Source organism: Ascaphus truei, chromosome 4 (genome assembly GCF_040206685.1).
Source record: "Ascaphus truei isolate aAscTru1 chromosome 4, aAscTru1.hap1, whole genome shotgun sequence".
NCBI lineage: Eukaryota > Metazoa > Chordata > Amphibia > Anura > Ascaphidae > Ascaphus > Ascaphus truei.
The window spans coordinates 370,449,632-370,521,720 of record NC_134486.1 but is presented as its reverse complement, the minus strand read 5'-3'; the positions used below and the strand labels follow the sequence as shown (position 1 = coordinate 370,521,720).

Genomic DNA, 72,089 nt, shown 5'->3' with positions numbered 1-72,089 from the left:
TATGCTACATTTAGACAACAGATACTTTATCCTATATTTATACTTACTTATTGATCCAGAGGAAGGCAAACAAAAAACCCCAGTGTCATATCATCCAGTGATATCTCATAAGGGGACAAATAAATTCCTTCCTGACTCCAAGAATTGGCAATCGGATTATTCCCTGGATCAACATTCTTCCCATGTTTACTTATTTGGTACATCCCTGTATAGCTTTCCTTTCTAAAAAGATGTCCAACCTTTTTTTGAACAAATATATTGTATCTGCCATCACAGTCTCCATGGATAATTAATTCCACATTTAACTGCCCTTACTGTAAAGAACCCTTTCCTTTGTTGCTGGTGAAATCTCCTTTCCTCCAACCTAAAGGGATGCCCCAGAGTCCTTTGTTCTGCCCTTGGGATGAATAGTTCTTGTGCTCATGGGTTTTTGTATAAAAACAGAGGCACTTGGAGTAGTCAAACAAGAACTTCAGTCAGTAAAACTAGTCTCTGGAAAATGAAACAGAATATCCTTTGCCATTACAACTAACAAGTGCAGAAATTGAGTCTTTTTGTCAGTAGTAATGAGTCATTAGCGCCATCATGAGGCCAAAAATGTGAATTAGAAAATGAGAGCATATCTACAGTATACAACATTACATCATGATTCTTATATATTTGTGAGGCACAGAGCTCAGTCGGGATTGGTCATTTATTGGAACCTGTTGACAATCCTTTAGGAAAAACAAAGCTATGTTACTATACAACTTCAGCTACACTCTGTTCAGAAACTAGGCCAAATATCTTGTTTACTAAAATATAACATCTTCCATTTAAGAGTGTACAAGCTAAAAACCGAGCCTCCTTCACTGTGCGTTATTGCTTAACCTATCTGGTAATAAATATATGTTGTTTAACCACAACATATGGTAATAAATGTATTTATTGAAACAACCATACTGACTTTACCTATTTATGAGGAGGCTCATTGGTTTTTAGATGAAAATTTCATTTTCTCCCAAGAAAATAATAATTTCTTCTTCACAATACAAGTCAATAGGCGTTTTACACATCCAGAGTTGCCGACAGAGGTCGAAAGCAGGGACAAGTGTCCCGGACCCGGTGTCTACGGGGTGCCCTGCCAGCCGGCTCTGGATGTTGGGCTCGACTTCTTGTCAGGCCCAACTTCTTTTCCCCTCTTCCATTCCTCCTGTTGCAGCCGGGCCTCAGGTCTCCCCAGCTGTAGGCCTCTCTCGCTGACACTGTCCCATGCCGAGCCTCTGACGATGGTGCACGCCGGAAGCAACCTAGGCCCAGCTTCCGGCACGCACTGGCATGAGAGAGAGGCTCAGCGTCTGAGGCTCGGTGTGGGACAGTGTCAATGAGGGAGTCCTGGCAAGAGGGAAAAAAAGGGAAGCCTGGGCGGCCAACAGCAGCTGGGGGAGAGCCAGGGCAGCACAGGCCTGAGACATCCCCTAGGTAAAGTCAGTATTTTGTATTTATTTGGGGTACGTTTTTTAAAGGTATTTGGGGGTGGGTTTTATGTGTAGCCACCCGACCCCTGGCTACTAAATTCCGTTGCCTAACATATAAGCCCTGGTACCAGCAGGCAGTGTTAGGCTTAATCCCTTGCCCATGCAGCAGTAAGTAACTACCTAGTAGTTACGGGGGGCTTGGCCCATGACCAAGGTACTGCCCACTTACCGGGGCTAAGACCTGGGACGTCCCCTGTTAATAAAAAGTGGCTGCAGCCTAAATGTAGTGTTCGTGCTCTTCCCTTAGGGGGAAGAGTTATGTTCTCTTGTTTTGAGCCAAGGATCTAGTTCATGTCCCCTCCCTTAGCGGAGTAGGAGTGATACCCCTTATTCCATCAGGGGATAAGGGCGCTGAGGAGAGACTCGGGGCTTCAAGCTCCTGAAATTGGCTCCAGGGACCAAGATTGACCATGCTGTGCTGTGAAGACAAATAAAGACCACCGTTGTTTTACTCCTGCCTGAGGATGCAGTTATTCAGGGGGAGGGAAGAGAGTGTTCCTGCAGGGGCTGCACCTATCTATGATAGGCCCTGGGGGATGGAGGCACTGCACCAAAGAGAAAGAAGATGATATCCAAAAGCCTGTCCTGTTTATCCCCAATACCATCAGCGGATGCTCAGAATCCTGAGAGCCTACAGGTGATCAGCACTACACACGGTAACAACAACCAAATCTACCGTAGGAGGGGGAAAAGGGGTTATATTTGGATGCGCTGCTGAGATGCGAGCAGACAGGCTTTTGCAGCAGAACTTATCTCCCTATGCCAAACTGATAGGTGCCTGAAAACCACCATATCAGGGCCAACTACTAAGGGATTATGTCTAGTGTACCTGGGGGCCCTCGGGATCCGAGGGACCAGAACCCGCTGAAGGGAACTGCAGCATGAGTACCCAATGCTCTTCCACTATGCCCGACTGAGAGGTGCTTGAAACCCACCATATCAGGGCGATAACTGAGGGATTATGTGTAGGGTACCTGAGCTCCCTCAGGGTCCGAGGTACCGGAACCCCCTGAAGGGGACTACAGCATCAATACCCAATAATTGTGCTCAAAAAGTAGGTGTGTGTGGCGTCCCAGAGGGCTCTCGGGATCCAAGGGACCAAATTCCCCACGAAGGGAGCTGCAGTGCGTACAATAGCGGTTCCCGCCAAAACGGGAGAACCGTGTGGTAAGCTGTGCAAGTTGCAAGCTTTTTCTTTGCAAAAATGTTCTTGGCACGAAAGATGAAGCCGCGCCCATCTTAGTGCCTGGACTCCTAGATCCATGAGGGGGAGCAGGCACTGATCTGAGCGACACCACTAGGGGTGTAGCTGGATGCTGCTACTGCACCCTGCAGATGCACGTGGTGACTGGAGATGTAAGATCTACACTAGGCTTGCTCCCTGTTCCAGTGACTACTATGGCTGAGAAAGCTGCAATCCTCTATGTGCTACTAGGAGGACTCCTGGCAGTGCAAATCAATGGGAAGGACTTCCTACAATGCGTTTGCTCGCAATGCAACTGCTCTGGTGGGGAATTAGAAGTCAAGTCCCGCTGCAAGAGGTGTGGAGTCCATACCTTCAACCAAAAATGCCGCCTCCACCTACGCCTAGTCTGAAAGACGTACAGGGCTTCTATGATTTATCTGTGGGCTGCAGAAGCTCATGGAGCATGCCTCTCCGAGTGAAGAGCAGGGCTGCCTGATGGCTCTTTATGGTATGTGCCAGGCGGACCGGCGTTACCTGAATCATGCCTATGGCTTGATGAGTTGGGAGCGGGCTCTCTGGAAGCTGAAGCCCAGAGACAACCGTGTGAGCCTGATTCAGACTTTCCCTTTGAATATGAATGCGAGTTACCTGCTGAGGTGCTCGGAGAAGATGGACCCTTTTCACCGCTGCTAGCGGTGCAAGAGCAGGCTTTGCTACTTATAGGCCGCGGCCGGCTTTATGGTGTCCCAGAGGTCCTCTTCATCAAATGTGCTGACTGAACCGTAATCATCCGAGTGTCCGGTGATGAGTGTGGCATCGTCAGAAGTTGATGACCCAAATATCTGACTGTGCTGGCTGAAATCAAGGCTGGAGACTCCATGGCGGTACTCCTGCTGGAGTGTCACCACGTCATCCCCAGAGTGGAGAGAACGGTTGTCCGGTGTGAGAGAAAGAGCTTCGCCAACCATCTGTGATGACATCTGAGGCGACCCCACCCAAGCAGAAAACATCTGCGTCTGCGGACAATCTTTGCGAGGTGTCGGAGGAGCCTGCTCCGGGTTAGGAGATCCACGAGACTGCATCAGCCCAGCAGAGTGGCGAGGATGTATCAGATCCACAGGTTCCAGCGGATACAGCAGCCCAGCTGAATCCCGCGGAGGCATCCATCTAGGAGGTATCGGTCGGTACTTCTTTTCCTTTAGGTATCACCACCCTTCTGGTGCAACCAGAAGTTGTCTTCTTGTCTCCGGTGAGTAAGGCCGAGGCCGACTGTTTCTTGCAGCAGTGCCGTGCCCGTGGCAAGGCCTGAGAGCATAAAGCTACCAAGGACCTAGATAGCCACAAGATACTTGCGGTAATGGGCCGAGGTAGGACGTTGCCCAGGACACTGACATTGTTTCAAAACCTACCCAGGATAATATAGTGTGGGAGGGGCTTGACGAGCCAAGTGGCAAGTGGTGGAATGTCGGATGATGCTATGTCTTCCAGGGGAGGGTCTTGTAAATCTGGCAGTTCCAGACCACCATCTACTGTGAGTTCTGTACATGATGAATGTGTTAATATGCCTGGTTCTAATGTGGGAAAGGTAGTACAATGGTAGGATTCAATGTTCCAAGGGTACGTGCCACACATGAATATGACTTGGTTTCTATTAATACAGGCCTGCACAACATGCGGCCAGACCTCCCCCTGAGCCTGCTCTCCCCATCCTCCTTCCCCCAAGCCCACTCTCCCACTCCTCCTCCCCCCGAGCCCGCTCTCACGAGTCTCAGAGGAGGATAGCAGTGTAGGTGTCTGCTGCTAGAGAGCACGCGCGCTTCTTCCCTCATGTGCAGTCTGCCTGCTCTGTTCAGCCTGCTGCCCGCCGCCTCAACCGCAACCGATATGATGTGAGATGCAGGGTGGGGTGGGTGATGTGAGATGCAGGGGGGGTGGGTGATGTGAGATGCAGGGGGGAGTGATGTGAGATGCAGGGGGGGAGAGTGATGTGAGATGCAGGGGGGGAGAGTGATGTGAGATGCAGGGGGGGGACAGTGATGTGAGATGCAGGGGGGGTGATGTGAGATGCAGGGGGGAGAAGATATGATGATGAGGGGAGCTGGGGGAGATATGAGGATGATGATGAGGGGTGCAGGGGAGATATATGAGGATGATGGTGAGGGGTGCTTGGGGAGATATATGATGATGATGATGGTGATGATGATGAGTGCTGGGGGAGATATATGAGGATGATGATTATGAGGGATGCTGGGGGAGATATGAGGATGATGATGATTTTACCCGTGCGGCCCGAATCTGTTTTCCTTGGAGCAGTTCAGCCCTTCTCACTTTACAAGTTGTGCAAGCCTGTATTAATACAAGGTAATACAGTAGATCACTAGTGGGAGGAAGGAGAGTTTACACCTGGTTAGGAATGATATCACCTTCAGGCCTGGAGGTGGTGAAGCAAGAGACCCTATCCAAAGAGCCACTATTTCAGGTACTGCCAGGGCAAGCCTGTGGGCAGAATCCAATTAAGAATAGTAGGGTGAATCGCGTAGTGGTGCAACGCTATAGAATATCTCATGGATATGATTATCCTTATGTCCCTGAACCCCTACCGAGAGAGGCGGAGGCTAATAGGGAGGAATGGGTCAGAGATGCCATATTAGACTACCTGGCTGCCCGCTGTAATGTCGCTTGCTACCACAATGAGGAGAAGGTATCCTACCTAATCAGAGTGTGGATGGTAGGCAGGAACATCTACATGGCAAGGCCTGAGAGCATAAGGCTACCAAGGACCTAGATAGCCACAAGATACTTGCGGTAATGGGCCGAGGTAGGCGCAAGGTTCTTGAGACATTGCGACATGGTTCTGAACTTAAGGCCTCATCGGACGTTGCCCAGGACACTGACATTGTTTCAAAACCTACCCAGGATAATATAGTGTGGGAGGTAGTGTGGGAGTAGTGTACTCTACTATATATAGTAGAGTATATTTCAGAGAAGGGCCAGAAGCGTTGCTATTCGGTAACAGTAGCGGATGGTGTAGACAGGATGGTACGCAAGCTTGATCCAGCCCATTACTACTGGAATACGAGTCTAGATTCTCCAGTGTAGGGAAGCTCCTGTTGTACTCATGTTGGTAACCAGTTTATGTGTTTTTCCTGTTCACCAATTTATGGAAGGTGTATAAATTCGGTGCTTCAGCGGGTGCGTGAGGATTCCATCAGGGGGAGCATATAGCCATCTGACCCCTGGCTATTAAATTCCTTTGCCTAACATATAAGACCTGGATTCTCTGGGATTTCAGTCTGATGTGCATACTGCTCTCAAGAAAACTACAATATATGGTGTTGAGGTAATTGCATGATGACCATGGACATTTGGGCGTGGACAAAATGTTCGGACAAATAAGAGACCGGATCGACTGGACGAAAATGAGAGTCTGTGGAGCAACATTGCCAAAGATGCTTGAGGTGCATTCAAAGAAAAACACTGCCTACACGAGCAGCCCAAATGGGCAATTTGAAAAGTTCTGTTCCAATGGACTTAATATGTATGGACTTTCTGTGTATAGAGCCAGATTCCAAAGGCATTGGGAAAGTGCTGGTGGTAACCGATCACTATACCCGATATGCGTAGGCTTTCACCACTAAAGATCAGAAGGCTATAACAGTGGCTAAAGTGTTGTGGGAAAGGTACTTAATTCACTACAGATTGCCTAACCAGATGCACTTGGACCAAGGCCACAACTTTGAGACCAGACTCATCAAGGAGCTATTGAAGTTACTACAGATAGCGAAATCTCGGACGACCCCTTACCACCCTGAAGGTGAGGCCTTGCCCGAATTGTTCAATCGAACTCTATTGGATATGCTGGGTACCTTACGACAGGGGTGAGCAAACTTTTTATGCCGAGCCCCCCTTTTCATCCATGAAATTTCTCGGGCTCCCCCCTGCCTGATGTAATCAATCACATGAAAAAAAAACCTTTATTAAACGGTATACAATGTAAATACAAATACAGCTCAGCCCCGTTATAGCGTGGTCCTCGGGGGCCACCCGATCCGACCGCGCTATAACCGGGGTCGCGCTCATTTTTTTTAAATGGCCGTCGCGCGCCTGATCGGGAGGGGGGGGAAGAGGTGGAGTGAGGCGCCGGCAGCCACCATACTTCCCCCAGGATTCCCCTTGCACTTCCCCCAGCAGTCTCACTTCTACTACAGCACCGATTTCCCCCCAATAATATCTGTGCTGACTGAGGTATACAATTCCATTTAATCTGCTGTGTTATAGAGTTACGAATGTTATGTATTATGTTGTTTTTCATTATATAAAGTTGTGGGCTATGGTATGTTATGTTATGCGGGGACGATGAGGTCTTTTGTTGGGGGGAGGATGTAGCAGTTTAGTCCTCCGCACCTCTAAGGGGAGCTGATGCAGCTCCTCGGACTCTTAGGCAGAGGTGCAGTGGCCATGCTGGAACTCCCACAGGACCAGAGGGGGAGGAGATACCTGGGGGAACAGGATATCCTCTGGACACTGGAAACCGCGTCAGATCTGGCGGGACCTTCGGAGACGGTTGTGTCCAGTAAGCCAGTAGGCGACCCAGGACTAGGCCAGTGACCCCTATAGGCCTGAGTAAGGTCCTAAGCCACCCTCGTTGAGTGCTATAGGGCCGGCCATACCTCAGAGACATTCCTGGTAGTTGAGTACCAGTGGAGCGACAGAGCAGATCGAGTATTACCAGAAGTAGCAGTGAGGGGCATATTGTTGCGAGGCCCGTTACCTGGGATCAGCAGAGGATACCCTGGCTACAGCGTTGTAGTCAGCAAGATACCAACGTGCACCGCCAAATACACCAGGGAGGGTAGCGCTGCCCTCATGTAGTGTGTTGGGGTGCCCAAGGGCAATATGGGTACACTGCAGGTTGTGTGCTATTGTTATGACTGTGAACTGTATTACTGTATATGCATCAAGAGGGACCTACCGGTTAACAGGATTGGTTATCACTGCTTTATGTTGTGGTTATTATTGTATATGTTCCCTTGAGGAGCCATCCCGTCAATGCTGGGATCCCCATGGGTGGAGGCTCTGCACCATGCACCCCAAGCCCCCAATCAGCGGAGGCCCAGGCCTTCGGTGAGCCTGCAGGTTAGCACCATAACGTACGTAGCATGCAAATCTCCCTTAGGGCGGGAGGAAAGGTGTTATATATACAGTTGTGTGAAAAATAAAGTACACCTTTGAATTCTGTGGTTTTACATATCAGGACATAATAACAATCTACTGTTCATTAACAGGTCTTAAAATTAGGTAAATACAACCTTAGATGAACAACAACACATGACATAATATGTAAAACCATAGAATTCAAAGAGGGTATACTTTCTTTATCACACAACTGTATATATTTCTGAAACTCCTGTTATTGCATGGCATTATGCATTTTACTATGAGTTGAAGTTGTGTTCTCATGCATGACACTTCCTTGATATGCCGCCCCCCCCTATGTCATGACCACCCCCACCCCCTCGCTCACGTTACAAAAACCTACAGTCCAAACATCACCGGAGAGGAAAGTTCACACGAGGCAACTAGCACTGTAGCGCTCTCGCTTTTACTATGGACAAAGACTAATTTACCAATGTCATGCTAATGTTCATCTAGAACATTTAGAAAATAAAAATGGGGTACAATAAAAAAAAAGCCATTAAATAAAGTGCATCAGACTGTTATACAGTTAAAGATATGCTATGCATTTACAGTCGTGTTTTCAGCATTATTGGGTTCGTGATCTTGAAACGTGTCCTGTCCTTAGAAAAAATATCGTTTTACAGAAACATCACAAATTTTCTTTGAGACCTAAGCAGAGTAAATCCTGGAAAACATTGTCTCATCTGTATATTACACACTGCCTTTTTTTCTGCAGGCTCTTAACTTTTCCATTTTAACTTAATACATTGTAGGCAAGAGTGAATGATTAAACGCCTTCACTTTTAATTTCTCTCCTGATGCAGATTCTGTGTGTATATTCGATTACCTAACAATAGCTCTTCCTTATTGATAATCAAAAGTGGCGAATGTGCCCTTGATACAAATATTAACGTCTTAGTAGGCAAAGTCCCCCAGGATACCAAGAATTCTTAGATGATTGCTGTGAGATCAATTTTCAAGGTCTTTCACTTTTGCAATCAACTCGGTTAGCTTTTTGCATTTGTAAGATTTGCAAGTTGGTCTTTCCACGTTGTCCTTTAAATCAGTGTGAGGTTGCTCAAGGTGAGCTATTTGTGTGTGTTGCTACGACGACATGCACTTAAACTCAAAAGCCTTTTTTAACAAGTGAAAAAAACATAGAATTTAGAATCTGAGACATGATGCTTGAACTGATTATAGCTATTTATTTCAGCAGGCACATTTAACGTTCATGCATTAGAGCCTGCAGGGAGTTGATTATAGATGCTTTATCTCTTTTCTGTCTTGTCTCTACATGGTTGTATTGTCGGCATACTGTGTGCGAGGTCAAAACAAATATCTTTCCATTAATGTGTATTTCTGCTTTAAAGATGTTTAAAAGACTGGGTGAGCTTTTCCCATACAGTATTTGGAGGGTTTTTTAGACGTCTTTTGGAACGTTATTTTTGCGTGTCTTCTACGCAGAACGCTATATCACGAATTCTGATGTCATTGATTTCCGAATACGACATGCTACAGCTCATCTGTTCTAATGGATGCACAATACTGTGGGCCACAAGCTTGAAAAATATGGTAAAACAGCATGTTTGGTTTCTGATTACACTTGCATTTTAATCAGGCTCTAGTCTTGCCCTTCGTGCCGACACTAAAGTGCATGAGGCTTGGTAGAATTTCATAATTCACAATTGAGCTCAAACTTATTTTTAGACATTACAATCAATAATATTTATTGTAGGGTAGATATGAGCTCAATTGTTGTTAACTGCCATTGATTTGAATGGATGTTAATGCCAATCGAGCATGTTAGAGTAGAAGTGTGAACTATCCGTGTTTTATCCAGCGCAGACCAAGTTAAGAAATATTTGTAGGATAAAATACCCTTAGATAGAAACCTGGGTTGGTTTTATAACCTTTTGTCAGGCAACGTGAAATTAATCCTGTTCAATCCTTAATCCTGCTCAAATTTGTATTTAGTGTCACATCATCCTGCACCCGGGTTTCCATGCCATGTGGACAATATATTACCTCTGCTCCACTTTCTCCCTGGTGCGGAGGGAGCAGGGGACACTACAGTATAGTTGCCGATTGTAGCTCAGGTCAGCTGCTTTCTGACAGTGCACCCATTACTACTGTCCTCCTCCTCTCATCTGCTGCAGAACTGCTCTGTAGCAAAGGAGTGGACAGTAATTGCCAGTGAGAATCTGCCATCCACAGCTGCAGTGTCTCCTGATTACTCCTCCCCAGTGAAGAGGAGAGGTGACATGTAATGACCTTCCTCCATACCTCGTCCACCACAGCATCCTTTATGACCACTCATATCCCATTCAGCCCCCTCCCATGTCCTCCACAGTCTCGTCATATTGTTTTGATCCTGACCTTAGTTTCTGCAGAAAAGGTTACATTTGGTATTGACTGTATTACGGGTACTATAACAGTAACAATTAAATGGTACCTCTGGCAGGGAAGTATGCTGGTAGCTGTCATTTCAACCGTGGGGTTTGAGATCTTAAGTAGACTTCCCAAAAAGTGACAGACCAAATCTAAAACTGATTAAGAAAGCAGAGTTCGGGGGCCAATAATAATAAAAATAAATAAACAGATTAGGTTGAATTAAAAGTCAACTGTCATTTATTGAATATAAACCAGTCTTTGCTGACACTATGCAAGCAGAGTATATGAGCTTTGATATGAATCAGTGTTTCAGAAGTGTTACTCTAAACAGCAAGTGTTGTGCAGAATATTTTATTGTTGTACATGAATAAACTAGATCCTTCTGCTTTAAAGCAGCAATCACCCCCTCCCCCCCCAAAAAAAACAAACAAAATTGAAGTCATAACAACTTGCTTGATCTTGTTGGACTGTTCTATTTGTAACTTTTTTTAAGTCTTTATTTTTTCCCCGAGTATTCAACGGTTTAAAATTGTACTGGCATCAGGCATCACCATGGCAACCTGCTGTCCTAATGGGTGTGAATAGCAGCAAACAATTTCATCAAAGTGCAGGCCTCCTCTAAGAAAGAGGTAAAAAGAGCTCTACCCACAACTTCCTAATGCAATTCTCCATTTGATGCGACAGCCAAGAACAGTGGAAAAACAAATGTTCCGGGTCCCATATGGACCTACCGTATCATCACCTGATGAAAGGTCCATATGGAACCTGTAATATTGTTTTTCCACGGTTCTTGGCTGTCATCAAATGGAGAAATAAATGACAAAGATTCCATGAGTTTAACAGATTTGTTTAAAAAAAAAAAAATAATAAAAAAAAAACTATGCTGACAGAGGATGAAACATTTAGACATCTTCCCCAAACCTCCCATTCCTATATTCCGGCATCCAATGTGAACATTTGTCTTTTTTGATGTTTGCAATACAGAGTTTTGTATGCTGGAGTGCTATATTTTGTTAATATATATTTACACGTGCACATATTTAAGCAGAACACATTTACTGTATTGGTTGGGGGCCCCCAGATTAATTCAGTCTCTTGTCTTTCCTTGTTCCCAGCTCTCTCCTGAACAGTATTATTCATCTTATGTCATTTTGTTTATACTGTATGGCCAACCATGTCGATGATTGATTGGACTCATGAGAACTCTGTTTTTTTGTAAACTGTAACATTATCATTGGTTAAGGGATCTGGGGACACCAAATTATTATTGACCACTGACGGCCTAGTGTGAACGAAACTACATTAGAATGGATTCCTCAGAACACCTTCATTTGGAAAGTATGATTCTATTGAGACTTCTATTGAGAAATAAGTCAGGTGTTTAAGTGTACTTCAACCCTTATATACATACAGTTAAATATTAATCAGAAGAATGACAGTACAGCTAAACCCCGTTATAACGCGCCTCGCTATACCGCGATTCGGTTATAACGCGGTTTTCCCATGGCTCCCGTTTAAAAAAAAAAAAAAATTTAAAATTTAAAATAAATTTTTTTTTATTTTTTTGCACACTGCACACACTGCACACACTGCACACACTGCACACACTCACTGCTCATTGCTCACACTGCACACACTGACACACTGCACACACACTGCACACACACTGCTCATTGCTCACACTGCACACACACTGCTCACACTGACACTGCACACTGCACACACACTGCTCATTGCTCACACTGCACACACCTCACACTGCTCACACTGCACACACACTGACACACTGCTCATTGCTCACACTGCACACACACTGCTCACACTGACACACACTGCTCATTGCTCACACTGCACACACACTGCTCACACACACTGCTCATTGCTCACACTGCACACACTGACACACTGCTCATTGCTCACACTGCACACACACTGCTCACACTGACACACACTGCTCATTGCTCACACTGCACACACTGACACACTGCTCACACTGCACACACACTGCACACACACTGCTCATTGCTCACACTGCACACACACTGCTCACACTGCTCATTGCTCACACTGCACACACTGCACACACACTGCTCATTGCTCACACTGCACACACACTGCTCACACTGACACACACTGCTCATTGCTCACACTGCACACACTGACACACTGCACACTGCACACACACTGCTCATTGCTCACACTGACACACTGCTCATTGCTCACACTGCACACACTGACACACTGCTCATTGCTCACACTGACACACACACACACACACACACACACACACACACACACACACACACTACACTTATACATAAATCAGCCTTACCTTACCTTGGGGATGATTTTTGAGGCATGTGGCTGCAGGGTGGGGGTGGTGCTGCGGTGGAGGGGGATGATGGCTGCTGCGGGGGCCCCCGATGCTGCGGGGGCTGGTGGGATGGCCCGGTGCAGCGCGGGGGGGCATGGGGGGGGGGCAGGACGACCCTGCGCTACGGCAGGGCCAGGGGGCCCTGTATTGCGGCGCGAGGGCCCTGTGCTGCGGCGGGGGGAGCCGGACCGGAGGGGAATCCCCCCTCCCATCTCCTGTCACGCGGTGGCAGGGGGAGCCGGAACCGGAGGGGAATCCCCCCTCCCATCTCCTGTCACGCGGTGGCAGGGGGAGCCGGGCCGGAGGGGAATCCCCCCTCCCCTCTCCTGTCACGCGGTGGCAGGGGGAGCCGGACCGGAGGGGAATCCCCCCTCCCATCTCCTGTCACGCGGTGGCAGGGGGAGCCGGACCGGAGGGGAATCCCCCCTCCCATCTCCTGCCACGCGGTGGCAGGGGGAAGCCGGGACCGCGGGTAAAAACACTGATGCGGCGGCCATTTTTTTTTTTTAAATTAGCGCGACCCCGTTAGTAACGCGGTGGTCTCGGGGTGGACCCCGAGGACCGCGTTATAACGGGGTTTAGCTGTATTGCACAAGCAATTATCCATCTGTTTACAGGATTGAAAATTAAGCCAAAAATGCTGGACACATCCCATGGGTTGCAACTACAGAAGTAGCCTCCCTAAAGGACAATATCACAGCGGTTTCTTACAGTATATAAACAGTGTATCTTAACTGGATGTCCCTCATACTGGGATGATGCCATACTGTATGTGCCTTTAATGTCACTCCCAACACTAAAATATTGATTGAAACCGTTACTTCGGTCAGTGACCAAATTCAATATCTGAATGACTGTACAAAGCTGCTCGTTTGCTTTTTCTTTGGGTTTGACTACTCCATGATATCATCCAGATATGGAATTAAAACTATATATTGCTGTCTGATGTAGGCAATAATCACCGCCAACATCTTTGTAAACACTTGAGGAGCCATTGAAAGAGCAAACGGAAGAGCGATCAACTGAAAATGCTGATTCACAATGCTTAATCTGAGGAATTTCTGATTTATGTAATGGAGGGGTATATGCATATTGGTCATGCCGTGAAGTGTCTGCAGGCTCATAACCTTTTGGCAGTAAGATCATTTTCAATTCACGCTCATGCTTCCTAAAATGATCTTGAGATAGATCTGCTCCCCCCTCTTGCAGCTCCTGTTGCATGGAGATAGTGTCCACCGCAGAGAAACTCTTTTTGGACAAAACGTTTAACTAAATGACCCTTACTCATGAGCAGATAAGCACTGAAGTATTATAATATATGTTGTGTCATTTTGTATGTTGCGCTGGCCTTTCTGTTTTTGTTGGTATATGTAGATACGAATGCTTAAGGTCTATGAATGCTATATAAAAAAAAAAAAAAACATGCCCGGATTTATAACGGATTCCATCTTGAAGTGTGTTTTCGTAATAAGTTTTTTTTTTTTGTCCTTGAGGTCCAACACGGGGCAAAATGAGCCCTCTCTTAGGTATCATTAAGAGGGTAGAATAGAAACCTTGAGCCTACAATTACTCACCGCTTCACTAGATCCTTTAAACATCAATTAAGGGCTTGTAATTTGAGGATCTTGGAACAGACTGAAGAAACCTTAAACACAGGGGTCGTTCTATTGAAAATTCTACTGCGTAACCACGTCTGATTAACTGAATATCGCAGCGATCGGTTGTGGATTGGATCTATACCTCCTTGAAACACTTAAATAAACCTCCTAGTGCCAGTGTTCAAGAAGGGGATCTGCCAAATCAGAACGGTGCAATTCTGGAGAAGGGTTGACCTGGTCCATATCTGGGTCTTCCTCTACTGGTATAACTTAATGAGCTAATTTTTTTTGATAGGTGGTCTCTGTCCCTTGAATGATCTGGACCCTCGACAGGACTGCCTCTAATTTCTAGATGTAATAAATCTGGGTCGTACGTTCCGAGGTAGGAAGTTCCCTTCCCGCCTGTGACTGGTGATTATGGTTTCCAACTCTGGTACCAAAAAGTTCTTTACCTAGATAAGGGACATAAGTCAACGTGTTCTGAGGATACATCCACACTTAAGGGTGATCCAGAGAGCTTGGTGCATGGCTGCAGACAATATTGTGAGTAATGTAGTGGTGTCAAATGAGGCATCGCAGAAGAAATCAGTGACTGACAGGATAGGGCAATCTTTAAGAATCTTCTGTCATGATGTTCCTATTTCTATTGCCTGCTCGATACTAGAGAATCAGATCTTCATGGTCATTACCAGGCATGCTTATGCGACCATTGGCTTGAAGGAAGCTCCTATTTTGTCACACAATCTTTAATAGACAGTATCCTCGTCCATAGGATATCTATAAAACGTTGCATCCTCTAGGGCAGGGGTGTGCAAAGTGGGGGGTGGGAGGGGCGCAAGATTTTTCAGGGGGGACGCAGCAGCTGCAGAGGCCCCGCAGCATTTAAATGAAATGCCGGGGATCACGTGAGGCCTCTACAATGTCTTCTACCTTGTCTTCTGCAGCGCGTCGCCATGGCAATGTGGCATCAAATGACGCCTAAGACAAGGAAGGAGGGGGGAGCAAGCCGGCGAGGAGGGCAGGCAGGGGTGCGTAGGGGGAAACGTTTCCGCACCCTTGCTCTAGGGGGATAGTGATCGTCCTCCTAAGTCTGGATACTGCAGCGTTTCCCCTGGGTGGGCCCATCTGTTAAGATTACAACTTCAATGCTTCTCTTCAGCGTCCTCTTCTGACCAAGTATACTTGCACTACCGAGTCTATGTCAGAGGCGCCTGATTGGAGTCTGCTTCATTCACCATCATATGCCTGGGATGCATGACTGAAGCCTGAATCGCTTCTTCTCTGGCTTCCTTGAAGGATTCTACCATGGAACCCCTAAACCAGTTATTAAAGATAGACATTTGAGTAGGCACTTTTTAGCAGTAGTCTTGATGCATGTCAGAGTTTGCCAGGGTGACCAACAGACAGCCTCTCACTACCGCACATGCAACTTAAGCAGAGGGGGGATTAGACAATGGGGGGGGGGGGGGGGGAGCGGAGTAGAGACCAACAATCAATTTCCCTCCCAGTATTTACAACAGTGCCTATCTGTAGCGCTTTCTATTTTAGTGGGCAGGAGTTTTCAGATTGACGTCATTGGTGCGTGCCAACACAGACAGAAGCGGTGTCAAGAGTAAAGGGAAAACATGTCCATGGGATGCATACATCAGCCACGCGGTCAGCGAACCAGGAGGTAACAGTAGTGTCTGGAAGAGGGACCCTAAAACATGGCAGAAACTGAAGAGTGGAGGGGTAAGGTCCACCCTTGGCCCCCAGCTGAACGTTGAATTTTACTTTGCCTTTTTGTAAGGGGGTTAGCCTTCATACAACTAAATGTAAAAATGATCTCACTATTGACTATGGCAAATAAGACATTCCCCAAGAAGAGGGGGGAAAAAGAAAGTGTTTAAAAACCCAACCGCTTTAATTGTGGTTAAATGCATTTATTTTCATATGCCTGCATGCAAAAAATGGTCAAATGTTAAAGAAAAACTAAATTACATTGAGGATTCATTTAATATTAACCATGTCTGCACAAACTAAAAATCAAATACAAACAGAGGAAAAGTCCCCAAATGAAACCCTACATTTGCAGTTCATTTCATGTCAGTGTTTAGAATATTATTGAGTTATTTGACAAGTGCTGCTCAACATTAAAAGCACCTGAATATTTATTTTCAATTTGTAATATGTCCCCTGGGCACACGCTAACTTTTCGCATTTCATCTAGTTATGCTATAAACACATACACATTGACTGTTCAAAGTACCTCCAGCAGTGAAGATATGACTATTACAATTCTACAATGTACATTTAGAAGCTTCTGAACTTGTTAGAAAGATATCCAAGATGCAAGAAAGATGTCTGAGCCTCTTTTTCCAACGAAGCCAACTCCTGTACGGTTGGTGCCAACATATCGACATGTCCTTTATACATCCCACCTAGCAAAAAGAAAAAAAATTAACTACTGAACAGTAACATTAAAAAGAATAATTAAAAATCACAGAAATTAAAAATGGTCTAGTGAGTCATCAACACAAAGGTGAACTGAAACAGCATTACAACTAAGCAAAAAAGTCAAGTGTTCATTTTGTCTTACCACCACCAGCTCTCCTTTTTCCATAGACCACCTTTCCATCAAATTCATCCAAGGGCACTTTGAGATCAGGTTCTACTTGGGATATAGTGCAGGTCAGGTGCTCTTCGATTTCAGACAACAACTAAATAACAAAAATAAATAAACATTCACAATATTTCCTTCAACAGAACTGCAGTGTTCAAAAGTGGCGACAAAAACATGGGTTTCCAACTACAGTACAGATTATATTTTATTCTATCCAAAATCATAAAAGAGGGTTTAATTCCCAATTAAGCAACCATTATAAGTAGTGAAATGTCTTTAGTAAATTCCAATCTGGTTTTCAAACTAATCACTCTACAGTAACGACCCTCTTAAAAATATGCGAGGAGATCCAGTGTGGTATGGAACATGGACAGTTGACTTTGGCAATATTCCTAGATCATGCAAAAGCTTTTGATAATGTTGACACATGCTATGATGATGAACAAGCTCCAATACTCTGGTACTGGACCACATGCTTTAAACAGGGCGTATCTCAATATGTAAATAACAAACAAACAAAGAAGCGCTCACAAACTAATGGTCTATCTAGAAATACTTATTGGTTGAATAATGCTGCATGAAAGAAGAACTGTTCCCAGTTCAAAAAGATAATAAAGTCCAAATCAATTAGTGCATCTAAAAAAATATTTGGTTATTTGGTTTGCATATTGACAAACGGACATACAAAAACTATTCCAAACTGGGTGTACTTTATAGAAATAAATCCTGTGTAAGGCCATTTGTCGGAAACTGCATTGCACAGATGTCAATCTCAATCATGGACTATGAGAATGTAGTGCAAGGTACAGCACCCGAAATTCCTTTCGGCAAACGTGACAATTTTTACTACACAATGTGGTGGTTTATCTTATTACAGAATTTCAACACCCACTATTGTGATAAGATAATTGGACTAGGTTGGCTATCCGTTGCATCATACAGCTTTTTCTCACCTTCAAATTTTTTCTGGACAAATTACCCAATTATCTGAACAGGCTTCACATCCCTACTTTACACAGAAACTCTCTTTAGAACAGCCTCCAGAGACCAGTTTATGGTTCCTAGGTTCAATAAAGAATCCGGTCACACTTCCTTCACTTACCGAACACCACACTTAAGAACAATTTACTGGGGGTCTCCCAAAACCGCATAATGTCCAAATTTTCAAAACTTCAGCTGTTTCCTGCTTTAAACATGTTTTTAAGTAACCTGTAATGTCAACTTATTATTTTGTACCAACTATATACCGTATTTGCCCAATTACAGGGTGACCCTAGAATATAAGGCGAGCCCCTAATTTCAGTAGTAGCTGGAAATACTTTTTTTCTTTTTTTTACAGAGACACACACACACACACACACACACACACACACACACACACACACACACACACACACACACACAGTCTCTCTGAGTTTTTATTTTTTTTTAATTCTGGGTCCATGCTCAAACCGCGTTATAAGCGGATCGCGCTATAACGGGGTTGAGCTGTGCTTACTTCCGAAGGGGGTGCCGGAATCTCCTGCAGTTTTCAGCATCCGTGTCACATGGGCCAATAGAAAGCTGCACACCCGGGTGACGTCACGGCTTCCTATTGGCCCGAAGGCCACAGTAGCTTTGAAAAGCAGACACACAGTGAACCCTGGAGTGGCAACCGGTACCCCCTACAGAGCTCAGTATCTCCGGAAGCAGGGGGTCCCCGGAAATTAAATTAATGGGGTTCTGCTATGGAGACCTCTGCGTCAATGCTGTATTAAAATTGGGGTGGGGTGGGGGGGGAGGAATGAACTGGCTTGGATTGCCTTAACAACGCAAATAGGCCCTAATAATATCTGTCTCCCCTTTGCATAGAAAAATAAAGCAAAATGATGGCTGCTTTACATTGATTAAATGCCTCAATGATCTGTAACTTTACAGAAGATGAGAAGTATCACTATAACCCTTTCTTTCCAATTACTGCATGCAGTGGACCTTGTTAATTCTTCAGATTAAACATCTATAACAATTGTTCTAAGGTAGTGTTCAAAGTGATGGCAATGCATGCAATATCATGCTTTTTAATATTTTTCTGCCCACTCTTGCATTCAAGACAGTTGTAGGTTTCTCCACAAAAAGACGTGCAAAAGAAAAATACCTGCATCTCATTGTACCAAATGGTACATCCACCATCTTCCTTCAGTCTGGTGTTATAGCAGCTTTTCCCACGGCTGCTGCACACGTGATACCAAACCTAAACAGAGATACTATTTTAAAATGCATCTGCCAATAGCTCCCTGTGGTTTACAATTCATCAGTAGTCACTGGCTTAGACTAACCCATTCTTCCTTAATATAATTTTAGTCTTTAGATTACTAAACAACCAGAATACCCCATTTTATATATATTTCCATATATAATGATTCTCTCCTTTTCACCATCAATTGGCCTTTGTCAACAAGACAGCAGAGTTATGATGACCAATACATGGTTACAAATACATAGATACATGAGTGAACAGGATATAGATACATATATATATATGTATATGTATATCTATATGTATATCATATGTATTTTATTTTTTTTATCAGCATTAGATATCTTTCATACATTCGTTTTATTTCTACCATGATATATTTCAATATTCATGGTATTAAAATACATTGATGAGCAAACGTCAGACAACATCACAAAAATAGGTTTAAATACAGGCACACCCCGCTTTAAGTACACTCACTTTAAGTACACTCGCGAGTAAGTACATATCGCCCAATAGGCAAACGGCAGCTCACGCATGCGCCTGTCAGCACGTCCTGAACAGCAATACCGGCTCCCTACCTGTACTGAAGCTGTGCGCAAGCGGGGAGACTATAGAGCCTGTTACAAATGCGTTATTTACATCAGTTATGCACATATATGATGATTGCTGTACAGTACATGCATCAATAAGTGGAAAAAAGTAGTGCTTCACTTTACGTACATTTTCGCTTTACATACATGCTCCGGTCCCATTGCGTACGTTAATGCGGGGTATGCCTGTAATACCACTGTGATGTTTACAAATTAACACTTTTCAAGACTAGAATAGTATTTTGGGCGTATCCAGACCCTCCTTTTAGGCGCTGAGATCCTTTCTAATTCTCCAATTAGCAAATGGGTATAATCACATTTCTGTGGCAGTCTGAAGTTCATGCTCTACTGAAGAGACAGTGCGTTTATGACAGACATAACATAAATGTGTATATATTATTACTTTGCACTAAGTAACTTGTGCACCCACAATCTTCTTTCAGAAAAGTAATGGAATTGTGTTTCTGGCTTTTGGCAATTTTTTATTGCACTGAACAGATAGCATTATGCTTAATTCATTTAACCCTTTAGGCATTTTCACGTATTTCCCCAAGTTTAGTCCATAAGACAATAAGAAATATTATATATTTAGTATAGGTATCTTCTAAAATGGCATTTACCTTGACAGGGTTAGCAGGCATGAATAATTTGTTGATCAAAAAGATGCAACCAAATGGCTGATTTGTTATAAGACTTGTGTATTTAAAAACAAAAAAACAAAAAAAAAAAACACAACAACTCTGATGTTTAGAAATTAACACTTTCAAGACTGATGATGTCCATTTCAATGCTTGTAAACATCACAGGACAATATAATCATTTCTACCATTTTAATGTAGTATTTTTGTGTTTTCTTGTATTGGTTGTGTGGATATGTCCAGGAGGGCTGACATCTTACACTGTACATGTTTCAGATTACATCTTACACTGTAATGTACTACAGTATATTATTTGAAGAGGTTTCATTAATGATCATTTTCCTACAAATGTATAGACTTGAGATATAGCCTGTCTTATGGTAAATACATTAAAGGGAATAAAGGGAATGTACCAGTTCTATTCTATAATAATGCAAATCGCAAATATCCCCAAACTAAAGTAATGACCTGTTGGAAAAATATGCATCTAAAATCACTGGAAACAATATGTAAGTGCCCTATAATACAAATCAGTTATTAACAATTAGTAACTTACTATATTTCAATAGATAACCAAAACACGTTTAAAAATAACTATTGTAGACAAACCAAATTCGATTTTTCTTCTTCCTCACAGCTTCACTTTTTTTTCTTTATGACAGTTGTAAATGATAAAACACCTAACGATCTAAAATTAAGGATTGAACATCCTGTATCTGAGGCCAGAATACTCAGATAAGTGTATGCAACATAATTCTACTGCCACCTCTGCCATCCATACTTATTAAATCAGCAGCTGAGGTATTGAAAGCATTACCTTCTCTTTTTCCACTGCCACCAGAGAAATGGCCAGACCCATCCTGAAAAGTTGAACCGTAGACATTTGATTAATGGGCTGATCTTCCAGTCGGGTTTAAAACAAGACAAGGACAAAAGGATATTAGTATTTGGGCTGTACCTTTCAGCTCTCCCCACTCTACCAATGCGATGGACGTAGTTCTGTTTCTCATCAGGAAGGGTAACATTAATAACTGCATGACAAACCAAAAATAGTTATACCAATCTGGAGCCGCACATACACCAAGTTTTCTGCTAGACCTGGCAAACAACTAATTAATTAACAGATCAATGAATAATGACATTACAGTTTAAAGCTCTCACCATATGGAACTCCACGGATATCTATGCCTCTGGCAGCCACATCTGTGCAAATCAGGAACCTCACTTCCACTTTCTTTCAAAACAAAACAAAAACGGTTTCTTCTCTGGCAATAATGCAATAATTATTCATTCAGATTATAGGCAAAGTAGTTTACCAAAAGAGATGCCATTAGATAATCTTATACTGAACCCGCTCATTCTTTCCCTGAACACACAAAACGTTGATTAGTACCTGGGCTAGCGCGTTGGGCAATATACGCATACAATAATACTGCAAAAGTGATATATTTTTTTGTTATTACTCCATCTACCTGGGCCTAAGGTAAGCAAGGTTAATGCAGTCAGCTGCTCCAAAGCCAGAGAGGACATCAGATACCCCATGGCAATTCCACTTCTTAGTAAACAGTATGGCAGTTTTAATGCCTTGATTGAGACATGTGTTTCACGGAAGGTAAGAGCTGATATTAACACTTCAGACAGCCATACGGGGGGGAAAGTATTCCGACCACTAATCTATAACCCCCCTTCTGAAATGATCAAGTGTACACCCTTATTTTTTATTTATTTTTTAATGACACAGTGATCCAAATCTTTCCTTGCAAAATCCATCTTCTGATACCGCTAGTTAATAGTATAGAACAGTGGTTTGCCAATCTCTCCTAGGGGACTGTAGGCATTATTCGGAAATACCCAATGCACTCGCATTAGGTGAACATGTGAATAACTTGCATATGAATAGAATGTTGGGAGGATGCCTTAAAAGCCCAGTCTGGCTCAGGGCCCTGAGGAGAGGTTAAAACAACTAGAGGAAAACTGCATACTTGTTGTATAGTCAAATTTTTCATAGTTCGACAAATTTTAAAATAGATATGCTCAACTGACCAGGATTTCAAGTTACAGAAAATATTGGTAAGCTTGTCTAAAGTTTCAGGAGGAAGATCGTTAATTACAATATACTAAAGCGAACTGAAGTCTCTGATCCCATACTACAAAGCTTGCAATAATAGTGGCAGAAAATAACAGATTAAAAAAAACAGTTAATTTATGTTATTTTGTACATGGATTTGAGAACACATTCTTTTCAGTAAATAGTGATTTGAACTCAGTATCTGCCATCCTGAAACACACTACACTATTTTACCTTAAATCTTTCCAAGTTCTGCTTCCTTTCATGAGGTTTTCTGTCACTATGGAGACATACACACGAAAGCTGATGTCCTTTCTTATCAGGTCCTAGAAATTAACCAAATGAAAACATTACAATGGTGATTAAAAAAAGGGAGCAAAATGCAAAGCTCTTCATCCATGTCCAAGACTATATTATTCTGAAATAATGTTTATACTACACATGATACAAAATAACAGCCATGTAAAATTTGGTGCAACCATAAAAAAAATTGAGAACTGCAAGTCCCACACACCACTAAATCCCTTAATTCCCCAAGAGGTACAGAGATTCACACAGGGGAAATCTCCACTTGTGACTGGATGCAGGATCAGTTCAAGGTTTTCAGCACTTCAACTAACCATTCAGCTCTTTAAAACGGTTTGGTATTTTGTTTATTTGCTATTCATTGCACGTTGCAATAACGTTTCAAAGACACACCCTTTCCTGTGTCACTCTACTGCTAAAACTAACGCAGGCCCTCTTCTCTCCCGCCTTGAAAATTGTAACCTTCTAGTGTCCGGCCTTCCTGCATCGCACATCTCCCCTGCAATCTATCCTAAACGCTGCTGCTAGAATCACTTTATTCTCCTAAATTCGAGTATCTCCTACTGGAATCCCTCTCCTGCCTTAGGGTTGGGCGATATCAAATTTCTCACCATGATAAAGACATTTTTAAAAAATGTGTCGCGATAATATATATCATGATAAATGTGTTTTAAGAAGTCTGAAAATGTTCTAGCAAAACGAAATAAAATGTGCTGTCAAAATAAAGATTTTTAGATTTACTAGAACAAAGAGACCTTCATTCCCAAACCCTATCCATGTCTGCACTTAACCTTTCCGCACCTACACTGGTCCAATCATCCAAGTATCCCCCTCATTCCGTCACTCTCACCCAAGATACTCCCTCCATTTAATAACACTTTCACTTCTAAAAATATCATCAAGAATTGTATAGTAAAAAAATAAAAAAATCTGTTGTATTACAGGTGCGCCGACGAGTATTCTTAAACTTGCCTTGGAAAATCTGGGGCTATCACCACCAAGAGCTGGGTACATGCTGCAACATTTCAGTGACATTTCTGCAGAGACTAATGGCCCATCGGATTAACACAGCAGGGGTCCCTGGCAGTCCCATTCAGTTTAAATGAGACTGCCAGGGACCCCTGCTGTTAATCCGATGGGCCATTAGTCTGTCTGCAGAAATGTCACTGAAATGTTGCAGCATGTACCCAGCAGTAACCTGGGTCTTGTTGGTGAATGCCCCAGATTTGTTTTAGAATACTCGTTGGCACTACAGTAAATGTTTAACACTTTCATAAAGGGTGAGTGAGTAAAGCAGTGCAGTGTATAGGAGAAAGGGTAAAGTGTTAACATGGTGGGGAGGAGAATTAGGGGTTCATGGGGGGGAGAAATACGTGGTCAGGTTCTCCCTGGGAGTTGAGAGGGGAGAGGGGAAGGGGTTGAGTGTTCCAAGGGGGTTAGAGGGTGGTGGGTGTTAAGTGTGGAGTATTTCAATATATCGGTATATTACTCAACCCTATCCTGGCTTCCTATTACATCCCGCATAAGTTACAAAACTCTACTCTCTTAAGGCTATACCCTGCCCACCTTACATCTCAGCCCTAATTTCTCGCTGTATACCTGCCCGACTCGTGTGTTTTGCTCAAGAAGGTCTTCTGTCTACCCCTTTTGTATTTAAAGCCCACTCCAGTTTAAGGCAGCGTCCAGAGTCAGCGCTTAGGCGCTGACCCGTGCTGATGCGCACTGACGCTTCTCAGTGAGCCCCTGCAGCCGCAATGAGAGCGGCTTTAGCAGGGGCTCGCGCACGCTTCCGCAAGCGTGCGGAAGCGTAGGTCTTTTTCAAAAGATAGATTTTCGCGCACACGGGAGTGCAGCGCCGGTCACGTGTGCGGTTCGCCCAATGAGGGCGAACCAGCTCCATGACGTCACAGCCCCCCCACCCCCCGACACGCCCGCGGACCAAGGCCAGGGAAAGCACCCGCTTTCCCTAAGCCTCCGCACGGCTGCAGTCCTATGGACGCAGCCTTAAGCTGCTCACTCCCGGATGCCCTTCCCCTCAATATACGACTAGCAACCTCACTGCACCTTTAAGGCACATCTAAAAAACACACCTCTTTAACAAAGCATATGGGTAGCTCCTTTTGCTGGTTCTATAGAACTCATGCATTGACCTTGACCACTTGCAGGCGCATTTACAATAGCACCCCCTTCTGTCTCTGTAAATTCGCTCAACTAATCGCTTGGATTGTAAGCTCTTCAGGGATGGTCGCATTTTTCTATTGTTACTTTTACGTCTGAAAATGATGTGTTACATTATTATGTCACGCGTATTACTGCTGTGAAGCACTATATACATGGATGGCGCTATATAAAAATCTACATATTCAAAACTAGGCATGAGATGCGTGTTTAAAATGGCAAATAGAGAATATACACCATCTTTTGCGCTCGTCAAAAGTAAGTGCATCTGATTAAGCAGGCAATGTGGAGTTAAACAGATACAATAACAATCTTAATTGCACTTTCGTGAATCTGAAAACAAATGGATTGCTTCATAATAAAGCATGAGATCTGGAAAGAGAAAATGTAGTTCAACATTGTACTAGATATATTGCGCCACAACATATAGATGAAAGAAAATGTGTATTTTGAAACCTCAGTTCTCTTACTCATGTATATCCATTAAGAAAAAAAATGGTTTTGAAATCTACACTTTGTAATGGATCACTGAGTACACTATAGTTTTACACAAAATAAACAAATACAAACCCAAAGTAAAATGAAATAGACATTTTGGACTAAGGAAGTGAAACGGGTCCCTTAACTATATGAAGTTTCAATGCTGAGGAAGAGGTCTTAAGAATAAAGCAATATGGCTTACTAAAAGCTTCACCCTTTCTTTTTTTTTAGGAAAACAGCTATTATTTACAACTCAGCCAACAGTAAGATTACCTCCTCCTTGTTGTATGAAGTACTGCTCCATGTTATCACAGTCTACTTTAGTCCTGCAGAATATAATGGCTTGATCCATCTTATGTTCCTTTATTGCACGGATTGTGTATTCTCCTTTCAACATTTTTATTGCTTCTGACCACATTTCTGAAAGTTGAAAAGGTACATCCATTAAACTGTAAAAAAAAGACATGCTAACAAGTACTGAAACAAACCTCCCAACTAACTTGAGATCTCAAATCTTTACTTTGTTGAAGTGCAAGCGCTTTGCCACTGCGTTTAATAATAATATAATTATAAACTAATTGAAGAATTACCTGCAGAATTTCCTCCAGGCCTAGTGTTATCTTTAGCATGAACTTCATCAGTCTAAAAAAAGAAACAAAGTGAGACAAAAGCAAGAAAACTAAAAATATATAGAATATAGAGTATGCATACTTCAAATTGTTCTCAGAAAAGAAGAACACTTTCTGCAATTTGTGAGTCTACACAATCGTAAAGGTATCTTTAGGATTCCTATGGTGACCTTGAACTGTTCTGAAAGGGTACCATTGGCGCCCTTGTGGCGATCATGGAGCGGCACAATTTTGTGCTATTTTTGCTGTTGATGATACACAGAACTCGAAAAAGACCACAGCCACTATCGGAATAAAAAAGTATTACTATTGCCGCTCAGAACAATAGGGGATGGATCCAGGGCCATGCGATTGCCAGAATGTCTTGCCATTAGAAAAAATTATTTGGATTAAGATTTCTCTGATTGTCTAAGTTGGTTTAAATACCTTTTCTTTTCTAGGACTGTAATTTGAGTACCAGGATCTCCATGGCCTCAAAGATTCATGCATAAATACTATGCACATTTTTTATTTTGATTCCATGAATGGTTAAAAAAACATACAAAAATAAATGGAAGTCTACCTTGAACAGTGAATTCGAATTCACAGAATTGTTGGCAAAATATGGCTTTTTTTTCCCATCAAAATAGTTTTATTGAATTTTCAATTGGGGGCGGGGGAAGGGTAGTACAGAAAGAACAAAAGGGAGAGGGGGGCGGACATAAAAGGAAACCATCATGACAATTACAATATGCGGTCTTATTTTTTAAGGCAAATAACAGCATAGTTGATATCTACGTCTACCAGTCAACACCGAGTAATCTCTACACATTTGCAGTAGAATAGGAAAGGATTTAGATGACCACTTTTTTACAACCTCTACTTGGCATCTTATAGTTGGATTTATTTAGGTTACTTATGCATAAAAAATGTGATGGTAGAAATGTACTTACCCGAATATGATTTTTGCCAAGTTGTTCCCACGACTTGTCTTTCTTAGGGTTGACACGGACAACAACATGGTGCACAGTTTCAGGGACAGAATCTTCTCCTTTAAGGTCTACCCAAGTGGGGAAATGCATGATTTTCTCAGACAGTTTCTTCACATCAAATGAATGTAGAGTTGCAGAACACACAATCACCTAACAGATGAAAAAGGTATATGCATTAAAATGTATCTGAACTAGTGTGACTACAGCACTTTACTTGAAGGCCATGCAATAAACGGCTAAATCCCTCAGAACAGAAGGGAACATTAACTGGGAGGCTTGTTCGGCTCTTAGCCAAGGGCCAGCATTTCCACACGAAAACTGAGCCCTTTATGGAGAATGTGCCCATTGGCTGTTGTATTGATGAATGGCTATTGGTCCTCGGGGGTTAATAAGCAGGGGAGAGGGGTTAGTCCGTTCAAAAGTCAGATCTCACGCTCCCGTCCCTTCATGTAATAATTGGCTTTGTTTTACAGGTTGTCATTTCTTATTATGTGTTCAGAAACGTCTACATTCGTCCTGCGCTGGACATTGTACTTCAAGGTTTCCGCTGATTTCTCCATTTTAATTCCTTACCTGCAGCCTCTTTCCATCCGATGTGATCTGAGGAATTTGACCGTGAATTCTGTTGATGAAATCGGAATAACCCTGAGAAAGCAGTCCGTCCTGTACACAAAACAGAATAAGAAAATGTGTGCGTCAGGAACTGTGGCAACTTTTGCACCACATTTTGTGACCACTTTTGCCTCTCCAAAGCAGAATGGATAAATTCCATTGTTACTTAAAAAGCATGTAAGACACTGCAGACAACAGTCACAGGTTTATTCAGCAGCAAAGCTTTTGAATAAGGAGTTCTTTCTATCCAACCAAAAAAAGAACCACATTTTCTTCATTTCTAAAAGCTTGTTTTTCCCCCCATTAAGTGGGTGTGTAAAATGTATACAGTTTTCACACAATTGAAACTTACGCATAGCTATGCAGAACGGTCAACAGTTTTTCTTGATCCCGTCCAACAATCACATTTAATTAAATATGACCTCTATTTAACATGTTTTCTAATACTGGACAAAACATGAATAAGAGCCTCAGGGGGGAGGACACGTGACTGCAAAATGTTGCATGAATGACAGCAAAACAAATACCTGAATAATGTTATTTGTAAAATTACATATTTGTTTGATTAAAACAAGGTAAATTCCAAACAAAATGTAAAAAAATATTCCTGTTTATACGGTGCTTCTGAGGGGAAACAGGCAACCAAAGCAGTGTCCCACTAGTGACTAAACCAGGGGTGGGACAATTACAGTCCTCATGGGCCACCAACCGGTCATGTTTTCTGGATATCATTGCTTCAGCACAGGTGGCTATATCAGTGGCCCAGTCTTCAACTGAGCCACCTGTGCGGACACAGGGATATACTTAAAACCTGATCTATTGATGGCTCGAGGACTTGAGTTGCCCCATCCCTGGACTAAAATGGACCTAATTTTTTCATCCATGTAATGGGTTTAAACTAAGTGACTAAAGACTCACATGAAACAAAAGAAAGTTCTGCCATCTTTCTATATTCCCACTGTAGTTAGCACTCAGGTTGTGTGAATAAGTGGACTGTTAATCTTACAAAGGTGGCCAAAAAACTGACAACCACCCTTTTTTCAATCTCAGTTGTATGCTGAAACAAGTGACCATTTTTAGACTTTAACCCAAAGAGACTTTTCCCCTTAAAATACTGGATAGGCATTTCTTAAAGTTATTTTCATTAGCTAGTGGAGAAGCAGTGACTCAGTGAGCAAAGACACTGACTCTGGTTCAAGTCCGCTCCTTGTGATCTTGGGCAAGTCACTATCTCCCTGCGCCTCAGACACCAAAAACAGATTGTAAACTCATCTGGGCAGGGACTGTCTCGCACGCTATACTGTAAAGCGCTTTCAGCACCATTGCAGAAAAAGTGCTATATGAAATAAAGTTATTACTATTAGTATTTACCTTTTAATTATTTGATTGTCATGGGTTCAATGTGGTCCAGTGGAACTGCACATTTAAATCTTATGAAAGGAGTCAATACACCCTTTGATATCGATTATAAGAAATCTATGTTCAACTATACAACAGGTCGTATTTTAGCTTGCAATTCTTTTTGTGAATATTGCAAATTCGTGAAAATTTGGGGGTTATTTTTTTTTTATAAATAATGTCATCCTTTAAGATTTTTTTTTATTTTTTTTTAATTTTGCACAATTTTTTTTTTCATATTTTCATTTATTTCATTTCTTTAAAAAAAATTCAAAAAATGTAAAAATCTAGGTCATACAGTAAGATCCTGAGCTGTTTTAATCTATTTTTATAATTATTTTTTTTTTTTTTTTTTAAGAACTTGGTCACTTTATTTCACAAAACTTTTTTTGCAGAAAGCCGCAATGTTTTGTTTATTTTTGCACATCTCTATCTGTAATGCCAAACATTAGTGACATACACTATCGAAAATACATTTTATATTAGGTAGGCATACTCCAGAAGCACAAATAATATGCAAGTGAACTGGTAAAATGTTGAGGGTACAAAGCATTCAAACTTACAGCTTCATCAAGTACCAGGAACCTAACTTGAGACAGGTTAAGCTTTCCTGTTGATATAAGGTCATCAACTCTGCCAGGAGTTCCCACCACTATGTCAACCTGTCAAAAAAGAAATATATATATTATTATTGAAGGACCAACTACCAAACAAGAGTATACAAGAGATCTCAGTACTCTTTACTATTACAAATATACAGATGTAGCAGCCATCAATGCACCATCTGGCACCACTTTGCAGTAGGACAATGCGCCAGAGGAAGTAGATGCCATTGTTTAGTCTTGCCAAAAAAGGGGACGAGGCCAATACACCAGCGGTGAAGTAACGCCCGCTACATATGTAGCTGGACATGTTCTAGCACAGAATTAAAGAAAAATTCTAGTAAGAGTCCACATAGCAACACAATTTGGTAACTACAGTAACATTAGACGTGTTTAATTATATTGAAATGTGTAATCCTACAATGCAAAAGTTACAAGAGCTTTCAAACTTACACCATGCTCGAGAACAGCCAACTGATCCTTTGCCGCAACACCACCAATTATCAAGAGTTCCCTAAAAACAAAATAAAAAGCAAGGGTAAATAAAATATATATTTTTTTTTTTAACTATGTTGTCCCTTATAGTTCTGCATTAGAAATAGCAAATGGTGCAAAACCCAGTGTGTACGCAGTACAATGTAATGAGTTACCTCAGTTTCGGATTGTCCACATATTTTTTAAATTTTGTCACCACGTTCAACGTCTGCTCAGCCAGCTCGCGTGAAGGCTCAATAATAAGCGCTTTTGGTGCATTAGGGAAATTCTTGGTTTGAGCCACCTCTGCGCTTCCTTACAAAAAAAATACAAACAATACAAAATTAACAGAATATAACGTTTTCTACGTAACCTTGGCCTACTGTATGACCACAACAAACTCACAACTGTTTCCACTAAAGGTTGAACCTTTAGTAGATAAGATACTTAACATTAATTACAAAGCTAAGTCAGGAAACTTCTATTATCAAAATCAACTACCATTTAAAGCAGCAGTCCAAGCTGCCGTTTCTCTCCCCCCCCCCCCTTAATATATGCAACAATACAATCTATACAATGATAATTAATTAGCCGAGTTGCCGATTGATCCTTTCTCCTGTGATCGATCGGCAAAGATTTGGCTCGGGGGTTCACTAAATGGCTGTCAGTGCAGCAGAAGAGGACCAAAGATGCAAAGTTCTGTGGGGAAAATCATGTAGCCAGGCAGGCACTAGATAGAATTGGTACACTGATAGAAAGAGGGTAGGGCTCAAAAAGAGGATTGTCAGAGCCTGTTTTAAAGGGGGAAGCGGATGTGACTTTGTAAATGGTTGCTATTGAAACAAAAATGTATGTTACATAGTTGATGAGGTTGAAACAAGACATGCTTCAATCAAATTCAACCTATGCTAAATTAGACAACAGATACTTTATCCTATATCTATACTTATTGATTCAGGGGAAGGCAAACAAAAAACCCCAGTGTTATATCATCCAATGATATCTCATAAGGGGAAAATAAATTCCTTCCTGACTCCAAGAATTGGCAATCGGATTAATCCCTGGATCAACATTCTTCCCATGTTTACTTATTTGGTACATCCCTGTATACCTTTCCTTTCTAAAAAGATGTCCAACCTTTTTTTGAACAAATCTATTGTATCTGCCATCACAGTCTCCGTGGGTAATGAATTCCACATTTTAACTGCCCTTACTGTAACAAACCCTTTCCTTTGTTGCTGGTGAAATCTCCTTTCATCCAACCTAAAATGGATGACCGAGTCCTTTGTACAGTCCTTGGGATAAAAAGTTATTTTGAAAGCTGCTTGTATTGTCCATTAATATATTTGTTTATAGTTATATCTCATCTTAGACGCCCCTCTTCTAATGTAAATACATCTAATTTAGCTAGCCTCTCCTCATAGATTACATTGTCCATCCCCTTTATTAATTTGGTGGCTTTTCTCTGTACTCTCTAGTTCCATAATGTATTTTTTAAGTAATGGTGCCTAAAATTGTACTCCATATTCAAGGTGTAGTCTTACTAATGCTTATTAAGGGGCATCATTTGTTTACTTCCCTTCCATCCATTGCCCGTTTAATGCAAAATAAGATCTTGTTTGCCTTTGCAGATACTGCATGATTTTGGGCACTATTGCCAAGCCTGCTGTCTACAAGCACTCCTAATCTCCAGATTACATTATAATACATTAAAAAGGTTATTCAGGTTGCTTTAAAAAAAAAAATGCTACAAGTATTTTTTCATAGTACAGAACTTATTAATTAAAAAAAACACACATGTAGAATATTGCTTGGTCTGCAGCTTTAAAGAGGGTTTGCTGTAAAGCAGGTGGTTTTTTTCTGGTGAAAAACGGAAAGAAACTGCATTCCGATGACACAAACATTGTTAGGCAAATATAACATTGTACAAGTGCATGTTAGGACATGGACAAGTCTCCATTGCACACACACGGTGGTTTGAAGTCTATCCTGAAAGCCAAGAACATAATCCTTCAATTACCGAGGGATAACAACCCCGTTACAATAAACAAATATTGCATGTACTAATTAAAGGGGGAAAAAATGGATTGATATTTTCGAAGACAATTCTAACCAAAATCTGCAATAAAACTTTGATCATGCAAAAAACCATGTAGGATGACTGAACACTACAAAGTATTGAAGCACAGATACAAATCAACAGGAAGAACGACAAATGCAGCATCTTAAAATCAAAGGGGAAAATGGAAAAAATAACATGAGAAACAGGTTGGAGGTCAAGAGAAAGCTGCATGACACATTTCACCGGATCACATTGCTCGCTGATCAATAGGACATTCATTTATGTTAAAAGACTAACAGTTAAGACTGGGGTGTAAATGAGTGGGGGAGAACGTGAAATAGTAGGGAGTAAATGAAGGAGGATACCTACAGAGTGGCGACAAAGCTTTTATTTCCCTACAACATTGGTTGATTATTTTAGATAAGCACAGAGTGGCACTATTTCCTCTTATACTTCTTTTGAAGGAGATGCCAGTTAAACTAAGGCCTTCGCTACTGGGATCTTTTCTGAAACACAATATTAAAGTAAAATTCAGCACACTCAGGTCTTCTGAAAAATGTAAGACATTTTATTCCACCCGGATCGTCATTTTGGTCCTCCACAGGTACCCTTCTCAAGATCAAAATATCGATCCGGTTTGAATAAAATATGTTAGCACTCTAGAGTTTTCTGCAGAGTTTGAGTGTTTCTTTATGAGTGCGTATGTGCATGTACCTGTATACACACACAGCCCTCGTCGATCCACTGTTGGATGAAGGGCTCCTCCAATAATGTGCCAGGTATTGCAATTGCAAACCTCTTCAAGTTGCTCCAACAAATTCTGATTTCCTCTTACTTTTGGTCTTCGTTGTGGTCTTTTACTCTCCCATGGAATCAAAGGCGAGTACCATCTTTGTCCAATGATGATGATTTCTTCTTGCGACACACGTCAAGCCCACTACCATTTTCATTTCTTCACCCCTGCCAGACTTGTTTGGTTTCAAATTCATTCATTCTTTTTCCAGAACCCAATTAAGGCACAGTGGAAGGTCCCTTAAAAGATTATCTTGTTTCTTCCAAATGCTCTCCATCCCATGATCATTCTCCTATTGATTTCATTCAAAAGGTTGGCAACCATTGTTACTTGCCGGTCAAGGTAGAAATAGCCAGACTTTCTCTAGATCTATTGCATTTATTTAGATCTTTGCAGAGTTGACACATTTGTTGATCACTTTGGTCTTATGGAGATTCATAGGGATAACCACATTCTTACTTGCTTCGGCGAGTTCTGATTTGTTGCTGGATTTCTTCCGGGCTTGTGGAAAAATAACGTCATCTCTAATCGTAGGCAAGTAGTATGCCCCATTGATTTTGATTCCCTTTTTTCTCCCAATTTGGTGGCCTGGTGTCTACCCGTCGCACTTCCTTGCTGATCCGCAACTTGCTTGTATCTTCATGTAATCTAATTGTTGATGTGGCACACTTGATAATGTTACTTATGTGAATGTAAGCTTCAACACTTTAATGCATTTAAAACTGCTGAGGTGTAAACTGAATCTAACCCTGTTTTGAAATCTAAGAATCCTAAATGGAGTGGTAGATGGTATTCATTACTTGGGGAAATCACTTCTTGTATGATTTGGATGTGGTCCATTTGTTATATCTGTGTTAGATCTACTGCGAAATCTCACTTGTTCTCTAGGCTGAGCAAAGTGTAGGGTCTGTTGAAACCAATTAGCGTGTATCTGCATAAAAATCTAGTAAGTGATTAAAAATAGACTGGTCTGTTGATCTTGAGGTCGTTGTCTCATTCTTGTGGGTGAGGATAATTATGTAATCTCTTCTGTTCAAACAGCATGCAAAAAGTTTTGCAAGGATTTTCTCTTCGTCCCCAGTTTCTTTCAAGATTTCAGTTGTAATTTCATCTTAACAAAGAGCCTTCTCATTCTTCATAGGTGGTATTCCCTTTGCCACTTCTTCTGGAAGATGCCCGATACATTCATGGTTGTTCCTTCTCGCTCCTCTGCTGGATGATGTGCCCCTACAATTTCATGCAGAAGTCGTTAAATTCTCTTTACAAGTCTTTTATTGCTGATCCATCGTCTTGAATGCAATGATTTGCTCCTTCCTAATAATAAATCGCTGCTTCATCTACTGCAAGTGCTCATTATTTTAGACACGTCTTCACTTACACGTTTACAGACCGTCTTGCACAGCTCTGCATATTCAATTATTGTTCATGCGTCTTGAGAATGTTTAATTTTTTTGTTGTCTCTTAAGTAACAGCTTTGTCTCATCTGAGATAGTCTTATTCTGTTTTTTTGTCAGCGATTCCTTGTTTTTTTGTGCTTTCAACTACAATCGTCACATTGGTTTGTTAAAGTATATGTATGTATACACACACACACACACACACACACACACACACAATGTATGTTAACCAAGATGAATGCAGAATGAGAGACAGCATAGTATGCATCTGGTCTATACAAAAGAATAACATGCTTAACATACCAGTGTGCTGAGATTTCACTGTATGACCCTCAGGAGCCTTGCACAGAGCGACAAACCCATCTTTTGGTGGGAACTTAAAGTCCTCATCTCCAAAGTTGAATTTAAGCTCTGCATTCTGAAAGATTTAAATTGGAAATTAAAAACCAGGTGTGTGAGAATTCACGGAACACACACAAATGAGCAGTAGAATACAAACATTCCTTAAGTATTTTCACACTGCTTAATCTATGAATGCATATGTTTGCATGCAAGATGGAAATAACCAGAATATGTTGCAAATGTGACTTAAGTTTAAAAATGCTAAGCAGAGAGAGAGGGAGAGGTGAAGCAGACAATGCTTTGGGAGACAATATTGTTCAAAAGTAACAGCGCTACAGAAGCAAATACCATAGTCTGCTATTAAACATTTTTGTGGCATGGTTTAATGCCCCTGTAAAGTCTTGGGCCGCGATTATAGTGGCGACGCACGTGCGATGCCGGAACAAACTAATGGAGACCAATAAAGGCACATTTAGTGCACGCGACCAAGTGCTACGGAGCGACAGATTACAGAGTGGACAACTGAAATTATTTTTGCAGTGCAACGGCCGCGTCATGTGAGCGGTTCAGCCACTGAGGGCGAACTGCTCACGTGACGTCACAGCCACGCCTCCTGGTCACCTCCAGCCTAGTTTATGTTTGGCTTGCGCGCGACGTCACGTGCTCGGTCACTATAATGGCGTCTTTACAATATGTATAGCGCTGCACAGGCAGAGTTCTAAATATCTATGTCTACAAATATCCACGTATCAGGTCGCACAAAACAATTAGATGACTAGACAACAAATTGAACATTGTTTATCTAGGGGAAAAAAAAATTACCCCATGTGCAACTTAGGTTTCTTTTTGTACAGCTGCACTTCACCATGGAAACAAAGATTTTAACAACTGACAGAGCTGACCATACCTTTAAAACACAGGATGCAAAAAATGACTGGTTCTTTAATTGTGAAGGCATCTCAAATGCAAGGCCAAGGTCTTTTCCTAAAACAGATTGGGAAAAGGACTGTTACAAATAAGAGATTTAATAAAAAAAAAAAAAAAATTTAAAAACTGTTAAATAAAACAGCATTAAAAGAAAGGGAACAAGTCTCCAACTTACCATTTTTGGAAAACTTAACGGTGCACTTATCCAAGTCCAGATAACAGCCGATAGTGTCATGCATTGTAAATTCCTGCACCAAAAGAAATATCAGTTACATAAAGATAAACAGTGACAGAAATAAGTCAATAGCCAATCAGTGTAATGAGTCCCAGCTCCTGTCCATAAGACAAAGGTAGTATACAGTAAACTTAGGCCTCGGCCAGGCTCCCTGCTTGCTCGCTGAGGCTCAGGGAAAGCGGGTGCTTTCCCTGGCCTTGAGGTTGCTTACCGCACGCGCTGTCAGGGGGCCGTCAGGGGGCGGGCCGGGGGCGGGCACGTCACTGGCTGGGGGCAGGCCAGTGACGTCACGGAGCTGGTTCGCCCTCATTGGGCGAACCGCACACGTGACCGGCCTGTCGCGCCGGCAAGCGGGGGAATTTTAAATTCCCCTAAGACCTACACTTCCGCGCGCTTGCGGAAGCATAGGTGAGCCCCTACTAAAGCCGCTCTAATTTCGGCTGTAGGGGCTCAGTGCTGAGCGGGAGCGCGCTTCCGCCAGCAAGCAGGGAACATGGCCGAGGCCTTACACAGCAACAATAGGAAGTATAGATATAGGATAAAGTATCTATTGTCTAAATTTAGCATAGGTTGAACTTGATGGACGTATGTCTTTTTTCAACCTCATCTACTATGTAACAATGAAAACTGTAGACTGCCATGTGAATCCCTTTCAGCACAGCTAAATAACACTACACTTGCAGTGGAAAAGCAATTATTAAACAGCATTGCTATTGTATACCATCAATGGTTAAACAAATTCATTACCCATGGAGACTGTGATGGCAGATACAATAGGTTTGTTCAAAAAAAGGTTGGACATCTTTTTAGAAAGGAAAGGTATAACGGGATATACCAAATAAGTAAACATGGGAAGGATGTTGATCCAGGGAGTAATCCGATTGCCAATTCTTGGAGTCAGGAAGGAATTTATTTTAACCCTTAGGAGTTATCATTGGATGATATGTCACTGGGTTTTTTTGTTTGCCTTCCTCTGGATCAATAAGTGTAGATCTAGGATAAAGTCTGTAACTGTATAGGATCTGTTGTCTAATTTAGCATAGGTTGAACTTGATGGACACATGTCTTTTTTCAACCTCATCTACTATGTAACTATGTAAGGCACAGAGTATTCTGTACGTTATTTACTCTCCAATAGGGAGCTGTAATAGCACAGAAATACGGAGAATCATTACATAATGCAACATGCTTATAGTAATTTGGAGAACAGAATATTCTCATTTTGCACTCAATGTGGCCATTCACATCTGGTAAACCAGTAACATGCTAACCAGGCACAATTAGTGGATCATCAAAAGTTAACTGTTCGGTAGTAATCAGAAACCCTTAGGTGCATTTGAATGGGCACAGGTGGATGATATGCATATGCATTTACAGTACGAAGTCTCACCTCTCCATAATTATCAAACTGCTTGTTATGAGACTTCTTTCCAGTTCCTCCAAAGCCAAAACCAAACTTGTCAGTTCCTAAATGTAATGATACCACAATTATTTCCATAAAAATGGGCAAACTTTCTATTTATACAATAAGATGTGCAAAGTTTTCCTAAGACTGGAGCAGTAACTGTGAGTAATGCATAAGAACAAAAAGCATACAGCAGGAATGGTCAACCAGTGGCCCGCGGGCCAGGCGCCCATCAGCCACCCCCCATCATTGCACCCCGCCAGTGGCAGAAGATGGCCCGCCTGAAAGTCAAGCTTAACTTGCACATCTGATAGCTGTACCCAACCCGCAAAGGTAAAATTCTGTGCGAGAGGGTGGGCGGGCAGGCAATGGAGCGATATGGAGGGGGGTGGTGGGCAGGCAATGGAGCGATATGGGGGGGCAGGCAATGGAGCGATATGGGGGGGCAGGCAATGGAGCGATATGGGTGGGCAGGCAATGGAGCGATATGGGTGGGCAGGCAATGGAGCGATATGGGTGGGCAGGCAATGGAGCGATATGGGTGGACAGGCAATGGAGCGATATGGGTGGGCAGGCAATGGAGCGATATGGGGGGGCAGGCAATGGAGCGATATGGGGGGGCAGGCAATGGAGCGATATGGGGGGGCAGGCAATGGAGCGATATGGGGGGGCAGGCAATGGAGCGATATGTGGGGGCAGGCAATAGAGAGATATGGGTGGGCAGGCAATAGAGAGATATGGGTGGGCAGGCAATAGAGAGATATGGGGGGGCAGGCAATGGAGCGATATGGGGGGCAGGCAATGGAGCAAAGAGAGGGGCTGAGCGAGAGGGGGGGCAATTGAGCGAGAGGGGGGGCAATTGAGCGAGAGGGGGGGCAATTGAGCGAGAGGGGGGGCAATTGAGCGAGAGGGGGGGCAATTGAGCGAGAGGGGGAGCAATTGAGCGAGAAGGGGAGCAATTGAGCGAGAGGGGGAGCAATTGAGCGAGAGGGGGAGCAATTGAGCGAGAGGGGGGGCAATTGAGCGAGAGGGGGGGGCAATTGAGCGAGAGAGGGGAGAGAGAAATTGAGCGAGAGTGTGGAGGAGCAGTTGGACAGTGGGCCGCTATCACTGAAGACCAGTACTTTTAACACTTTACCTTCCGGGATCAATTTCACTAGGCAGGACAAGGTAGTGGAATAAAATGGTTTATTCTGGTAAAACCAGCAGGCATACAATGGAACACAAAATACAGGGAAATACACACTTAACTAGGGGTCTGGGGGGAGACACTAGCCTCACTAGGTGCAGGGCGCCTGCTTCAGCAAGGCTTACCCTGTCCGCTACGGTACTATCTACGGGATACATAACTGGCTTACCCCGCTGGCTGGGTCCTCGTTCGATATTTTAACTTGGCCGCGTCTCTAGAACTTGTCCTAAGCATGGCCAGGCTTCTCCGGCATCTCAATGCCGAGTGCTTTGCTATTGCAAGCAAAGCCTGCCTCTGCTTCACCGGACCAAGCCTAGGAATAGTCTGGTACTCTGATCAAGCAGTCCCCTTACATAGACCTGGAGGTCTTTTGTTTAACATTGAACAGGGACTAGCAGCAAATCAGATTACGGATCGTAATGCAACAACCACTCACAAGCGGGAGGCTCGGCTTGTTGCACCCATCAGAGGAGGGGGAGTACCGATGGGCTCAGGTAGAAGGCGAGCGGGAAATTCGAACTGGCCAATGGGAACCGTGCCTAAAAGTAACGGCTCTCCCCTTGCCAGCCCCATACCTCATGCTGGGATTGCCCACAGTGTCTGAGAGAACAAAGTCTCCCCGCAGGGAGCCCTGTCTCTGGACCTGGTTCTCTGCCCTTTCCCGCTAAACCAAATGGCCCGACACCTCGCTACTCAAATCCTCCGCTTTGATCCCCCATCTCCATGCAGGCATCCCGGCTAATCGAAGTACCGGGACTGCCTCCATTGAGATGAATACACATTTTAAAACACATTTCTTTTCTACAACTTGGGTGGTAAAACTTGGCCTAGCAGTCCAAGTTTTAAAACCAAGTCCTGAGAACGTGCTGGCTGGGTAATACAATATTTAATATGGGAAACATAACGTTGTTCAAATGCATACGCGTACCCGCAAATCAGACGCGATTCACAGGTAAAATTATGGGACAACCGGTCCCTTTGTCCCAGGACATTTTATATACATTTCCACCAATTTTGTCCCCCTGTATGAGCTATTAAAGTCACGTTCCCAAGGTCCCAGTTTTGCAGGTAAAATACATGAGGGTAAAAACACATACATTGTACATGGTTTATAGGTGCTGATAAGCCGCCGGGGAACCACGGTTTTAGGGGTAGCTAGCTGGGCTTCACCTTTATTGTGAACGCCAGCTACCCACATCGTCACAGCCGCAAAATAATTTGTGCCAATCCATTGGCACGGCCGATTTAAAAAAAATCAGTATACAGCAGCATAGACAACAATACTGTTTTTTGGTACCCTCCAACACAAGAGAACAAGAATAAAGTATGAATAAGAAAAAGACCGTGTATAACGTTTGTCTCTAATAAGTGGTACTGTATTATTTTATTTGATATTCCTCAACAAGTGAAGGTAAATTATCGCCCTGTAGACAGCATCCAGAGTGGAAATGAACTTACCAAGATCCAATGAAGCTTGCAAAGTAGACCAGCCAATTCTACACAATCCCTGGTCATGACAGGCTACTTCATAATAGTATTTTCCTATAAAACACAGAGTAGATAACATTATGCAACAATTTACATTAAAAAAAACGCATCTGGATAACTATTCTTTGTGAGGTTTCTCCAAATGAGTTATTTTTAATCTATTATTATTTTCATTTAGACAATTTTGGGGTACAAAAAACGAGGGGTTGGGATGGGGGATAGAAGGGTACAGAAATAATAAAAAGGAAGGGTATGAGGGACATAGGAGGATGTATAAGTAGCTTTAATTTAAACACAAATGGTATAACAGTTAAACACGTTTTCTATTTCTAGCATATTCACTATATAGTACAGTCTATCTATCCCTGTTGCTTATTAAATAAAACCAAGGTTCCCAGTCTGCCATGTCTCTCTCTAAAGAGCCATTAAGGATCACTGTCATTTTTTCCATAGCATAAGGTCCGCCATATTCGGGCTATTACCACATGGAGGCCTGGGGCTGGTTTCTTCGATGCGGCGGTTATGCTGCATCTCGCAGCCGACCGGATATGGAGAGTTACTCTGTTAGGTATACCCTGAATTGGATTATTGGAACACAAGGATCCGGTTTTGCTAGTGTGTCCAGGACTTTAATAGTTGGAATATCTGCCTCCACAGCCTCTTTATCTGTGCACATGTCCACCGGGTATGTAAGAATGTACTTTCCTGATCACACACGCTAAACCATAGGGGTGACACTTGTCTGTGTATTTTATGGCCGGGGTCAAATAGCACTTATACAGTAGGTTGTAGCCATTATCCTTTATCACATTATTCGTGGAGATCGATGTGGTGGCTTCTCATATGTCCCCCTCCCCTAGGTCTGCCTCCCATTGTCGTTAACTGTATGTGATTCTTCCAACCCCTTTTCCTCTGGGATCAGCTCCAGATATATGCTGGCTATCAGACTTTTGGCATGTGGATCACTTCTAAATACCATTTCCATGTACAGTATGTGCTAGTGTCTGGTATACCCCTATGGAGTGTGCTTTGAGTGAAATGCCCAATTTGTATATAACAGAAAAGGTTCTCCATTCAGTATTTTTTGTAGCTCTTTTAGGTAATCAAATGTTTTAACCACTTTCCCCAATCATCTCTCTATTCCTGGTGATTCTATTGTCTGTCCACCATTTAAAGCTTTCCCTCCCAAAACCCGGGAGAAACATGGTATTATCAAACACAGTGATCATAGACTATACTAACCCTTTATTTACACCTGTGAACTCCCATATTCTGAGGGACATTGTCTAGTGGGAAACATCCTTCCTCCCTTAACTATGGTTCCTAGATATCCACATAATATCTCTTAGTGATGTTGGTGAGGTTTAGTGATTCCCAATGTCCACCCATAGAAGTGTATAGGCTAAGGTGTGCCAGAGAACCATGTGAGCAGTTTGTGCCGCATGAAAGTATTCCCAAATGCTGGACACTGCCAGCCCCCATCTGGCTTTAACCTTAAGGAGAACACCTCTCTTTGTCCTTGCGGTTCTCTATATCTTGAAATCTGACCTCAATTGGGAGTGCTCTAAAAGAGGTAGAAGACAAATGACTTTTTAATTTACGACCTTTGTCTTTTCATACGACTGATGTGTTGGAGGAAAGGTCTCCTGATTTGTACAGGTGTGTGCAGTGTGCGGGTGTGTTCTCACAGACATTGCTATGCTGCTATTCTGTCTAAACCTTCGAACTCACCAAGTAGAGGGACTAGAGATAGAAAATATAATACAGTTAATGCTGGTTAAAGAGCTGACACCAACTATTATTGTAAAAAAAATTGAGTAGAGGGACTGTCGCTTGTTCTGTATCAATATATTTCTGTAGGACACTAATGTGAAAACAGCAAAGAAAGGGATGTGTGCAGAGATGGGAGGCTAGTGACTCAGGGTCCCTGATAATGACCAATTATTTGGTAACAGGATAAATACAGTTTGACAGAATGTTTCAGGATTGAACTGTAATCGACCACTGAAGATATTGATTAGGGGGAGTGGCCTTTATGCATGACTAATAGGATGCCCGTTTCATAGTAATTAACAGTGTATACATTTGATTGCTTTCACACATTTCTTTACAACAGTCTTTTCATACTGCAGTTTACCTGTGCTTGTTAATAAAGTTAAAGAGAAAAAAAACGAATTTGATTGTTTCTCTTCAAGCTCTTAGTTACATTACAGTGGACTCAGTATACATTGTTTTACTCGTATTGGGACTGTTTTTGCTAAGCCCCTAGTGGACTGGGTGTGTCTATATCAATTTGGCAATTAATTATGGCTAATGGAGAAACATATATATCTGATAGTATGTACCTGGTAACTACAGACAAGGTTTAAAAAAAAAAAAAAAAACACATATGAAGGCTACACTATTGATATGTACACCTGTCGAGTGAAAAGCATATCAGGCTTTATTGACGTTAGAGTGACCTCACAGGCGTGACACGGGCTGAAACAGCATGAGGTTGCAGCTAATACAGCCTGACAAAAAGCAACAATATATTCAGCCATTATTGTTCAGCCAATATATTCAGCCAATATACCCATTATTGAGCCTTACAGGGCATGCTGCCAAGCCAATATAACGGTTACTTAGTCACAAGAGGCACGGTCTCCATACCATAAGATCTATCCCTCCCTCTCTATTTGCACATCAGGCCTCGATTATAGTTGCTCCGACTGTGCGCGTGCGACCTCGTGACGTCACTCGCAAGCGAAACCTGCACCGCCAGCTGGAGGCATCGGGAGGCGATAGGGAGGCATGGCCACGATGTCACATGAGCAGTTCGCCCTCATTGGCTGAACCACTCACGTGACGCGGCCGTCAAGATCAATTTCAGATGCCTGCTCAATATTCACGCGCTTGTACACCGCGATCGCACAATTGAAACCAATTTGTTTTGGTGGGGCGCAGCGTCACACACGCGCATGCTGCAATCATAAGCATGGCCTTACACGTCACTGAATGATTCACAGACCATTATTTTCCTCTCCACTTCACTCCTCACGGTAAGCACAAGGTATATATAGGTACTTCTACCTTAGATGTGTTTTTACTTGGTATATTAGATTAATCTATGTTTAATGTTGTTTTGCAACCACCAGGCTCAACTATTTGAGATACTAGACAGGAACTCCTCCTGCTTCTTCATTGTGACGGCTGTGCATCACTTCCTGCCTCCTGGGGGAGGAGTTCCTGTCTGTTCCTGCTTTGGTAGCACGCCGGGCTGCAGCAATAGCAGGGGTCATTCACGCTATCACCGCCGGTTATGTGACCGCCCCTCGCGACGTCGCGTTGCTGGAGGGGTTGGCGGTTTTTCGTTCAGCATTCTACATGGAGGACTTTCCCACACGGTGCAATATACTTCAAGATACGCGAGTCTCTTTATCTCAACCTTATCTAGTGCTCTTATGTGAGCCAGTTGCTGGGAGAGACTATCACACAGGTGTTTATTTGAAGTGACCGTGTTTTAATATCTGTTTGCAACTGCAGCTACCTTTTTCTTCTAGAGCCCTGCGTGGGTTAAACCTTTGTTTACCCGTTTGCATATTTGAGATACTAACTAGTACAGCTCAAAAACGTTAGAACACGGTGCTTAGGGTCCAAACAATCACATCGCAATGTAAGTGGATCTCGGTAGAAAATTCTAGCCATTAACATACATGCTATCAATTTCGTATGTCTCATTTTTGCGCGCGCGATAATTGCAATACTATAGAACAACAATATAGAAATAATTTACAATTGTATTGTTTCAATCTTTTATTGCTGCATTGTACAATAAATTATTTAAGACACCAATAATAGTGTTGCAAAGTATTCAATAAATACGAAAATTGGGAGCCACGCTTGCATCGTGTTATAAGCAGATTCGCGTTGTAACGGATAGCGTTATAACGTGGTTGAGCTGTATAACTGAACATATCTGCTGTTTCTAGCCCCACATATACAATAGAGGTTGCTGTCCTTAGAATTTATTTTAATTGTTTATTTTTAGGTACTCATCAGTTTTATTCATTATGCATTAAAAGTTCATTTTTAATTAGGAGGTTACCCTAAGAGTGCATCATTTGGGAATCTTTTTTTTTTTCTTCCTGTTTTGTTACACTATTGGTACTTTTAGTTTCTTAACAGTGCAATCCTTCATAGGACTTTGAACTCCCAGGAGAAAATTCATTTTAACGTGGGCAGCAACCTTGTTTTATGGTTTTGGACACCGTTTAAAAAAAAAAAAAAAAAAAGTCTTCAGCTGCAACAAAATAATTTGCTTGGAATACCTAATTTCCCTACAAAAATGACCATGCCATAATAACCAATAATACCGTATTGCTGCACACTTATAAAATATCTTATTTAGGACAAACACAGACTCCCACCCACTCAGTTTCTGACACCAATAATTTCTCTAAGGCATATATCACGAACCTTGAAGATCAAGTCACTTTCACTTCTATTAATGTAACCTGGCTGCAACGGACAGTAACATCTCTTCAGCGTGTCCCTCTGCCTGTGCTAATAAATCACAACCCCTCCCTCCCTTGTATTGTGCTATTGTTAGATTATGTAAATCAGTCTGTATTGGCTATGCCAATGTAAATGACTGGGCCGCCTAAGTGCCACATTTTAAGTGTCTGTGGAGTTGAACAGGAGGTGAACAAGAAAAGAAGTGGATTCAGCGCTTTAACAATCACTCTGCAACTTGGAGAACGTAACTTTTTAAGATAATCTGACATTTTATGCACAACTGAAAAACTATAACTTTGGAAGCCTCTGCCTTCCCTTCGGTGTTGCACCGCCCTCTAAAACCGCCTCAAATCATACTCATTATCTTGCAATATCTAATAACTATCACCCAATACCTTTGTCTCTCCCTATTGCTTTTTCTGTTTGCATTTGTCACTTTTGTAAACGTCTCTATTCTGCCCACCATACCCCCACTCTCCTATCAACACTTCCTCCCTCTCCGTTTACTTGTGTCCATACACTGCACCACTATTTACATACCTCTATCCTAGCTACTTCTGTACGCCAAGATACACAGGGGGCACGTCGCTTCACCACACAAACACACATAAAGTATAGAATTAAACTACCTGGTGCAAGGGAGAACGCAGAACAAAAACACACAAATAATCAGATGATTATATAAAGCCCCCTGTAATTGCACTCTAGGTAGGTGACATTAAATGGAAAATGTCATCTATTAGGAGGCCACTGAATAGCCTATTCCCTAAATAGGGTAAGCCGCAAAGGTCACACTCAAATAAAAATCTTTTAATCAATAATGTTAAAAACGACGAGACACCATAAAAATGCATACACAATGCATGATAAAATCCCCAAATGTGTATAGGCACGAAAACAGGCAGGGAACTATCAATGTCCAAAGCCACAGAGTGAGCTGACGCAACGCTGCGTGAATCCACACAGTATGTGTGTGGTTACGTTCCAAAATAATTAAATAATAAATGGTCCGCTGCAGTAGAGTAATGGAGTATAAAGAACCCTCCGTGAGGTGGTATACAACCTGATTTGACTCGCTAACGTGCCGACAGCTGAAGCTCCAGGAGGTGACCGGAGCTGATCGTGCCTACTCCCACAAGCCGCGTGGACGTCAGTGTGATGACGTCACGCGTACCCCGACGTACGTTTCGCGCGTCACAGCGCGCTTTCTCAAGGGGGAGGAGTAACAAACATAGTATGGTTAGACCTTATGTACACCTCCCTGGAGGGGAGGGGCGGACAACAGATGCAAGAAAGCCATGTACTCGCATCATAGGGAACACATAAGCCCTGACATGACAGTGAAGGAATCGATGGGAGGGAGGGGGGGGTGGGAGGGGGCAGGGAAAGGAAAGGGATGAGACAAAGACACACAAATAGTTACCATAATGGCTCTATGAGAAGCATACACACGTTGACAACTGACGTGTAGCAGTAGGTCAGTTTAGAAATACCAAAACAGGAGTTGGTGTAATCGTATAAACAAGTAATATACATCAGCTCAGGCACACATGAACAACCTGAGTATGGTAGACAAAAGGCAAAAAGGCACAAAAAGCAAGGATGCTCATCAGAGATATATATGTATAGTGTAGGATTGGGCTATTCTAGGCGAAGCCGCCTAAAAAGTCAAAACAGCTCCTACTAAACTGATGTTACTAAATCCTATATACCTGGATCCCTCTAACCCCAATTACAGAAAGGAGGAAAAAATAAAGCCTTCATTGAGGCCATATGGTGCCAGTGTCTTCAGCGCATATATCCATCGGCATTCGCATTGGCGTAGTTTCATGTCCCAGTTGCCCTTGCGTGGTCCCCAGGGTACATGAGCTATACCAATGAAACCAAGATTGGATGAATCCCCCTGATGTTCCTCATTTATGTGCCTAGCAACAGGCTTATTGAGTTTGTTACTGATAGAACCAAGGTGTTCTAAAATGCACACCTTAAATGCCCTATGAGTTTCACCAACGTATTGTTTACCAAAGGAGCATTGGATGAGATATACAACTCCTGTGGTAAGACAATTTATGAAATCTTTGATGGTATAGGTTTGATGTAGTGTTGAATCCGTGAACGTTTTGGTGACTCTGATAGATGGGCAGGCCTTGCAGTGTCCGCAAGTGTACGTCCCTTTGGGTAACAAAACGTTCACGGATTCAACACTACATCAAACTACACATTGTGTGTTTTTGTACTTCTGTACGCCACAAGATTTTTAGAGCCCCCACAAATCTTCACCGCGTCTCTCTACTCCTCGCTATTGAGGATATATCTTCTAATCCTGGTAATATACACACGTGCTCTCGTCCACAACTCCCAGCCAATGGTGTTAACCTATGCAACATAATATCCATTCCTTAGCTCTACCCATCTCCTGTGCCGTCTGGAATGTCCACTGACTAAAAGCTCTGGCTGTACAGGACCTCTTCTGCTCCAACAGAAACCTGGCTCACAACATAAATTGCTGTGGAGACCATCGTCTCCTATAGGGCGTTTCTCTTGCACACTCCATGCCCTAATGGCCGAAGTAGGCGTAGGTCTCCTGCTGTCGATATCCGCTCCGCCCTATACCTCAAACTGTTTCATTCTCTTCCTTCGAGGTTCATGCTGTCCATCATTTCTACCCTCCCTACCTTTTCATCCTCCACCTTCCTCAGACTTTGAAGCCTTATTTTTCTCCTCCGTCTCTCCCATTCTTTTAATTGGGGGACTTTAACTGTCTTATTCTTGATCCCTAAGCTCTTCCTGGGCATCTCACCTTCCCTCTCAAACCTCCAGCAATGGACCAATTCTAGTACCCACAAGGATAGTCACTATTTAGACCAGATCTTGACTAAAAAAAAGATCTCCCCCTCTCTGACCATCATCACTCATTCTTCCTCGCTCCATCAACCTCTCTGTTCTGGATTTTATCCTCAACACGAACCGCTCTTCCCTCTAAACTGGACAATTCTGTTCACTCTAACCTCTCCTCCTCCCTTGATCTATATGCACTGTCTTGGCTCCGGCACACCCCACCATCTAACCCACGGCCATGACTAAATTCTCCACTCTTCCTTCGCACTTGCACCTGTGAATGCCTCTCTCGCACTCCTGATTTTCTGCACTATACATTTCTCCTCCTGTTTTAACTCTGCACTCTCCATTGCCAAAAACATTACTTTTCCTCAATCAATCAAAACTCCCAAATCCCAGCTTTTCTCTGTATTTGATTCCCTCCTCTGACCTTCTCCCACATCCCTTCAAGCATTTGCCGACTACTTTAAAAGGCAAGGTGAATGCTACTCACGAGGATATGCCTCGTGTCCTTGTCCCTCTCCCGCCCACCCTCTCAGCTTCAACAATATACTTCATTCTTCCACTATGGACTCCTTTTCTCCAGTTAGAGTTGGAAGTTTCAAAGATAATTCTCTCCCTCTACCACATGCCCTCTCGATCCCATTCCCTTACAACTCCCTTATCATTACTTTTGTTCCTGTCTTAGTCCACCCTCCTGTTCAACTCCTCCATGTCCTCTTACTTTCCCTACATCCTTTAAAGCTGCAGTTCAAGAAATATCCTGCATGTGTGTGTTTTTTTTTTTTAATCAGTTCTGTATTGTGAGGAAATACTTGTCGCATTTTATTTCTTTAAAAACAATTTTTAAATAAATTGTTAATGAATTCTAATGCAGCAAGCATTTTTGTTTCTATAGAAACCATTTACGAAGTCACATCCTCTTCCCCTTCTGAGACAGGCTCTGGCTCTTGAGCCCTGCCCTCTCTCTAGCAGTGCGCCAATTTTATCTAGTAACTGCCTGGTCACAAGATCTCCTACACAGAACTTTGCATTGTGGGAACTGTTTTGCAGCAATAACTGAATTAAATAACCCAGAGCAAAGTGATCGATTACAGAACGAATCGATCTGCAATTTAGCTAATCACTTTTCAGTGTGCAAATTGTATTGATGCACATATTGAATGGGAAAAAAATAATTATTAAAACGGCAGCTTGAAATGAAGATGAAAAGTAAGCTAAAGCAATTTATTTAGAGGAAAGGAGAACCTTGAAAAATAAACTTTTTTTTTTTACTTTTGCACGGGTAGCTTTAAAAAAAAAATTAAAAAAATAAATAAACCTTCCGCCACTGAATTGGTTAAGCAACGTTACCTACCAGCTAATCCTGGTTAAAGCAGTCCACACAGAACTTTAGAAAATATTATTTAGTGGTTAAAATATACAGCCTTGGATTACCTGGTTTGAAATGTAACTACTGAGCTGCTGATTGATTAGTTCTCCTGTGATTGATCAGCAAAGATCCTGTTTCCCAGGGTTCACTGGGCTGCCTTTCAGTTTCAATCAATCCTTCAACTCAACAACTACAACGTATTCTTATATTACTAGGGTAACATTTTTCATTGTGACAGGTTGCAGCTCAAACGGTTGGGAATATCGTCAACAAATAATCACAAACAGTAAAGTGTTGCAAATATCTTGGACTGTTGGGGACATGCTAAAACCTGTCATTTGATGGAAGGGATTTCATTGCACTCATTATGGAAGATGCAGTCAAAACAACATTCGTTTTGACTGCATATTACATGATGAGTGCGTCTGAATCCCTTCCATCAATATGTCAGAACCTGTGAGTATTGGAATTGCCTCACATTGCTGAGCATTAACAGAGCACAGAAAGAAGTGAATAGTGACTGCCTGCTCTAAAACACTTAAGTATAATAATTCCCAGGCCCTACTGAACCCTTGAATCTTTTCTGTTTTAATACATGCAGCCTTTGATTACCTTTATTGAAAACTAGTTACCCAAGCTGCCAATCTATTTGTTCTCCTTTGATCGATGAAAGATCTGCTTTCCAGGGATCACTTAATGGCTGCCTTTCAGTTTCAATCAAAACTTCAGTCAGTGTAACTCAACAGCTACTATGTATTCTTATATTACTAAGGTAACATTATGTATTGACAAAAAAGACAAAAGCGCAAGGCCCATAGAGTAGTAAAGTTAGGTTTATAAACAATTAAAAACGGTTATAAACACTCACAGCAGAGTAGTTGGTACAGACACTTCGGTACTAAGAGTGACCGCAGGAACAGAGGTACTTTGTTCATCTGCTTGTTCGGGTTAGGTGAATCTCAGCCCTCCTCCTTCTTTCGATCGGCGATCTCGTCCACTTCCGCATCAGGTGACTCGTGACGTCGGCGCGTGTCATCGATCGAGGGTTGGACTACGGGCAGTCACTAGCTCCTTCTCCAAACTCGGCGGTCAGGGAACTCTGCCGTCTGCGTCTCCTCAGTAGCTTAGTGTAGGCTCCCAACCATCAATAGCAACCAGAGCAATGTCCGCCCTACGCGTTTCAAGGACTCTGTCCTCTTCGTCAGGGGCACTTTCATATTCAATTGTTTATAAACCTAACTTTACTACTCTATGGGCCTTGCGCTTTTTTCTTTTTTGTCATCCCCTGTCTCTAGTTTCTCCTGGTCCCGAGGTTGGTTCCAGTTGTAAAGAGGCTGCATACCCATTTTTTGCGAATCAAGATTGGACTCTTTATTTGGGAACACAATATGTAAAAATCTTCTAGATATTAAGTATCAATTTTTAACCTTTATTTTTTGTTTTAAGCTATTGTTCTCTTCTATTTTCACTGTGTCAATCCCTTCCCCCTTTTTTATATGTCATTGTATGTATATCAATTTTATAAGTAAGAGCGCCGGTGGACACAGTTGATAGCAGAGGGGTTAACACCCACCTGTCCTTGACTGTGTCGAACTTATTCATTAACCATATTAACATTATGTATTGTTACAGTTTGCTGCTCAAACTGCTGGGAATACTGGTCAACAAATTATAATAAACAGGAAAGTGTTGCAAAGTCCGCTATAGAAATCAAAGGATGCCAAGTATATTAAAACCGTATTAAAAATAGCATTAAGAGTTGACTTTAAAAAAAATTGAGAGTATTATCTAATACTACAGAACTCATTTACGCATGTAACATACTGCATGAATTGCTCCTTTAAAGTAGCAAATTCTCAATAAGGCAAAATCCTACGGTCAATTTCTCTAGTTGTTGTACTCTGCTGCCTTCAATAATGTCAATCCCTCTTCTTCATACTCTACCCTCCTTGTATCCATACAAAGCTTTATCCTGGTTCTCATCCCATTGTACATTTTCTGTCGCCAACACATCTTCGACTGTCTGTTGGGGTACATTGGTGCTTTGTCCTTTGACCTATCCTTTTCTGTCTCTAAACACTATATTTTGGGGGTTCCTTAGAGCTTGCTGGGTATTTGTGTATTTATTCACTTTGTCCAGCTAGTCTTAGCTGTTTTGGAGGTCAGTGGCCCCTCCCTGCAAGGGTTTAAGCTCGCCCCTCCCCACTTTCCAAGTGAGCAGGTATTGCATGCAGCTGGTTGTGACAGATCCAATGCGATCATTCTTCCTCTAATTATAGGAGGTAAATAAAAAATGTTATCAGTTAGTGTTAGGACCTGCCAATGGTCATGCCTTGATGTAGCTAGCAGGCTTGTAACGCTTTGGCCAAAGGGTTTAACCAAATTACCCTTTTACAAGAGATCTATAGGTGTTTCACTGTATTTTTTTTCATATTGGATGTAGCTTTGGGCTTCTTTGATTTTTGTTGTCTACACACTATCACTTGGTAACCTCATCAACTCTTTTGGCTTTAGGCATCATCTCTTTGCAGATAACAGGCAGATATATCTATCCATTCCCAATATTACACCTGAATTCCAGTCCTAGATTTAATTGCCTCCTTGCAATATCCTCATGGATGGTGCTCTGCTGACCTAAACTTAATATGTCAAATTGAGCTCCTCATATTTCCTCGTAAACCCAACCCAACATCCACTTTTTCCATCTCAGTAAACGGTACTACCATCTATCCTGTCGCCAAAGCACGTTGCCTAGGAGTGACATTCAACTCCTTCCTTTCCGTCTACATTCACACCATAGCTAAAATGTGTAGCTTCTTCCTCACCAACACTGCAAAGATCTGCACTTTCCTTTGTCAATCTACTGCATGCCCTCATCCTCTCCCGTCTGGATTACTGCAACAGTCTGCCAACAGGCATCCCTGCCTCACAAGTTTCTCCTTTGCAATCAAAAATGCAGCTGCTAGAATAATTTTTCTTTCTCCCAGAACAGTCTCTGCTCATCTTCTCCTTACATCACTCTCCTGGTTTCCCATAAAGTTTCAGACCACCTACAAAATTGTCATCTTCAAGGCTCTCCACAGATCAGCTTTGATCTCTTGTTAGGTCCCTACTTATCTCCTGCACTCTGCTCATAACCCTTTCCACCACTTCTGCACGCTCACCTTAAACCGGTTTCCCTCACTGTCCCTTATCTGTGGAACTCCCTCACACTCCAAATACGCCAAGCACTCCCTCTCCCCACAATTAAATCAAACCTTAAAACGCACCTCTTAAATTAAGAATTTTAATAGCCTGGACTCGTGGCTACTGTCTCACACCCACAGTTGCTACCACAAAACATTGTGGCCAAGCTCTACCATCTACTGCACTTAATCGCTCTCCTCTTGTCCCCAGCTCACAGTGACACAGTGTGTGAGCAGTGTGTGAGCAGTGTGTGTGCAGTGTGTGTGCAGTGTGTGTGCAGTGTGTGTGCAGTGTGTGTGCAGTGTGTGTGCAGTGTGTGTGCAGTGTGTGTGCAGTGTGTGTGCAGTGTGTGTGCAGTGTGTGTGCAGTGTGTGTGCAGTGTGTGTGCAGCGTGTGCAGTGTGTGTGCAGCGTGTGTGCAGCGTGTGCAGCGTGTGTGCAGCGTGTGCAGCGTGTGCAGCGTGTGCAGCGTGTGCAGCGTGTGCAGCGTGTGCAGCAAAAAAAAAAATTTACATTTTTTTTTTTTTTTTTTTTTTTTTAAACGGGAGCCACGGGGAAACCGCGTTATAACCGAATCGCGGTATAGCGAGGCGCGTTATAACGGGGTTTAGCTGTATATACAAAAAGCAACCACCTTTCAAAATGTATTATAGTCAACTAGGATATAAGCATGTCAGGGGTGTTACATTAGATAGATTTGATGAAAGGCAAGATCCCTAAAAGCAAGATTTTACTAAAGGATTAACATTTTATTTAAATATCATAGTCTGTTACTTTGGCTAACCTTACATTTCAAAGCAGATTTTTGACTGGAGTTCTTTTTATCAAATCAATGTACCTTTATTGACTCCCCGAGTTGACCGGCATCCATGCCACTCCTTTATTTCTCGGCTCTGGCAACAGAAACCGTCAGAACCAATTGCTGAAAAGTCAAAGGAAGGCAGAAAATTAGGCTTCATTTAGTGTAGGTAATGTTGGCAATTCGATTGTAAGCTCTTCGGAGCAGGGACTCCTCTTCCTAAATGTTAATTTTTAAGTCTGAAGCACTTATTCCCATTACCTGTTATTTGTATTATTTGTTATCTATATGCTTGTCATGTGTATTACTGCTGTGAAGCACTATGTATATTAATGGTGCTATATAAATAAGGACAAATACATACTTAACAGTAGCACAGAGTATATTGATCCCTTCATGTAAACACAGTGAAAAGGATACTAGGATGTTTGACGACATACGGGGATCTCTCACAAAGGATAGGTGCAATTTCACCTTTATTGCTTATGAAAAAACATCTTCCGTGCAATATAGAATACCATCTATTTGGAAAAGCATTTGTATGCGGTAGTTCATATAAAATGATGCAAGGATACAGGTCTGGTACACCATTCTATACAAGAGAATACCGTGACATTAGATACACCAAGGAGAGACAAGAGGAAGAATCTTACAATAAACATTTTAAAAAACATTTAGGACAAAGTCACGCAGAATGTGAGCTAGTACCTTTCCGCTGTAAGGTGGATGCAGTATAGTCACTAAAATAATAAACCAAATTTGACTTTTTTGGGGGTTATTTTTTTACTTAAAGAAATCAAAAATAAACAGACCGATACATAGAAGTCATGGGAGATAAGAAAATTGTTCCCCAACTGCAAGCAACTAATATACTAAACATTTACTTCAATAATTACATAGATGTGTGTTGAGCGCAATAAAAATAGTCACTTACCAAAGGCTGAGCCTCTATCATATGGGTTCATCTGCCACTTATTCAGCACTAGAACACACAAAACGTTCAAGCGTTACAGAACAAAAACTCATGTGACAGGACTTGTAAAATGCTGGCAGGTCCTAGACATTTGCAAATGAGAGAACAGCCAATTGAATAAGATAGTTACCTGTACTACCAGTCTTTACCGAAGCTTTCCCCTTCTTGCCTTCCAGCTGGTCCTTAAGGGTTTCATACACTATTTGAATGACAGGGATGCAGAAGGCCTAAAGAGAGACATTACTGATAAACGTAAATGTATTGTAGCTCTTGAAAATAAGAGAAGTTAATAAACAAATGTCAGCTATTTTTCTAAGAAAAGTCAGCATATCACCTCGAGTTTTCACACTGTGGTCACCAAAGACGTCAATGATCAGAAGGACAAAGACAATGTAAAAGCAGTTTGTACACAAAACATTTTGTGAGTACATTTAAGTAAGAAGGCTGGGAGCGGGGGAGCATAAAATGATTTAATCCAGGGGTTCTCAACTCCAGTCCTTAAACCCATCCCCAACAAGTCAAGTTTTCAGGATATGCCTGCTTCAGCACAGGTGGCTGATTGAACCACCGGTGCTAAAGCAGGGACTAATGGAGCCACCTGTGCTGAAGCAGGGTTATCCTGAAAACCTGACCTATTGTGGGGAATGGGGGGGGGGGTTTGATGACAAGAGTTAAGATCCCCTGATTTAATCTAAGCGTATTGGAAGCGTGGTTCCTGGGCTACCAGTAGTTCCCAAAAAAAAATAAAAACTCCCTTCCGGCAGCTTTAGGTCTTTCTCCCTCTGTGGCCAATTCTAATTTAATGGAAGACCTACAGTATATATAGGAACGACATAGGAGAGACCCCCTTGAAGCTGAAGAACGTGAACATTTTGATCTAACTGTTAAACTTGTCAGCTTTACTACACTTCATACACTTACCCCAGTCTTTCCACTTCCAGTTTCTGCAGCCTACAACATAAACAGATTTTAATCATGTTACTAGAAGTAGTTTTAGGTCACTATGCACGATAATACATCTGACATACATTCACAGCCTACTTTTTTGCTCCCAAAATTTCTAGCCAATATAAACAAAAAAGACTCATCACCTTTACACCAAATAAATATATGTATATATGTTGCTGAGCCCTCTCTGGCAGTGAAGGGGTTCACAATTATTGTGTCTTAAATCAGCACTGTTCCCCATTTGGGGTATTGATTTTAAATAAAAAATAGTTTTATTTTATTTTTTTAATAAATTCAAATCAGGCTCCTCTGGAGCTGAAACCCCCTGATTTTGTTGCCAGTGTTTCTCCTGTACATCTAAAGAGGGAGGTGATAGCTGCTTCAAGCAATCATTATTAACATTAAACCCACTAAATATATGGCTCCCATTATTTTACATTAGTCTAACATAATGGTTGGTACTGCTAACAGGTCTCCCTGCCTCATCTTTCTCCCCTGCAGCAAGCTCTTCAAAATTCTGCTACTAGAATTTCACTTACCCCCAAAATAAATCTCTGCTCATCTCTTCCTTAAATCCCTCTCTTGACTTCATCTGCACCTCCCTACTGTACATATCAGCCTTGATTTCTTGCTATGCCCCTGCATTCTACCCATAACTGTCTCCTTTCCACCTCTACTGTTCTCGCCTTAAACGTTTTACCCTCGCTGTCCCTCATCTGTGGAATTCCCTCATATTCAATATGCGCCAATCACCAAAACTCATCTCATAAATTAAACGCTTTAATAGCCCAGACTCTTGGCTACTGTTCCAGTCTCTCCTATCAACTATTATGGCCAAACACTGCCATCTACTGCACTTATTCCCTCATCTGCTGTCTCTGTACGTCTACCAACATACCACTTAGATTGTAAGCTTTCCTGGAGAGGGTTTTACTTTCCTATTGTCTGATCTTATTTGTTGCACTTATTGTAGTATTATTATAATTCCCTGTACTGTATTGTTTCTCTTGTAAAGCGCCGAATACAGCTGTGAGCGCTACACAAATAGAGATATACATCCATAGGACTATACAACTTTAAAGGTGGATGTCAAGGTTTACCTAAAATTGCTTCACTATTCAAATCTTTATTTAGAAAGTATTTTGATTTGAGAGGGGAAAGTTGCAGGTGTATAGTGGTTTAAGCACATTCGTTCTTGGCATGTCAATGAAAATGACATGCTCCTCTCACTAACTCTGTGCTACATGAGGTCGCAACATACAGTGTTTTACTGAAAGCAAAAATATAGAATATATAGATGGCTTCTGGGCAAAGCTAACTTACCATGAGCACATCACCGCCACCTAAGATAAGTGGTATAGACTCTGCTTGAATATCTGTGGGAAGGCTATTCAAAAAAAGCAGAAGAAAACATATCGCAAAGTTCAATATTGCACAGCAAAACAGATCATTATCATTTTTCACACAAGACCTGTATGGACAGCCTGAAATCTTTAGCCCTATATAATATACTTCACAGTGAAGAGAGTTTAAACTGATAGATTACAATGTAAAAGTAAAGCTGCAGGACATAGGGAAGTAAAAGATTTTACTGGTTTTATTTCCCAATAGCTTGTTTCTTTTTAACGATCAACATTTTATGAAATGTAAATATTTTCTTACATAGTGCACATTCAGCAAAGTACTGTACATACTACTGTAAATAAGTCAGGAAATTGACACAAAAGGACCAATGCCACCAGAACCTGGAGAAGTGCTGCGGAAACGCTTTTATCTTTAGCACTAAACTTTCCCTTCAAAAATGCCTTTGTTATATTTTTTATATACAACAAAAGGGAACAGGTGGCATAGCGGTTTAAGCACTGTGCTTAGCCAAGCACCCTTAGCACCTAGGAAGACCACATTTACTATTTAATTTACGCAGCACCTAATGTATACAAAATTATCACAAAGGCATTAATACAGTCAAGATTAATTAACCAATATAGCCAAGAAACACGTGAGCTCTTTAATGCTGCATGTCCAATTAATATGATGCGCTGCTTGTGTCCAAATAAATGATCTATTTTGTTTTATTCCACTGAACTTTGATTTGTGCACTGTCAATAGTATAATCTATACAGCAACGACACCAATCTTCTCTTGCATTTAACAAACTAACAACATCTAATGAATGGAGCTGGTATGCTCTAGCAAAAAAAGTTTATTTCTCACGCTGTCCTTTAGTTTTACTCCTATATGTTTGAAATTATGGATTAATTCATGTTTTCTTACTCCACTAGTTTGTTTTCACCTTTAGGAAAGCCTTTTAAGCTTACTCAGAATGTACAAGGAGAAGTTTATTGCCATGTGACAATGGTGGATATATTTCACTATATCGTACTTACAGCCAATCCAATTCCTCCACAGCCTGCGCAATCTCAGGCATCACACCCATTTCTGCAAAAGTACAAGAGAGAACATCATCACATATGCAAAAAATAACTTCAAATAATTGAGTTGCCAAAATCAGGAAAGTATAAAAAGGCATCATTTTTGCTCTGCACTTTAAAGTAGTAGAAAAAAAAACTCAACAATTTAAATCTGTACTGGACACAAAGTGGTGATAATAAAAACTTGTAAACCAGTAGACATACTGTGGTCACTGGCTCACAAGATGCAGCCTTAAAGCAATAGGGTCCCAACAAGAGACATGTTCAGTTTAGCAGGTCAAACAGAAGTGTAATTGGCTCCCCTTAGAAATATTCAACTCAACCTAAAAGCTGCTCTCCTACTGATTACTACCATGTGAAAAATGAATATACATCACTTCTTGTTAACACTGAATTCAAGCAGATCAGCTAATTATGTTTATCTATCTAATGATTGCACCATAATTACTTTGCAAACAAAGGAACAAAGAGCCTTAAAATTGATGGATGACTGGCAAACCATATTCTAAGGCGTGTAATATAGTGCACGCGCGTGTCGATTATAATTGGCGGTGTTAGCATACATGGGCGCGCGCGCACGGCAGACCAGGGAAATGACAATAAAATGGTATTTTCGCGCTGCTGCCACGCCGCGAACCAATCACAGCGCGGCCTAACGCGGTGACGTCAGTCACGCCCCCTAACCAGGCGCGTCACCGCTTGCACCCTAGCAACTAAACGCGCACGCCACGTGCATGCGCACCAGCACCTACTATATAACAAGCCTAACCATAATATATTTTAAAACCTATCCAATGCACTGGTTTACCTGGGAAATGTTACACTTTTCAATAAAAAATAAAAAACGTAAATATGTATTGTCAGTCAATGACATATACCTATTAAATACATATGAAAAGCAAGGTAAAGTAGTTTATAGGAAATGAGAACCTTGAAAACGAAACTTTTTTTACTTTTACAAGGGTAGCTTAAAGCTGCATACCAAGCAATATAGACCCGATTAAAGGTCCATATGGGACATGAAACGTTGTCTTTCCTCTGTTCTTGGCTGCCACATTAAATGGAGAATTGCAGTGTGAACGTGTGAGTAGAGCTCTACTTTGTATCTCTGTCTTAAAGGAGACCTGCACGTTGAAGAAATTGTTTGTCTAAGTTGTAACAAGCCTTTATTGTTTCTATAGCAACCATTTACAAAGTCACACTAACTGCAGAATAATCCTCTGCAGTCATTTACTGAACCAGAGTTAAATGTTCGCTGATCGATCCCAGGAGAACGGATCGATCTGAAACTTGTCTAATTACTTATTGTGTGGATTGTATTGATGCACATATTAAAGGGAGAAAAAATAAACTGAAAAAAAAAATTCCTTTGCAAGCCATTCTGTCACTGCATTGGTTAAGCAACGTTACTAGCTACGCCTGATTAAAGAAGCAGTCCACGCAGTACTTCAAAAAAATATATATTTGTTCCAATATTTACAGCCTTTGATTACTTTTATTGAAAATTACCTACGCTACCCATCGATTCGTTCTCGTGTCATCGATAAGCAAAGATCTGCTTCCCAGGGTCCACTAAATGGCTACTCAAAGACAGCTAAACATCACTAACAAACTGTGCGCTGCCAACGAGCAGCACAGGAACCCGATGACAGGTGGGCCGGAACCAGAAATTATTTTAAGTCACAGCCCTTTACAAAACGCAAAGCGTAGTGATGGTCCAGCGTATATTATTCAGACTTCGGATTGAGATAACCCAATGACATAACTCTGAGACAGGCACTGGATTACAATGATTATATCCGGTCATTAATTCATCCTGTCACTCAGACAGAGGATCTGCTCGTGCAACTCTGAAACCACCTCACTGGCAGCAGCTTGGAGGATGCAGAGTTTGTGTGTATGTATGTGTGTGTGTATGCGCGTGTGTGTGTGTGTGTGTGTATATATATGTATGCATTCGTGTGTGTGTGCGTGTGTGTTTATATGTATGCGGCATAAACCAGGTATGTATCAAACAAATTTATTTGAGATATACTGTATGTACACGGAATATGTTTAAATGTTAGTATTATATATGTAATTATGCATATAGCTGAAATACATGACACTATACAGGAGCACGTTGTCTCTCAGGCCGCTGACACTCACCGGAGAAAGCCGCCATGTCTAACAGCAGCCAGCACCGACACACAGATTATCCCTGTTGCCGGAAGCTGCGTACCCAGCTCAGCACCGGAAGCAGCGCGAGTCGCCCAGAGATTGGTAAAAACTCGCCGTGTTGCCTGTGTTTGCATGGCGGCGCGGCCATCTTTGATTGGGGCAAAAAGCCCACTGTGTGTTATGGGAGTTACCTGCCTGGTCTGTCAGACGGCAAAATGTGTGAACACCTGAAATAAATAGCTTAAGCGTTAACATGTTTTGGTTCCAGTGTCCTCATCATTCTGCAATATTACCCATTACAGAGGACAATCCCACTGTAGCAATGGGAGTAGAAGTTACACACTTAGGCTGTGTACCCGCCATGCTGAGCGGGCGGCTAAGCACTGAGCTTGCCGTGTTAACTTATATATAAATGTGTAAGTTCCCGCTCACGCAGTGCACTCGTACGCGGGCACACATGCTGACCCGCGTTCGGCGCTTACCAAAACAAAAAACTATACTTCCCCACGCGCTCAGCTGGCCCACCCCGCGCTTGCGTAAATCGGAGGACACCCGGCCCTCATGCTTGGCGCGCTCTCCAAGCATGAGCGCGCTCAGCACCAGCGGGGACTCAGCCTTAGGCTACGGCCAGGGGCAGGGAGCGGGCATGCTAGCGCTCGTGCGCTGCGCCCTGCTCGGCCGGGCGATTTGTGGCCGTCTAGGTACGTGCTCGTCTGGGGGCGCAGTCACGGAGCTGGTTCGCCCTCATCTAAGCGTGAGCATGCGCAGGCGCTTGCTCACGCTGGCCACACACTGTGTTTCAGAGTGGCGCCTGCTTAGCACACCCCTGGCCGAGACCTTAGGCCTCGTCCATGTTTAGTGCTTGCGGGCTGAGGCGCGCTTCCGCTCGGCACTGAGCCCCTACAGCCGCAATGAGAGCGGCTTTAGTAGGGGCTCGCATACGCTTCCGCGCGCTTGCGGAAGTGTAGATCTTAGGGAAATTTTAAATTTCCCCGCTTGCCGGCGCGCAGGGACGGTCACGTGAGCGGTTCGCCCAATGAGGGCGAACCAGCTGCTTGACGTCACTGGCCCGCCCGCCGACACGCCCCCGGTGACTTGCATATATATAGGTAAACAATTTTTTTTAACTTTCTAGCACTCGCAGCTTTCCCTGCAGCATCTCTCCCTCCCTTTCCCCCTCCCCCCCTCCCCCCGTGAGCGCTTTAAATTTTAAGGACACCCGGCGCTCAGTGCTAGCGGGGACAAAGCCTTAGGCTGCAGCCCGCTGTCTGCACTGCACACGCGCGCCTACCAGGCTGGCGGTGCGTGCAGCCGAGTTCCCCGGTCTGCAGTGAGCAGCAGGGGGGAAAGACAGGGTGGGAGTGACGGGGGCGCGGCCATGATGTCACCCGGCAGGTTCGCCCTCACTGGCTGAACTGCTCCGTCGATAGTAGTGCTCTGTCGATAGTAGTGAACTCAATTTTCTACTCTCCTGGAAAAACTGTCGGCGCAGCGCAGCAGGGACCAAGCCTGACAGTATGCTTGGATGCGTGGAGGGCAGCTTCTAAGGCTGCGGTCCCAGTAACTGCTACAGCGCACTCCTCGGCGTGCGCTGTGCGTATAATCACCGCCCCTGAATGGGGCTGGGCCCAGTACGCACATTCCCGCTGAAGGTGCAGCCGCACCTTACTGCCAGGATTTTTCAACTCAATGAAATTGAGTTTAGAACTGGCGACGGAGGCAAACCAGCCGCGTGAGGTCATGGCCACGCCCCTGCAAAACTCCCACCAAGCCCCCTCCCATCACAATCTCCCTGGAAGATCGCAGTTAGCGCTGTGCACTCTCCCCCCCCCCCCCGCCGGACGCGCATGCGAAAGTGCTGACTGGGACCGCAGCCTAACAGCAGCCAATCATACTTACATCTCAGTCACTAGGGGAAATGTCGGGCACTGGAAGGCAACGCTGGATGCCAGTGTTACACATGAGAGTGTGTCATTACTGGGATCCAGTCTCTCTTATTGAAGACCAGATTAGACGCAAAAAATAGCACCAGATATACCCTATGATAGGGGAGAATATAAATATAAATATATATATATATATATAAAACAAAAAACAAATCAGCGCTAGGACTAGCACAAAGTGAATAAATATATGTGATATATTAAATTTATAGGGTGAAAAGTATATTAGAAATATGCACTGATTGAGGAGAAATGAGCTATAAGGGATGCAGCTCTCAATAAGATATGCCTACCCTAAATAAAGAAAAAAGAAGAAAGCGCAAACCTAAATACTATAAAATAAGGAAGTAATTTAATAAAGACAAATATTGGCTTGGTTGCAGGATAAACAGAAAGAGAAAACAAACAGTAAATGTCAAAACATAACAATACAATACATGGGGATATAATAGGAAAATAAAAAGATATATATATATGTAGCCCCCAGTAAACAGGGATTCTGGATTCCACCATAGGGAAAGTGTAGCCCCCTGTAAACAGCTCAGGCTATACCTATCTTCCTTCTACTGTGGTAAGTCCTGTTAAGATCAGGCGCCAGTAATCATTATGGGTTTTCCCCCGTCATAGCCCTAACCTGAATGGTAGATGCCGGCCTGGACTCTGTTGCAGGCGTGAGCAAGAGGGAGGTTCTGCTGACACCAGTAGGGGAGGGGCTAGCGCTATATTTAGCAGCCCACTCCGGCGAGTAGTTGTTCTTCGTGCTTGCTGTGTGCCATGTTCCTTTCGGATTGATGGTTCTTTAATGAAGAGTTCGAGTGAGCAGAGAGACCAAGAGTCTAAAGCTGCTGAGTATTAGGCCGTAAGCCACGAATCCTGCGGAACGGTCCGAGGAGTATCGGGAGGCTACGGGCTCCCCGGCGCAGCATGCCGGTTGAGAGCGAGAGGAACCAAACCGATCAGCGTGTGTAAGTAGAGCTGATAGAACCATAGACTGGTGGACCAATGCCCTCACCCCGCTGCCAGGGGTGATGGGAATAGAATTCAAGACCAACCCCGAGGCTAACCTCGGGGGTGGGCCACGGGGTATTGCCGTCCTAGCTCAGACCATCCTGTCGGCCGAGTGACTTGGAGGGAAGGGGAGGAGGAGGTCGTGGGGAGTTGAGCAGGTTGTACTTGGCCCTGGCGATTGTTTTGTGGCTGCTGGAGGCCTTATCGTGGGATATCGTTGCCCTGTCAAATAAAGAGACTGTTCTACACCCGTAAAGACTGTGTGTGATTTGGAGAGTATAACCCTGGGACCCGAGGGGTTCTTCTATACCGGTCCTATCCCATTACCCTGGGAGTATAGAAGATGGAGGCGCTGCACCACTGAGATAATATGGAGGCTACCACCCCAGAAGCCCGGTCCTGGCTCCCCCACAACATCGCGGGAAGCTCAGGCCCTCCTGTTCCTCACTGGTACGCACCACCACACCTGTAACCAGCCCCCATGCATTCCTCACTCTCCCTTAGAGGCTGGGGGTGGGGGGGAAACAGGGTTACATTTGGAGGCACTGCTGAGATCGATATCTATCAGAACAGGACCGGCTTATAGCGAGGCGGAACCAGACAGACTAAGATGCACTCTCCCGGCAAGTGATTTAAGCAGGTAACGTGAGGCAACTGGGGGGGTCATAGCGGTAACCAATCCGGGGACCATGGCCCAGGGCCGCGTTATGGAGGGGGTGGATAGTTAGAGCTGACCAAGTCCCTTGAGGCGGGTAGCGTGAGTCACTGGGGGGATCATAGCGGTAACCAATCCGGGGACCATGGCCCAGGGCCGCGTTATGGAGGGGGTGGATAGTTAGAGCTGACCAAGTCCCTTGAGGCGGGTAGCGTGAGTCACTGGGGGTTCCGCGTGGTAACCAGACCAGGGACCATAGCCCGGGGTCCGCTACAGCAGCCAAAAGCAGGAGACGCCCGTACCTAGGAGAGGTATCTTAACTATCACCCACACCACCGAGCACTTGCAAGTAGATATGGGGAGTACAGTGCATAGGAGAGAAGTTCCGTTGAGCCTGGGGTACCAGCCACCTCATTTTAGTGGGCCACAGACAGTGTGAAGATGCAGAGTTCACATTTGGAGGGAAAGCATGGTCTAGGTACGAGATACCAGTTAGACATGGAGAGAAGGGCACAGGTACATTTGGAGGGAGTATCCAAGATGGCGCCATCCCTACATGTGCTCCGCGGAGAGACGAGCTAAAATGGCGGTTCCCGCCGAACCTGGAGCAAGCACGTGAGATTTGCAAAGGACTGTGAGACAGTTGTGGCGGGAAATGTGCAGGAGTCTGGCGCCAAACCCAGATTCCTTGCAGGAGGAGTTGAGAGGCGCGAAAGTAGAACGGCCACGTCATGCTGACAAGGAAAAGACCCCGCCTCTGGATTCCACCAGAGGGAGGGGGTACACCCAGAGCCAATCAGGAAGGTTCTCCCCCGCGAAGGGAGGGACCGGAGACCTGAGCGAGGAGCGTGACTTGTGTCTGGCACTCGAGGAGCAAGGAGCTAGAAACTTGTGTTGTCTTCCCTCTGAACGAACTATGTCAGAAATAAACACCTCTATTCACCAAGTACCTGGAGGCCTACTGGTCGTGGCCGTAGCGGAGCAGGAATATGTTCGGTGCTTGTGTGTGCACTGCGAACTTCCCGGCACAGTACCGAGTACCAAGGCCCGATGTGCCAAGTGTGGCACGTTTTACTTGTGGCCAACCGAGCCGCGGGATTTGTTCGGCACGCCACGGGGTGCCTCTCCAGGAACTTTGACGGAGGTGGCGGACGACCAAGAAAAAACTGCCCTGGGTCCCCGTTATACCATATCGGGAGGAACCAAGGCTCAGCTAGTTATTGAACGAAGCAAGCTGGCCACCCCGACAAGCGCGACCACGGTGGAGGTACACAAACGAGGACATTTTGTACCTATACCCAAGGGTTGTATCATTGAAGGACCGGGTGACTCCCCAGCGGAGGATCCGATCGTGCTTTCTTCGGAGGAGGAAGAGATGGGTGTCACTTCGGTGGCGATGCGCCTACCGGCGAACCACCCCAAAGGCATCAAAAGAGAACAGACAAGTCTGGGGACCATCCGACGGCGAACACTGGTGCGGCCGGAGGCCCGTACGAGTCCCACCGCCGTGGTGACTCCCAGTGCAACGGAGACCGAGACGATCCTAGCGGAACAAGATGTCGTCAAAAAGCAGCGGAGTGGTAAGGAGACCCCACCACCCCCTTACTCCCGCCAGGCACCGACCGCTCTCGCGGTGAACGAGAAAGAGAGGCTTGAGGCCTACTTGTTCGATCGTGTACCGGAGGTGTCACCGCCGCCCCCGCCGGTCCTCGACGCACGTCCGGTGCGTGACCCCGGGGCGGGTGGGAGCTCTGCAGATGATTCGGATAACATCAGCTACGGTTCCACTGAACGAAAGACCAGTCCTGGGGGAATGTTCTCCTCGCAACAGAGAGCCTTTGCCATGGCCAGGGCTATCCTACAGAGTCGAGGCCCCTCCCGAGAGACCCAAAGCCTGAGGGGGAGTGCCGCTAAGAAAAAGTTCATTGGGTGGGGTATTACCCGTTTGCTGGACAATGCTCTGGACGTTTCCCCTACCCCGGCCCTTAGTCCCTCTGCCCCGGCCACTGCCCCTGCCCCGTCACGAGTGGTGCCACCGGGACCTACCAGGGATAAATTATGTAAAAACGCCAAATACTCCAAGGACTTGCGGGATTGGGAGTTGAGTGAGGAGGGCTCTGAAAGAGAGATACCGTATTCAAGCTTAATACCTGTGCCTAACCCTGTACCCTTTTGTCCTACAGCTAGCGGGAAAGCCCGTGGGTCACCTACTCCAGCAGAGGCTGGGTCTCCTAGTCCAGTGTTGTCCAAGATGAACCCCCCAAGGTATTATAATGCCAATGGACGGAGAGACTGCTCGCGATCTACTGACGCGGGTACGTCTGGGGAATCATCACAGGTAGATTCTGATGCAGAACGCACTAGTCAGGTCGCTAAGTACGAGCACCGCGATAAATGGTGGGTGCCTTTGTTCACCGGTTACCACGAAGGGATGGATCGTACGCGATTCTTATTGATTAAGAACGACGTAGTAGACCACTGGTGGGCGGCTGGTTCTTTCACTCCGCAGGAGTTCCCATACCCCCCTCTGCCTTCATCCCGTGGATCCATCAATAAGTTGCAGTTTGTAGCCTTTCTTGCTACTTAGCACTCCACACTGCCATTTATCTCCACCTACCCATTCCTATTGCTGCTACGTTTACTATCTATTGCTATGCAATTCAGCATTTTGACATTTATCAGTGCCATTTCCTCCCTATAGACCATTTTGGACTATTTTTGGTCAAAGCTATTGGATATATATATCTTTTTATTTTCCTATTATATCCCCATGTATTGTATTGTTATATTTTGACATTTACTATTTGTTTTCTCTTTCTGTTTATCCTGCAACCAAGCCAATATTTGTCGTTATTAAATTTCTTCCTTATTTTATAGTATTTAGGTTTGCGCTTTCTTCTTTTTTCTATATACAGGCATACCCCGCATTAACGTACGCAATGGGACCGGAGCATGTATGTAACGTGAAAATGTACTTAAAGTGAAGCACTGCCCTTTTCCCACTTATCGATGCATGTACTGTACTGCAATCGTCATATACGTGCATAACTGATGTAAATAAGGCATTTGTAACAGGCTTTATAGTCTCCCCGCTCGCGCACAGCTTCGGTACAGGTAGGGAGCCGGTATTGCTGTTCAGGACGTGCTGACAGGCGCATGCGTGAGCTGCCGTTTTCCTATTGAGCGAGTGTACTCAAAATGAGTGTCCTTAAACCGGGGTATGCCTGTATATATACAGTGTTCGACAATTAATGATAACTACTCCCCCGTGGTGAGTGGATTTAGGCCGCTGGCGAGCCGTGCTGCGGCTCTAAGAATTCCCCTGCTCGCTCCAATTTATTTTTATTTTTTTTAAATAAATAAATAATCCCCCTCCCTGATTGGTGTGACGCGGGGAAGAGGGCCGGCTGGCAGCTCTGGGTCAGTCCCAACGCCCCCCCCCACCTGGGCCCCAATCCCCGCTTGCTGCTCGGGGCGGGAGGTAGGCTGGGGGGGTTCCGCGGCTGCTGCTGCCCAGGCGCTTCCCCTCCGTCCCACGCTCTGGTAATGGGAGCGGGGAAGCAGGCTGGCAGCTCTCCCGTCGCCATGGCTGCAGCCTGCGCATGCGAACGCACACGCGGGGGGGCACGTTCCTTCGGCCACATTCCTCATGGAGAGGTTGGTGTGGCCGTGCGGCTGGCCCCCGATCCTCCCGTCTGGCTGCCCGACCCCCCCGCCTTGCTGCCCGACCCCCCTGCCTGGCTGCCTGACCCTCAGCCCACAGCTGGCATGTGGAGGACAAGGCCTTGATGAACAGGTGGGCCACCTCCCTTCCAATCAATACCCACCCAGTGTGTGTGTCTGTGTGTGTGTGTGTGTGTGTGTGTGTGTGTGTGTGTGTCTGTGTGTGTGTGTGTGTGTGTGTGTGTCTCTCTCTGTGGGTCTGTGTGTGTGTGTGTCTCTCTCTCTCTGTGTGTGTCTGTGTGTGTGTCTCCCTCTCTGTGTGTGTCTGTGTGTGTGTCTCTCTCTCTCTCTCTCTGTGTGTCTGTGTGTGTGTCTCTCTCTCTCTCTCTTTGTGTCTGTGTGCCTGTGTGTGTGTGTGTGTGTGTGTGTGTGTGTCTCTGTGTGTCTGTGTGTCTCTCTCTCTCTCTGTGTCTGTGTCTCTCTCTCTCTCTGTGTGTGTCTGCATGTGTCTCTCTCTCTCTGTGTGTGTGTGTGTCTCTCTCTCTGTGTGTCTGTGTGTGTGTCTCTCTCTGTGTGTGTCTCTCTGTGTGTTTGTCTCTCTCTCTGTGTGTCTCTCTGTGTGTGTCTCTCTCTCTCTCTGTGTGTGTGTCTGTGTGTGTGTCTCTCTCTCTCTCTGTGTGTGTGTGTGTGTGTGTGTGTGTGTGTGTGTGTGTGTGTCTCTCTCTGTGTGTGTCTCTGTGTGTGTGTGTGTGTGTGTGTGTGTGTGTGTGTGTGTGTGTGTCTCTCTGTGTGTGTCTGTGTGTGTCTCTCTCTGTGTGTGTCTGTGTGTGTCTCTCTGTGTCTGTGTGTGTCTGTGTGTGTCTCTCTGTGTCTGTGTGTGTCTCTCTGTATCTGTGTGTGTCACTCTGTGTCTGTGTGTGTCTCTCTGTGTGTCTCTCTCTGTGTGTGTCTCTCTGTGTGTCTCTCTCTGTGTGTGTGTCTCTCTGTGTGTGTGTCTCTCTCTGTGTCTCTCTCTCTGTGTCTCTCTCTGTGTGTCTCTCACCCACACTCTCTCACACTCTGGATCTCTTATTTACCCTATATATCTTAACTGCCCTATACTACACCGAAATAACCTATACTGCTTTCTTCCAGATCTGACTCAAGCTTCACACGGAAGACATCGGAACCCCCCCTAACCCAGAAGACAGGTAGGGAACACCTCCCCTCCAATGTATAACATTGCGGGAATGAGGGTACCTGGACATTGAGGGACTGCGGATCAGGTAAGATCCCAGGCGGGATTGCTGCTTTAGATATTGTGAAGCGGGGACGTCCAGACACTGGTTAAGGGGTTCAGGAAACTAGTCATTCACACCTAGCTTTTATTTCTAGATCCGACACACACACACACACACACGTAACAAGGACTAATTGTAGTATAATGTAGTATAATGTAATACAATAAATACATTTATGTCAAAAACGAATGTTGTTCTGACTAGGAATTTATTAAATGTATTTTATTTATATATTTTATTTTAAAGTGGGGTTGGGGGCGGGACTAGGGGTGGGACTAGGGGCGGGGTTGGGGGTGGGGTTGGGGCGGGACTAGGTGGCGAGTAGATTTTTTGGTTGGGCGAGTAGATTTTTGGGTGATTTGTCGAACACTATATATATATATATATATATATATATATATATATATATATATATATAAAAACAACATTACCATTCTCTCGTCCGGTAAAGAAAGACTGCACTCGGTACCGAGTGCAGTCTTTCTTTACCGGACGAGAGAATGGTAATGTTGTTTTTCTATTATTTGAGACTAGCACCTGTCTATAGGAACCAGTACATTGAGTGCAAGCTGTGATGTTTGTTTTTATATATATATATATATATATATATATATATATATATATATATATATATACAGTGTTCGACAAACCTATACATTTGCTCGCCCCGGGCGAGTGGATTTAACCCCCGGGCGAGTAAATATTGGCCCAAGCAGCACACGTTTGGTACTAGGTGGCGAGTAGATTTTTTTTTGTGGCGAGTAGATTTTTTGGTGATTTGTCAACCACTGTATATATATATATATATATATATATATATATATATATATATATATATATATATATATATATATATATATATATATATATATATATATATATATATGTGTGTGTGTGTGTGTGTGTAGCGCACTTTCCCCCAACCTCTGGGAGATGTTTGGCTTCGGTGTGTGTATGCGGTGCAATACCTGTGGTGCCCAGGAGATCTGGCCCAGTGCAGGTGCCACAAACACCTGCACACACACCCTACCCTGATGGCATCCCAGCTCCGACTGACGCGGTCCTCACAGCGCGCCAAATGTATCTTCTAGAGAGCAGGGGAATCCGAGAGCCCTATTGGCTCTGTTGCGCCATGTGATTACCAGCCCCGCTCTGCGCATTCGTGCGAGCACGCGCACCCCTCTGCTGGCCACCCCGCACCCCACGGAGGTAAGGGGATCCAGGGGGCCCTGCTACTATATATATATATATATATATATGTAACGGTGGTTCCCCCACCCGATCGCAGATAGGGGTCATTATAGGGTGTATGTTGAATATACCTGCTGGCAACAGGAGGGCTGAATCGTCTGCAATGGCAGTGGGGACACAGGAACAGGCTTCTGGGGTTCATACCCCACATATCTCCTTAGCAGTGCAGCGCCTCCATCTGCCGTAGACTCCAGGAACTGAAGGTGATCTCCCACGGTAGAACTTATTACCTCTCCCCCCAGTAAGGTCACGCACCAGGCAGGAGGTATATTGCAAACAGGAACAGATTATTACTATACTCTGCAGTTAAAGGAACCAGGCAGGATCTGCCCAATACAGTCTCTCAGGATTCACCGGATGATGGTCCCTGGACCCCCACTACAGGCCAAGGGCACCCGTAGCCATCCAAGCTTTTCCCCACCTCCCTAGCAGAGGCAGAGGTATGGTCCACACTCACTCTCCCCCGGTGGGAAGAGGACTAGAGAAGGCCCAATCTCAGCCTTTCCACTGTGTGACCTGCCTTGCTCAAGTGAGGAAAAGCACTGCTAACTTTAGGTCGGTCCTGCCCTTAAGTACAGCCAGGAGGCGGGCACCCCATTGTCCCAGCTACAACAGGATGTACCACCCCCTGCTGTCACTCAAGTGCAGTACCAAAGGAGAGGGGGAAACCCCATACCAACTACTGGCAACCTGATTGTACCAGGGTTTACTGCCAGCCCAAGGGCAGAATAGTAGCCATCAGGTGATCTGGCTACACTCTCCCTCTGGTGGATTCCCAACGACCCCGCTTGGGTCCTAAATTTTCAGGTACCATCGTTAAATGAAACCTGAACAAAACAAAAACATTTTTCACACAATGATTGATCACATTTCAATATGCATGATACACATTTAATTAATATCTTATATAGCTGATTTTTGAATACAACAATCAAATGGCCGTGTTACAGAACTAAGGTCCCTCCTGACTTGGAGAACCTTTTTATCAATAGTAGTGCTCCGGTTCAAGTGGCTAACTAATGCTCTGTATGACCGTGCACTGTTAATAGAAAATACCTTATTAAGGTGGTATGCGCACGGCATGATATACTGGATCTAAAGCGAGAGCCGAACGACATTCCTGGTAACATAAGGGGCACCCACAACCAGGCAATGTGCTAGGCATGGAATCTAAGAATAAGGAAACTTCCCGCCAGTATAACCCCGTGGAGCTTTTCTGAGAACTACCCATACCCCAATCTGACTGATATTCCTCCATAACCTCACTAACCCAGGGGGGTGAAGCATGAGGCGATGCAGGCTCAAAACTGGGGAAATACGTAACAATAATTAGGGGTATTATCCTTAATGGCTCAATTAGGAAAATCCCTTAGCTCCTCCTCTTTGGGGCAAGGCTCACTCCCCTCACTCTCCTCGGAGCTCAATGTAATATCCTCACCTCCGGTACTACACTCAAACTCAACATCCCCTCCAACTGGTTCCTGGAAATAGAATTCAGATTTCAACCTGTTTCTCTCCCACCTCGCCATACATTTTAAATTCACTGGCTGCTTCAGGCAAAACAGTCTCTATAGGAACATGAGAAACATTGTCCTTAATCTGTTCCACTTCCCAAGGAGGAGCAATATAGGACTCTATCGGCGGCGAAAAGGGTTGATTCATAGCATAGTCCTGGTGCTCAGCCAAAGTCTCACGTATGAGCTATAGCACTGTAACTGGACTGGTAGCTTTTGAACATCCAGGAAAAAGCCAACGAGCCCCTCTCGGAGGTCGCATACTTGGAGCAAATGTAACAGGGGCAGTAATCACCGGAGAGGGAATCGGACATTTCTCATCCACCCCAGCGGTCATCGTTGGAAGAACATCGTTAGGTTCAGGCATCACGGGATCCCGATCAAGATCATGCCTTCAACCTCGGCATCGTATCTGGCACCAGAAGGTACCGTTTCAGCGGGCATCGTCCTGCTGGAAGTAAGGAGGTGGTTCCTCACCGCTACGCAGATATACTGGAATCCCAATGATCACTTGAGGCGCAGTCCAACTGCTGCTCGAGTCGCTGAGTCTCGTCACCCATGAAAGACTCCTCTGTCGTTCAATCCCCCCTTGCTGGGACTTCCAAACTAGACTGCGCAGTCGGTTGAGATCACCGATAAGGTCATCGTCTTTAAGGACACAGTAGAAGCACACACCGGTGGTTGCGGAATCATAGGGGCCGAGCTGTGGCACATGCTAGATGTAGATTTCGGCTCTTCAACTCGCTCAGGGACCAGCTCCGGCTGTGGAACCATCTCGGATACTGAGTCAGACTCCGCTGTACGGAAAGGAATCTCCCCATCGTCTGACCCTGTGTCAGAGTCGGTCCTGTTTCCAGGCAAACAAGACGTAGAAGAGGGCAGACGGGGTGGGAAGTAACTTGCACCACAGGCAGGGCACGTAGCTCCCCAATCCAGGTCTTGACCAGGATAGGTACAATTTGTGCATAGACACATCAAGCGGGTGGCATCCCCGGCTATTACTTCTAGGTATCCCCCGGGCAAGGAACCATGTCCTGGTTCACATTCCGCCATTTTGGATTGGACTAAAGTGCGTGGAGGCAGGAGCACAGGTAGGATAGCTCCACTGTCGCTGCTGGCTCCGAAGAACTGAGGGTGCGGTCGAGAACTTCCGACTCCTCCCTTATCTTTGGTAGTCGATGAGCATTGGTTGTCACCTGGCCCCCTCCCTCTGGTGGAGATTAGAGGAGGGGCCCACAGTGACAGGGCGTGACCAGGACTCCTGCCTGAGCCAGTCCTGGTTTTCGCACCATAGGCGGATCCCAAGTTCCCGGGAGTAGGGTGCACCCAGTAGCACATGGTTCAGTACCCACGCGGGGCACAACCTCGTGGCCGTCGGCGGGAAGCTGTACGCCATTTTGAAACTGTTCATATACGGGTTGAACCTGGGTAGTTATGACAGGCTCCTCGATCTGAAGAGCAGGCCTGTCGTCTGAAGCCCTACCAATAAGCACAATGTCCTCACTGTCTGCTCCCTCTGATGGAACAAGAAGTCCTAAGCAGCACAAAAAGGGCGAGGTTATGGCTTTCGCGCACTCCACAGCATACTTGCAACACTGTTTTTTTGTAGTTTGCAACTCCGCCATGCGGTCTGCGTGGTTCTGGCGGGAACTAATTTCTTGTGGATCTGTACAGCACATGGTGGCGGACTACCAAGAGTAGA

General features: G+C 43.8%; 1 protein-coding gene across 1 annotated transcript; it reads right to left on the bottom strand.

Moving 5' to 3' along the window:
• Nucleotides 1–16,145: 16,145 nt before the first annotated feature.
• Nucleotides 16,146–59,194, bottom strand: DDX1 (DEAD-box helicase 1). The gene is made up of 26 exons (XM_075598388.1): nt 59,062–59,194; nt 56,869–56,920; nt 55,805–55,868; nt 54,455–54,484; nt 53,664–53,760; nt 53,495–53,542; nt 52,600–52,683; nt 39,840–39,923; nt 37,178–37,254; nt 35,728–35,800; nt 35,533–35,609; nt 34,587–34,701; nt 30,208–30,346; nt 30,011–30,071; nt 29,519–29,617; nt 27,519–27,608; nt 26,907–27,095; nt 25,936–25,987; nt 25,619–25,765; nt 22,616–22,707; nt 21,475–21,547; nt 21,272–21,344; nt 21,131–21,173; nt 18,981–19,076; nt 16,823–16,943; nt 16,146–16,664 (listed from the first exon to the last, which is right to left on the bottom strand). Exons 1-26 carry the CDS (start codon nt 59,075–59,077, stop codon nt 16,537–16,539), a joined length of 2,220 nt encoding a protein of 739 aa, XP_075454503.1. The 5' UTR covers nt 59,078–59,194; the 3' UTR covers nt 16,146–16,536.
• Nucleotides 59,195–72,089: the final 12,895 nt, after the last annotated feature.

What these genes read in the sequence shown, in the direction of transcription:
- DDX1 (XM_075598388.1), bottom strand. An exon ending in AACTCGGGGAGTCAATAAAG is followed by an intron (nt 39,924 to 52,599) that starts GTACATTGATTT and finishes TGTGTTTTATAG; the next exon opens with GAAAATACTATTATGAAGTA. An exon ending in TTGCATCCTGTGTTTTAAAG is followed by an intron (nt 34,702 to 35,532) that starts GTATGGTCAGCT and finishes TAAATCTTTCAG; the next exon opens with AATGCAGAGCTTAAATTCAA.